At 43.9% G+C, this 72,089-nt stretch overlaps 2 protein-coding genes across 3 annotated transcripts; one reads left to right on the forward strand and one right to left on the reverse strand.

Annotated features, from left to right (window-relative positions):
- Nucleotides 1–8,891: 8,891 nt before the first annotated feature.
- ABHD13 (abhydrolase domain containing 13) lies at nt 8,892–21,635 on the reverse strand. The gene is made up of 2 exons (XM_065422275.1): nt 21,601–21,635; nt 8,892–10,064 (listed from the first exon to the last, which is right to left on the reverse strand). The coding sequence occupies exon 2, from the start codon at nt 10,027–10,029 to the stop codon at nt 9,016–9,018; it is 1,014 nt and encodes a 337-aa protein (XP_065278347.1). The 5' UTR covers nt 10,030–10,064; nt 21,601–21,635; the 3' UTR covers nt 8,892–9,015.
- A 384-nt stretch (nt 21,636–22,019) lies between these two features.
- LIG4 (DNA ligase 4) lies at nt 22,020–28,865 on the forward strand. Of its 2 annotated transcripts, none has more exons than XM_065417453.1 (2): nt 22,020–22,102; nt 26,107–28,865. In XM_065417453.1, exon 2 carries the CDS (start codon nt 26,124–26,126, stop codon nt 28,863–28,865), a length of 2,742 nt encoding a protein of 913 aa, XP_065273525.1. In that variant the 5' UTR covers nt 22,020–22,102; nt 26,107–26,123. The 2 variants fall into 2 exon arrangements, with proteins under 2 accessions (XP_065273525.1, XP_065273526.1); XM_065417454.1 differs by lacking the exon at nt 22,020–22,102 and adding an exon at nt 22,932–22,948.
- Nucleotides 28,866–72,089: the final 43,224 nt, after the last annotated feature.

Raw genomic sequence — 72,089 nt, forward strand, 5'->3', positions numbered from 1 at the left:
ATTTTTAAACAGTGTGGGTAACTAGTTATGGGAACAACTCACCTAGGGATGCGATGAATTCTCCATCACTTGATCTCTTTCTAAGAGATATGCTGTAGTTCAAACAGAAGTTGCAGGCTTGATGACAAAATTACAGGGTGAGGGTATTTTGGCCTGCATCATGCAAAAGGTCAGACTAGATGACCATAATGGCCCTTCTAACCTAAAAATCTACTAAGTATTATTATATCCATTAAACAAATGGGGAACCAAGGCACAGAGAGATTTACATGCCCAAGGTCCGACAGGAAGTCTGTGGTTGAGTCAGGAACTGAACCCTTGATTTCTTGAGTTCCAGTCCAGTGCCCTAACCACAAAAGCATCCTTCCTCTTTAAGGAATGAAAATTATTTCTCACAAAGAAGTTTTTAAAAAGCACATAAGACTACAAGTCTCATGAATAAGGTCAGAGGAATAAATATTTAAGAGATGGCCAAGGGATAAATTCAAATAATTTAAAACAAAATCTCATGGTTTTAAAAAGAGTTAGGGCAAATCCTTGGATGCCACTATGCAGAATCTCTGTCCACCGAAGACTGTGGTCTATGCTATAGGTGTATGTTCAGATGCAAAGTGCAGAATGGCTAACCGACCGATGGGTCAACATTGGATACTTCGAAATTAGCGTGAAAATGGCACCGTTTCCTATAACTGCTTAAAACCCCCCAAAACAAAACAGGCTGGCATGCCCCAGTATACAAGACAGCATGGAGCACATAGAGGTTAGAGCAAAGAACAGAGTGAGCAGAGCTTCCATTTTCAGAAACATATTATTCAAAGGTTTCAGAGTAGCAGCCGTGTTAGTCTGTATCCGCAAAAATAACAGGAGTACTTGTGGCACCTTAGAGACTAACAAATATTATTCAAAGTCCTTTCTCTAACCCCCTCCCTTTCCAAAGTGGCCAGTCAGACTCTGTCTGACTTCAATCTTATACAACAGCTCCCGATGAAAAGAGGTCACACTCACCTTGCCCCTACTTAAGCAGCAGCATGCTTAGACTCAGTCCTCTGAGATGAAGTGCAAATTTCCCCTGAGCACCTTCAAGTACCAGCATCTGGACCACACGATAGTGGGATTGTTTTCACTACGGGGCTAAGTCGACCTAAGTTACACTACTCCAGCTACATGAATAACGTAGCTGGAGTTGACGCAGCTAGGGTCAACTTACCCCGGTGTTTTCACTGCACTGAGTCAACAGGAGACGCTCTCCAGCTGACTTCCCTTACTCTTCTCAGAAAGCTGGAGTACCAGGGTCGACTGGAGAGTACTCTGCCACCGGTTTAGCAGGTCTAGTGAAGACCCGCTAAATTGATCCCTGCTGCATCGATTGCAGCAGCGTCAATCTCCCAGTAGTGAAGGCCAGCCCTTAAGAATCAGGAAATAAGAAGGAAGTCCCTGTCTCACACAGGGCACAGCATGGCTATAGCTGTTCCTTCACTGTTATCTTGGCTATGTATGCAGTGTCTGGGGGGCTGCCCAGGTAATTTAAGTATAATCACATAACACAATTTTTTTTTAAAAGCTTGAAATAATTTAGCAGTACTGTACACATTTTGGACAGGGGAAGAATGAGTGAAATACAGAGGCTTCCTCTCTAGCCAGCTTTAGAGAAAATATCTCCTTATGATCCTACTTAAATTACGTATTAAAATACAGCCTGAACAAAACCCATTTGAAAGGCAGCATACACCTTAGTATACAAGTCACCAAATTCAAAACGGTCTCTTCAGGGTATGTATTTCTTTTTGGGAAGTATAACACAGCTGCTTGGCTTATATGTTGCATTTTGAGTAATGTTATTTTTCTTCTTCTGTGATCCACCACAGACTCCACTCTTTCCCCCCCACGGTTTATCTTTTTCATATAGTTACCGTCTACATTTCCACTCACACAAAATTCACACTGATGTCAGTAGCAATTTTGTCTGTGCAAGAACTGCAAGTTCAGGCCTTCACTCCACAGTGCACAAAAGTCATGTAAACTACATAGATGGGCAATTTACATCTACAGTTCCATTGAATGCTCTGTAAACATGGTTATTTTAGAGTGCCTTTTAAAGAGAACTGGAATACTACAGGAAAGAAAAATGATAAGCAGAGGATTATTTTATGAAGCAAACTGTAGAACAAGAAAAGATAAAGTCCCATACAGAAAGTAAAACAGGATCAAATAGAAATAAATGGGATTTATATTTTGGAGCCACCATCAGCAATCATTTCTTCTGTCTGGTTGCATGCTGGAAAAGGAATTTAGAAAAGGGTCACACTGCTTGAGCTGGGGAAGCATGAGAAAAAACAAAGCTTACCTTGTACAGAATTCTGAAGTTTGGTTACCTAGCAACATAACGCTACTGCCTTTACCCACGCCCTTATGTAAAACACAACGAAACAAGCTTTGTACATCTGAGCTAAAATGAGTCGTGGTGATGAAGTTAAAAGGAAACCACCCCTCCTCAGCTGGAAGTGGGTACTCTAGATATCCTCTAGGAATTATTTTGGGGCAAGTTCTAGGGCCTGTGTTATACAGGTCAGACTAGAAGATCACAACAGTACCTTATGGCCTTGGAGTCTGAGTTCATGGGCTACAGTAGCAGTTAGGGTCCCTGCAGACCCAGTAACAAGGGGAGCACAGGGCTAAGGATCTTAGTAGTGTCAAGTCATAGTCTCATTTACACACAGCCAGCTCTCCCACTGAGCTGCTACAGTCTTCACGGAACACGGAATACTACGCCCTTGGCACGGCCTTTCATTTTCAAATTTTACAACCAGTTGGCACACTGCATTGTGAGTTACAAAACCTGAAGTCTCTGCCTCCTTGAGAAAGCAGGTGGAGTCAGCACTTTTCTTAGATTAGAGGCAATATACATCCATGGCTCTGTGTATAATGCAGTTGCGGGTGTCTACGCAACCGGCTGCATATTTTTCCATTTTAAAGTTTCTTTATTATTGTGCTCCAGCACCTAAGCTTTTATTTAAAAGCTAAGCCTAAATCTTATGAGTGAAAAGATAATCTTCAAACTGTGCACCAAAAATAAACTCATGCTGCATCATATGCAGAGCTTGCACACAGCATGACAAAATAGCTCAGAGAAAGATGAACTGCTCCCATTAATCAACATTTTGGGAGGGGGAGGGGGAACCTCAACTCTAATGACAAGTTAAAGATCAACATGGTTATTTCACAACTGTTTAGATTAGCAGGGGAAAGGGGGGGGGGGGAAAAATCAAGCTAATGCCCGAGATTTTCCTTTAGTGGTTTTAGGTCACCAATTTGAGAGATTTTTAAAGGAGTCTTTTTTCAGGAAAAATGCTTTGAAAAATAAAACCCCTTTAAAGATGTCTCAAGTGGAGCGCAGAAAACTTTATGAAGCTGTTACAGGCTGGCATGTAACATCTCATTCTACTCAGGTTCCTGTACCATGCAATCCAGCCACTTCTATTACACTGCATTTCTTAAGTTACATGTTTATTCATTTTTCATAGTTAAGACAAGTGTAGGTAAACCATTAACCTTTCAAAAATTAATGCCGAGCTCTTCCATGCATGTGGAATTACTTGCATGTGGAATATGCTTAACATTCAGGGAACTACTGTGCATTGTGTAGGGTTTTTTAAAAAACAAAACAAACAAAAAATACGACATGACTTTTCCTTGCAATTTTCCCTTTTAAATTTCCTTTCTGAGAACTAAACAAGTTAAAATTCTTTTTGCCTGGAAGTTCAAATGGTGAATTTTAAATTCTGTCCTCTAGGTCTTTCAAAAGAAGGTGAAAGACATACCATAACCCTTTTATATCCTGGAGGGGTAATATTGAGGGCAATATTGAGGTAATATAAAAGGGCAAGAAATCCCTCAGTCACTGAGTAATGGTGATGAACAAAACCCCAACAGTAGTTTTCACAGTCTTCTGCAGTAAGTAGGGATTTGCCTATGACATAATATAGTTTTGCAAGCACAGGTTAAAAGCCAAGTATGATTACATAAGCCTGCATAAGATCAAGTATGCCACTGACATTTTAAATTTGTATCTCAGGATGATTAGGTAGTGGAGCTAGTGAAAGTTTTTTGGGAGGATGGAAGACATCTTGTACAGATTTCAGAATGTTTTCACCTTGCTTTTAATCCAGATTAAGAAACTAAATATTCAGACAATCTTTCAGTCTGAAAGAGGAAATATAAGGGGGCGGGGAGAAGAGGAAACCTGAAAAATGTAAAGGTGAAAAAGGGTAGCAGAAGGTCACCGATTATGAGCTGTACTCTGAAAAGCTGAAAACAGGTTAGAGGTCCTAGAAATGGATGCTTGAAATTAATCTACTAACCACCTTGTCAATTATATTTCTGTGCAGTAACAGAACATCTAATATGGGCAATCTGTATTCCATTTACATTCATTTGTTTTGTAAATAAATTGTAAATATTTTACCTGTTAAACAGCAGCAGTTACCAGGCAATCCAAAAAAGCCTAAATTCATTCTGAAGACATATCACAAACTGGAACAAGACATTAATGGCACTTTTAATGTATCAATTTATTGCACGTCAGTACATAAAAATAGAATGTGTTTTGTAAAATCAATTTTATTGTAAAAACCAGATTAGAACGAAAGTGTTTGTAAAAACTGCAATGGTTAGCACATATACTGACACATTTATGCTTAGTGGACAAAATATAGAACTAGAAGTACTACTTCGTAGGATACTTAAACTGAATACTAAAAAATTAAAGAAAATTCATTCCTTGAACATTCAATGACTGACTTTAAATTCAGAACACCAGCTTTATTTAGCTATTGAATATGCTTTAGCTATATAGGCTTCTCTCTTCTGCATGATTCTACTGTAAACTATACAGACAGGACAGCATTATAAGTTGCTCTAAACGGGACACACCAATCGTAGTTTAAACCCGTCCTGTGCAGGAGGCATTAGTTTTATTTTTGGCAAAGTGTCTCTTGCAAATTGGCACATCATTTTTTTAAAATGCACTTGAAGAAAGTGATTTATGAAATATAACTGAAGGTATATCTGCATCTCTTTGCTAACTGAAAGTGTCAAATCATGTAAACTTGTCAAATCTTAGGATTTTAGGGTCAGAGAACTATTCACTTTTACATTTGTCACCATAAGAACATCCAAGGTGACACTACTAATTAGTCAGGAGAGAGAGTGAGAATGAGTGAGTGCATCTACCCTTACAACTGGGAGATTGTCCACAAATATCAAGTCTGCCAAATATGTTTGTGCTGTATTCTTTTACCTGAGAATGGACATGAGGGCACCTATATTAGTCATTTCCCTCCGCTTTGAAAGCACAGCTTATATCTTTGCATTTCACAGTTTCAGAACTAAATATTGGGAATGTAAACATGGGCCAATAGGAAGCATTGTTTCCACTAATTACATCAAGAAATAAAGTACTCTTGCCTGGGGGGGATTTATCACAAGGACACTAGTGGCACAGCTACTCTATTTCGACTCCCAATTCTTTTGACTTCTATTATATATATATATATATATACATATATATATATATACACACACACACACACACACACAGAGAGAGAGAGAGAGAGAGAGACACACACACACACACACACACACACAGAGACAGACAGACAGTTCCTACTCAAGCGTATACTACCATATCTTTAAACCTAAGAGTGACCCCTCTGTAAACCCTGGATCCAGACTACTTAGTCCCTTCTCCCCAAACAAGTCTATGATTGGTAATCGTACAAAATAAGAATATATACTGTTCGCAGTTAAACACTTTATCTTACTGTTATTTTTTGCAAGAGGGAATATTCTACATAGAGGAGCACTGGCAAAGGTGCAATTGACTTAATTACCCTTCAATTTATTTTTCAGTTAAACACAAATGATATAACAGCAGTAATACTTTAGCCAAACGGCAAAGATTCTTCTCAATACCCAACCATAACAGCTGCTTCTCAAACTGAAAATTCAACAGCAAAACACTGGTTTGTCACTGTACAATTTGGAGCCAGAATGAGTGCATTGCTGTAGACAAAAATCTTGACTTGTCAGATGTTCCAACTGGGAAGGATTCCCTCACGGAGGGGGGTGGGGGGGGGGGGAATATTTCTCCACTTTTGTTACCAATAAATAATCACATTGACAACAGTGTAGCATTTACAGAAAACAGAACTTAACAAAATTGGTTTAAGAATTCCCTCACCTGCCCCAGATGGATTTCAAAGCGAAAGGGTAAACTCCTTTTAGAGATTCAGTTTCTCATTCACACTGCTTAACATGACCCTATCCCTATATGGCACAGGAAAGGAGTCTGAACATGTGTATGTAGTTGAAGGAGTAAAAAGGGGAGGGTCAGTATTCAGTTTAATAAATCCTATGAATATAGACACCTCATACCTGGGATAAATATTTATCACAATGTGCAGGTTTTCAGATATATGACTTGAAAACCCACAGTCACTATGGTGATATGGTTTGGTGATCAAGAGTGCATTGCTAAACAGTTCTAGTTTGTCATGATTTCCTGCCCCTTCCCTCCCCACACCAGTTGCTTTTGCAACTATGGGCCCAATTCAACATTCCCTACTCAGATGATACAAGTGTATAAAGAGCCCTTTATGGAGTCAGAGTTTACACTAAAAATACACATTTATGTTCAGCTTTTGCTTTGGAAAGCCATATTTTATATTGGGCATAATTTAATAATAGCCAGATATGACAACTTTTGAAGCAGCTATTTACAGAGCTGAATTTACAACCTTCAACAAATAATCTGCATGAGTGGCTGCTACAATTAAAAGCTTTTTCTTTCAGAACACCAATATTTGTCCCACTTAGAATAAATAAATTATATCTGAGTATTTTCTGTAGGAATTTAGTCAGTTCCAAATCTGTGATGTAGCTGAAATAGTATAACACAAGAACAAAATTTGTGAAAAATATACACGGTCTGATAGGAATATACCAAGTAAACGAACATTATGATCCATTAAATTCTTTTAGCCGTTAAGGTTGCCACTTCTACATCACACAGGAAAAGAAATATACCGCACAACACTGAAATAATTAGAGGAGACAAGGAGAGTTTATAACATTAGGCAGTTCTAATGTTGACTCCAGTCATTTTAAAGGACTTCTGGCTGCAGTATTAAAAATATACTTGTCACTGAGATGGCAGCAATATAGGATATGTCTTTATTAAGAAAAACGAGTAACCACCGTTGAAAACTATTTTCTCTAGTTGAGAAATTTCACCCCTCATGTCCATATTTAATTTGTTGATAACTACATATCCATGTGCAATACCTGTACTTCCATATAATAAAGTAGTCATTAAGGCACCAGTTCAGGAATGCAGCTTTGTTCACTGAAGCTAACGGACCTTGAGCACATGCTTAAGTGCCACTCCTAAACAGGAATGGATTTAAGCATGTGCTGAAGTGCTTTCCTGAATTAGGGCTTAAGAGAATTCAGTCTGAAACAGCAATGGTACAGATTTTTGAACGGAAAATCTTTTTCACAGATATACTTAGTCTGGTTAAAAAAAAAAAGCTATTTGTTGAATAGGCAAACTGCATATCATCTGCAGCAAATGAGTAATTAAACCTAGACACGGTATTTTATATATTTGTACATGTTAACTGAGCAGATGCCAGACAGCTTTGGTATAGTTGTTCAAGCAAGGATCCTCATTCTAGAAGGACAGTCACAATCAGGCTCTTATCTTATTATTCAACACTGTTGACACTAAAGTGGTCACCAATAACTCTTAATGTGACTGGAAGAAATTCACATTTTTGTTGACGGTACTTACAATCTGTCTGCACACTATACAATAAAATTTAAATAAAAAATCCGCAAACAAAAGGCTAAAAGAGTTAATATAAAATGATCTATATTCACTAGAATTTAACAAATCATAAATCTGCTGAGTCTAAATGTTTATGTGGCTTTCTTATCCCTATCATAGAAACCGTACAAATCAAACTCTAATGTTTTAACAGACTACTTGTTTTAGAAGTGTATGTAGAGGGAGTACAGACATGTTTAAGTTCATCAAATTTAAAATCAAATGTAAGTTTATATGTAGCACCCCACCTGCCATCAGTGTTGCTCTTTCTGCTATCCTGACCTACAGACATGGGACACCCTGCCTAAACTGATGATTCTGTTGTGATGCCAACTAATAATGGCTAAGTTGAAGAGCTGTGGACAAACAATTGTTTTGAAAGAAAGAGTTATATTTGGATGGTACATTTTTTCCCCTCTCTTCATCGGTTAATTCTCTTCGCAGATAGCAGGCTGTACAAGGAAAAAACATCTCTTGGCCTTTAGGCATGGACACTCAAATTTGTGAGCACTCCTACAGTAAAAATAATGAAATTAATATAGAAAATTGGCTTTTCCTCTTAACCTTCAATTTGTAATATAACATATGTAACCATAAAAATAATCAGGATTGTACACCCTTAGGTATACGCAGACATTAATGCTATTTACATTACTTAGCATATCTTGCATAACACAGAAATTCAAAGAATAAAACACTATCATGCATGGTATACTTAAACTAAATCCTAGAAGAGAAATATTGTTATGGAACATATTTTGCTAATCATGATTGGCCAAATAGCTGATACATACAGCAGAGAATACTGAAGAGCCTTCTGTCATCTTAAACTAATGTAAATTGTAATAATGTAGTCACAAGAAGTTTTTAACAGCCTTCATTGTATATATCGAACAAGTGGAAGAATAAACAAATCCAAAAAGTGTATGGGAAAGACCTGTAGAACTGTTCACTCATTTACAATGTTGCAAATATAAAAACTATATGGATGATCATAATAGACCTTTCCAAGTTTAATTTCACTCTTTAGGCAAGTACAGACATAATACACATTTAAAAATTGACATTCTTTTACAATTTTTCACAAATCAAGGTACAGTGCAGTTTTATCAGAAAAAAGGGAATATCAATTATATTATTGTTACATTAGATGATGTTTTTGCCATTTCTTCAGGGGAGTGACTCTTTATTACTTCTTTGATGAACTGTTCAAGTGCAGTGAAATAACCTTGACACTGCCAAGTGTCATTGTGAGTTCCATCTGGAAATATTGCCAATCTCTTTGTCCGAGACGGGGATAATTCATAAAGCTGCTTCATCATAACTGGCGGAATTAACTGGTCAGATAGCCCAGAGATGAAGAGAGAAGGCATTCTGCACTGAGAGATTTTTCTGTAGGATAGGTATTGATTTTTGTAGCACCACAAAGGAAGATATCTCATTGGGAAGAAAGAAAACAAAGTGCTGGCCATATGTGGAATGCTAAGAAATGTGTTCTCCACCATTATGGCAGAAATCCTATGGGAATTTTCAGAAGCTAAATGAACCGCCACTGCTCCCCCCAAGGAACGGCCAAAGAGAAAGATTTTTGTTTTATCAAGGTCAGACCTAGTCATCACGTAGTCTAGCACAGCCTCAGAATCTAAGTATAAACCTTCTTCACTTGCTTCTCCTTCACTTTTTCCATAACCTCTATAATCAACCAGCAGCAAATTTACTTTCAAGTTTACCAGCATCAGCAAAGCATTCGGTAACCTGTGACCAATGTTGCCTGCATTCCCGTGAAAATAAATGATAGTAGGAGAATACGCTGCATTGTCCCCAGTGTATCTCAACAGAATAAGATTGAGAAGAACTCCATCTTTGGTTTTGATGAAGATGTTTTCATGTGGTATACCGGTAGGCATAGGAACATAAAGGCGTGAAGAAGAGGGCTGTTCTGGGAAGTAAAGCAGTACATCCTGGAATTTATATAGTATACCTGCTATCGATACAAATATTAACATAAGTAAAGTAATGCCGCCATACAAATGAAAAGTTACTATCAAAGGTAGAAGAGAAATACGGCAGAGACCCCAAGACCATGATGCCAAAGCCAGTAGCCACCTTTCAACAAAGGTCCAAAGCATCCATGACTTTTCCATTGCAGTAGTGAGTGATCTTTTAGTCCATATGTATCCTGCAAAAAAACCCAAATATACATACATAAATATCAAACATGGAAAACAGTCAAGCAAGCATTCATATTCCTGAAGATTATTAGTAAACCATTGCATAAACAAAAGGTAACAACAAACTACTGTTTATTTCATCTTTTATGTAACTGGATCACTTTAATCACTTCCCAAAGTTTAACTGTAGTAATCAGCAGGGCTCCTAGAAATTCATTTGTCATGGAAAACCACGGAATTCGTGTTTTTATACAGAATCTTTAGTTTTGTGAAAAAAACATACATTAGCTACAGTGGAACCCTGTTTATCTGAGCCTCCATTATCCGTCTTAACCGAACCAGGGCTGTGAGCCCCAGGCAGCAGGGATCAGGCTTCAACTGACAGTGGGAGCTCCGCTGCCTGGGGCTGAAGCTCTTTGCCCATTTGCCAGATTATCCAAGTTTTTGATTATCTCATCTGGCCCGGTGCCAATTAGCTCAGCTAAACAGAGTTCCAATGTATATCAATAAAAGACTGTGTTCAACAGATACCTATATATATTGTGGCTAGGAAAACTAAAGTTCAGCATTTCATTTTAATTGCAGAAAAATGCGGATTTTTGTGGGGGGTTTTAAGTCAGAGAATTTTGGTTTTATCATCATGGAAAACTAGGATCTCTGATAATCAGTGAGAAGAGTAAAATAGGCTTTGCAACTCCTAGGAGAATTCTCTTTTGTTTTCATTTGAATACTACTTAGTACTAATAATCCCCTCAAATACAGTGGCTGACAGCAACATTATTCCCACCCAAATTGCAGAACAAAGCATGGGCACACATGGTGATTTGATCAGTTTGTAAAATTGCTTCCTGGGCATTAGCTCTAGGATCCAGAAATAAAAACGATATCACTCTTACTTCCATACCCGTGACAAGTGTCTTCAGTCTTTGACAATTTATACAGAAATAGTCTAATAGACCAACTTCCCCAATACCTTGCAAATGCCTTGCTGCAACTATAGCCCTTAGTTACCTGAAAAAAGTATTATAGCTGGATTAAGATGACCAGATGAAATGGTGAAATTGTGATGGATGCCTACTACTTGTCCCCACCCCCATTTTGTACCTATGCTGCTTAATGCCACAGTTGTTCAGATTCGGTTTAAGATTTCTGCTACCAGCTTTCTAGCCATATTTCCTCCTGATTCATTTGTTACAGGCCATCAAGTGGGAAAGGTATTTAGCAGTATTTGTATCATCATCCACGGTGATGACCTCAGGTGGTTTTAATATCCTACCAGGCTACTGAGAGGTCAGTTGTTTGTACCTCCTTGTGATCAGCAGAAACAATACTGGTTCAGGAGAAGGTCAGGATGCCAAAGCAAGTTCAGGCCCCAATGAGAAAAGTACACCCAGAGATCAAAATGAGGGACAGTGGTCAGTCCATGACATGGGAGTAAACTCTATCCCTCCAACTACTTATCCCAATATATAAACCAGATCCAGAACATAGCCCACTATATGCATTGAGACTGATGCGAACTAGAAGAGTTATAGTAATAATGAGAAGTGGAATTAACCCCTAAAGAGTCCTTATCTAATTACTAAAGACATCTAAGAAAGTCAGTCTGAGTGACTGTCGGCTCCAGATGGGACCCTGTTATGCTGCAAGGGTGATCAGACATCAGCAACAAAACATGCTAGCTCCAACCTGAGGTTCATGCACTAAACAATCTTGGCTTTTGGACAGGATATCGTCCTTAGAGATCACTGCATTCGCTGAATTTCTCTCTAGTTTTATTCTTTTTTCCCCATGTGTGTTTATTCTTATTTCTAGCCTGAGTTCATCTGCAAATTTGCTAATGGAATTCACACTAAACACTCACTGGAAAAGAGTTAACAGATTTCAATTTCCGTGCAGCCACTGAATCACAATACAAGAAAACAGAACCACAAGAGTAGGCACAGAAAAATGTTAAGCACGCTGACTGAAGGACCTGATTGAAAATACCCATGGTTTGGTCTTCAAGTGCCAAGAACTGCAGGGATAATGACAAAGCAGGTGACCATGGTATGGCAGAAAAGCTGTGCTTTTATTCTGCGAGGAAGAAGACATAAATGATTGCCCTTGAAATAAGAAGGAAAGGGACCCCAAAGCCTTTTTTGATATAAGCCATTCACTGGTGAGGGAAATACCTGTGATCCAGTGCATGAGGCTACCATTATTATCATCATCATCATCATCATCATCATCATCATCATCATCAGAAAAAACACAAAGAGAAACAGTCACAGCATAGAGCAAATCTCAAGAACCTCCGGAAGTCATAAGAACGGTTGAATAAACTACATCAGACATCATACTTCACTACCTGACGTCTGACATTCACAAGTGAAACTTTACAGGATGGCAGGCATCCTTCTTGTTTCAATTGTGCGTGCCTTCTTATTGTGATGGAAGCAGCTTTGTGGGCCATCCAAAGTGCTGCGTATACCAGTCTGGGAGCTTCTTCTGTATGCTGTTATTTAAATTGCATAAAACCTTTGTACCAAAGTTTATAATTGCAGTTGCAAAGCCAAGCCAATCTACTCCTCCAACTAAAAGTCAAGAAAGAATACTTTAAGAATTTAATTTAATTAAATCAGGTTTGTCATGTGGCTAAAGTTTTACAGACCTGGAAAAACAGTACTTTAAACAAACAGTACTTTTGTTTAATCTGACAATAAGGAGGGGGGGGGAAGACAGTACAACCATAAAGCCATCTCTTTTCACAATCAGCTACTTGATAGGATATTAAACCCATCTGGGTCCTTGAGTATCTGGTCATCAACATTGTGGTCAGTTGGCAGCAGAGGATTCTTCCCCAGAGTTATCTGAAACTTAACTGGTTCCATCACATGTCCTATTATTGGTGCTCAGCATTACAGCCAGTCAGAATCATAGAAGATTAGGGTTGGAAGAGACCTCAGGAGGTCATCTAGTCCAACCCCCTGCTCAAAGCAGGACCAACAACAACTAAATCATCCCAGCCATGGCTTTGTCAAGCTGGGCCTTAAAAACCTCTAAGGATGGAGATTCCACCACCTCCCTAGGTAACCCATTTCAATGCTTCACCACCCTCCTAGTGAAAAAGTATTTTCTTAATATCCAACCTAGACCTTCCCCACTGCAACTTGAGATCATTGCTCCTTGTTATATCATCTGCCACCACTGAGAACAGCCGAGCTCCATCCTCTTTGGAATCCTCTTTCAGGTAGTTGAAAGCAGCTATCAAATCCCCCCACCCCATTTTTCTCTTCTGCAGACTAAATAATCCCAGTTCCCTCAGCCTCTCCTCATAAGTCATGTGCTCCAGCCCCCTAATCATTTTTATTGCCCTCCGCTGGACTCTCCAATTTTTCCACATCCTTGTAGTGTGGACACAAAACTGGACACAGTACTCCAGATGAGGCCTCACCAATGCCAAATAGAGGGGAATGATCACGTCCCTCGATCTGCTGGCAATGTCCCAACTTATACAGCCCAAAATGCCGTTAGCCTTCTTGGCAACAAGGGCACACTGTTGACGCATATCCAGCTTCTCGCCCACTGTAATCCCTAAGTCCTTTTCTGCAGAACTGCTGCCTAGCCACTTGGTCCCTAGTCTGTAGCAGTGCATGGGATTCTTCCGTCCTAAGTGCAGGACTCAGCACTTGTCCTTGTTGAACCTCATCAGATTTGTTTTGGCCCAATCCTCCAATTTGTCTAGGTCACTCTGGACCCTATCCCTATCCTCCAGCATATCTACCTCTCCCCACAGCCTACGGTCATCCGTGAAATTGCTGATGATGCAATCCATCCCATCATCCAGATCATTAATGAAGATGTTGAACAAAACCGACCCCAGGGGCACTCCGCTTGATACCGGCTGTCAACTGGACATCGAGCCGTTGATCACTACCTGTTGAGCCCGACGATCTAGCCAGCTTTCTATCCCCCTTATAATCCATTCATCCAATCCATACTTCTTTAACTTGCTGGCAAGAATACTGTGGGAGACTGTATCAAAAGCTTTGCTAAAGTCAAAGTATATCACGCCTACCGCTTTCCCCATATCCACAGAGCCAGTTATCTCAGAAGCCGAAGGAGATTGGACAGAAGAGCAGTTTCAGACCCTCCATAATATTAACACCACAAGAGTAAAGGTGGAAGAGATGTCATTAAATTGATACCCAAAGAGTCCAAATAAAAGTGTCCCGTAGGATTTTTAATTTTCCTTCTCTCCCCAAAACCATTTGAAAGCGTGTACACATATGCGGTAATGAAGATTCCTTTTCTGAGCAAAATTGAAATTAAACCCCTGGAAGAGACCCTGTAAGCTAATATGAACGTAAAATCATTTTAAAGAAAGCTACAAATAACATCTTCTTCAGAGAGCAGTACTGCCATCAAGCTGTAAAACGCCATACTACAATACACACACACACAAACTCTAATCTGATCTGCACAATGGAAGAAGAAACAGGCAAAGCTGGATTTCAGAGAGAGAAACCTAGAAATCAGGAGTATAATTTGCTATGGCGCAAAGCAGGCAGTTACCCGCACCCTGCTGACTTTGGACACAGTTAAGCAATAATTGCCTAGCTTTTTTTCATTTGAAAATATTTGGAACACAAAATGTTCTATTTGCTGACACAACTTTGCCTACCCTCTGAAGTGGCGCCCCTGCTACAAATCATTGCGCTCTTAGAATAAAATGGCAAATGCATCTCTGGGAAAGCCACACATTTTGAAACCCATGTTAATTTTGTTTTTGTAAGATAACGGTCATGCTGTCAACACTTAGAAAGGTATCGTTTGAAAGCAAGGAATTTCACACAGAACCATGAGATATAAAACCTTAGTCACAATTTACTTATATTGTATTGTTGATATTTGAAGACTAAAAGTACACTTATTTTTGGTAGATATACATACTCAAAATTGGATAACTAAACTATGATTTAAAAATCACAGCAACAAAAATGTCCACCCTGGAAATTAAATTCAGCTAGAAATAGAAAATAATTTTTGCACCGTTAAACAACTGCTAGCTGGGAGTAGAGCAAAACCTTATGGACATCCAACACTGAGTTCTCAAGATGTTTAAAACCAACTTCAATATGAGAAACACTTGTATCAAAAGTTTCTCTCATAGAAATACAACATAGCCCAGAATACAACTAGAGCTGCTAGTTATAGAAAAAGCAAAGAAGGCTTAGAGCTTCTCTACCTTCCACAATGTAGCTTTTAAAGAGTCATTTAAAGTCAGTTTAAAAGTTTCTTGTTCAAAGAAATTTAAACATTCAAACAATATTATATAAAAGAAGCCAAATACATCCCACTTTTCTTATGCTAATAGACCCTTTGAAGCCAAGGAGGCTACCCTTCTGAAAAGCAGAATTTGGCCTCAAATTCCAATTTTTTGGAGGGTAAAAGCAACTCTAAATTTTAAGATTTTTTTTTTTAAAAGTAGTGCTTTAGTGTTGGCCTTCTTTAATTGCTAGTGTTTTAGCTAAGAGTTGAACTAATCTGCTATGTCCATGGGCCTGATCCGACAAGTTTAATGTTGCTTTTCCTGTTGCCATATGAGAGAGCCCAATGAAATTCATGCTGAACACCTGCAAATCTCATCTCGCAGGATTGAGACCATTTTTCTCTCTCTTTTCAGATTTATATTTTAATGATTTTTCAAATAGTACTATATTAACATTAAGATGAAGTACATTAAGTCTTAAAAAAATTCCTTAAAACATAATTAACATTTACTGAGACTGGTTTTTAAATCAGTTTACAGTAAAGTGTCTTAAGACCCAAGATAATTCAATGTTGAACAAGAGCACACTTGCTGCAGTTTTCCTGAGAGTTTTTAAAGTAACTGAATGCCACATATGAATTCCTCCTCAGGCCTGTGACTTTTCTGCATCCAGGCCTTTATGTTCTCTCTGCCAAATATCACAATTTTGCCTGGCCTACATTCAGAGCATGGGAAGGCTGGGTGGAGTGCATATTTTAAATACATTATGAGCTGTTAAGTAATTATAGCAAGTGCACTAGTATTACAGCTAAACCTCATTAATTCAGTGTGAATCCTTGAAAGATTCAAAGAACAGCTATTAAATTACACTCCAAAAAGCTCAGTAATTCCACCCCACTGCAAAAACATGTCCTAAAAACCCTCTACTATTCTTACATTTATTTACATTTTGAGAGAGAGGGGAGACTATCACACCTTAACTCCAGTGACATGTAGAATAAAAACACCATGCAATAATTATCTTGTTAGCTTTACATTATATATAACCCTTGAAGATATAAAGCCCAATTTAGATTTCAAGTCTCAATTTCTGTTCCATCATACTCAGGGATCCCACAAAAATACTTTAAAAGAGGCTTGGGTGATAGTGGAGAGGACAAAGCAAGGTTTATGAAAACAAAATAAACCTTGAAAATTACGCTTTATACCATCTCATTTTCTGAAGATAATTATTTTAATGATGAGGCTATCTGCATGGGGAAATTTACAAAAAAAATTCTAACAGCTACAGTCTTTGCAAGTAAAAGCAAAATATACTTTACCGAAAAGTAATCATCCTATTGTACAGCTGTTCAATTTTTTCAGTCAACATGTCAAAAGCCTCCCTTAGTGTTTGTATTTATATCATGGATACTCATAGGGGAATTCTGCGCCACAGCGCATGTGCATAATTCATGTGCCACACACAATTTGTATCCCCCTGCAGAAAATAACTTCTGCCGAAAAGTTGCTGCAATTACGCCTTTTGCCCACCAGGGGTTGCTGTGGCACTAGAACACAGCAGCCGCTCCGGGGCCCTAGCCAGCTGCGATAAGAAGGAGAAGAGGCTGCCTTCCTGGCAGCGCAGCACCCTGCCAGTGGGGCCAAGTCAGGAGACAGGGTATATAGGGTGAGAGGGGGGAAAACAGACAGCGTGAGGCACATGGGGATGCTGGGGGGGTCACAGCCTGGAGTTAATAAGGGTTAGTCGGGGAGGACAGACTGGGGAAGGGGCTGAATGGGAATGGAGGTGCAGGGCCACATGGGGATGGGGAGAGGGAGTGCAGGACCGGATGGGGGTGGCTGAGTGAGGGGACAGGGAGACATGGGTGTGATGGGTTCTCCCTTGGGGTGCCACCTGGAACTGGGGTACCACTAAGCCCCCCTCACCCACCAACCTGGACTCACTTTACACTGTACTGCTGTGACCTGCCTGCCAAGCCTTCTCCCAGGCTCCAGCCTGCACTTTCACCAACACACATACAGGTAGGGACACACACACAGCTGCAGTTACATGCAGACGCTGTGATCAGCTCTGCATGGGAAGGCTCTAGCTAAGGAACTTCTCAGCTACTCAAGCACGCACCCTCCCCCTCTGGCATGTAAACCCAAAATTATACCATCTTCTGCTGCACAGAGAACTGTACAGCATAAGCTCATGAAATTCACCCCCTCCCTCAATGTGGAGAGGAAATATGCAACAGCTTTCTGCCCTGAGTTATGACTCCCACACATTGGCTTTTAGACAAAGCAAAAACAAGTTTATTAACTATAAAAGGTAGATTTTAAGTGATTATAAGGGATAGCAAACAGATCAAAGCAGATTACCCAGCAAATAAACAAAACATGCAAACTAAGCTTAATATACTAAAGAGATTGAATATGAATAGCAGATCCTCATCCTAAGCGATGATACCAGCAGGCTGCAGATTCTTAAGGGGCAAGCTGCATTAATTTACAGTTTAAAATCCCCAGGTGTTCCATTCACAGGCTAAAAATCCCTTTAGCTGGGATCCAGCACTTCCCCCAGTATAGTGTCTCTGTTCTACAGGTGTTTCCAAGAGTCTCTTTGGGTGGGGAGTCAGTCAAGAACCATGATGATGTCACTCCTTTGCCTTAAATAGCTTTTGCATATGGTGGGAACCCTTTGTCTCAAAGCTTGGTTCCCACGTCAGTCAGTGGAAAAACACTGGTATCCCAAGATGGAGTCCAGCACCAGGTGACCTGATCGCATGTCCCTGTAGGGTCACAGCAGCCATAACTTGGATGCTGTTTGTAGGGTCCTCAGGAAGGCCCTCAGGTGGGAGATAAGCTTATTTTAAGGCCTATTGTTGTCTCCTAATGGCTTATTAACCTGAATGGGCCCTTCCCAGCCAGCCATCTAGACTGACAATTTTTTGCCTAGTGGGCGTTCCCCAAATGTAAACACATTTGTAATACAGATATATAGTCAATATTACTAAAATTGGATACAAAAATGATACATGCATACAAATAGGATAATTATATTCCATAAATCATAACCTCTCACATGACCTGATGTATTTTATTCAAGATAGAATTATGCCATAATCATATCATAATAATATCTCTATGAAAAATATGGGGTGCAGTGTCACAATGGGGACAGGGAAGGGGGTGCAGAGATACATGGGGATTGGGAGGGAGCTGGCTGAGGGGATGCAGGGACACATGGCGAGAGTGGGGAGGGGGCACAAGGACACATGAGAATGGGGACGGGGTGCAGGGACACATGGGGGTGGGGGAGTTGGTGTCTGAGTAGGGGTTGAGGGACACAGGGGAGATGGGGGTGCAAGAACACATAGGGGTGCAGAGACACATGGGAACAGTGGCAGATGTGCCTGACTGAATGGGAAAGGCTAGGGGTACACCAGGGTCTGCATGGGGGAGGCTCCCTAACAACCCCTCCCTGCCCTCCAAAAAATCTGTTCCATATTTCTCCCACCCACATTCAACAACCCTCCAGGCTCCTTCCCTCTCCCTCAGCCCCTCCGTTACCCCGACTTCCCCAACAGTGACTTTGCACTGTTTCTCAGGGGGCACAAAATACGGTTCTGTATTGTAGTTTAAATGAATTATGCAAAGTTCTATACTTATATGCTGAGTAAGGAATCTGTCAAAAAACATTTCCTCAATATTTTTTTATCTTCTGTATGGTTACAGACATACTTGCTGGCAGGTATTTTGAAATAAATGACCAAGAATAATTGAAACTGGTGTGATTATACTGTGTTATTTTGATAATTTAAATATGCAGAATTTTAAAATATTGTATGTAGAATTTTTAATTTTTTGGCACAGAATTCCCCTAGGAGTAAATCATGGAGCCAAACAGTTATTTCCTTCAGTGTCTTACAGACTCTAACAACATTCCCTTTCAAATACTGAATTTCAGCTCACCAATATTTCCTCCTTTCCCCAAATATGACAAATAGGTCAATATTATCTTTAAGTACAACTACCTTTAAGACATTATCCATTTATATTATTTTCCATCTGTAAATGTGAGTGCCCTATGAAGGAAGGTAAGTATTGTCCTCATTTTACAGACGTGAAAACTAGGAAACAGAGGAATAAGGTGACTTGTCTAAGGGTGACCGAATGGGTTACTGGAAGAGCTAAGAAGACAACTTCAGTCTCCTGGGCCAGTGGATAAGAAACTGAATTCTATTGTCTACACGTGCCTCCTTCCCACTCCCGGATAAATATTAGCCCTTTATAACCATACTAAAAGTGGTTGCTTGTCATGGCCAAAAAAAAATCCAAATGATTTTAGTTAAAGAGAGAAGTCATGGCCCACAATGTTTCAGGTAATAGTACATTGTTTCTCTTGGAAAACTATGACCAAGAGACAAATGTCTTACTTTATCAAAAAATTCTTAAAACAATTTAATATTTGAAATTTTTACACTACGCACACATTCTATTACATTGGCCAAAACAGAGTCTGGGGTAACAGGAACAATGAAACAAATATCTAAAATTCACTTTTTTGTTATGGAAATCTCAGCTCTGACTGACATGCAGACCTCAAAATCAGTAATCCTTAATGAGCCTTCAAAACAATATCTTTGTGAATATGTTAGTAGTTTCTTGAAGCCAACTGTTCTTGACTAGCAGTTAAGTAGTAATATCTAAGAGTTTAGTAATGCAAACAGAAAATATGTATGAGATATTGGGTACCTGCAAGACAGTCACAAAGGCAATTTAATTGGCTGGTTGGATATACTCCTGGCACAGGGGAATACCAAGATGGCATAGTGTCAGTTCTATGCTACCTCCATCCCAATGCCAGCCTGGGGATGAGGCTGGCTGAAAGAGAACTTGACCCCTTTTTGCTATTATAGACCCGTGGGAGCCACTACAGCCTGCACAATTTAGAGCAGTTTGAGACCACTCTCCATTGCTTCTCAGACCTAGACTGGTACCTGACAGTCACATACATTGCTCATAGCCACGTTTGCAGTCCCATACCCCACAAGCTGCACTGGACACTGAACCCAAGATCTGGCTCACCAGGTATTAGGGTTCTAAACTTAAACATTTATTTTTGAAATCATTGAGTTTTGCAAGCTTTGTAATTTTGAGTAATTTAAAAAAAGACCATTTCTCTCTCAAATTATTTGGGAAGATTTTAAGAGGCACACAGTAAACGCTGGTGGTCCTAAAAATTAGACCTACTTACTTTGCTGCTGCAAGTTACTTTCTTAACACTCTTGCTCTGCCCATCAACCTCAATTATTGTATGCCAGAAAGTTCTCAAACTTACAAAATACTATTTGGTTTCACTGAGGGGGAGAAAATCCCAAGACATCTGAAACTTTTAACAAATCACATACCGTAAAATGTATATAGTTTCTAGTAAGTAGTGTATGTGTTGGACAGTTTATTAAATTTAAGCTGTACAATAAATGTGAGGATCTTGTGGAAATCAGCTACCTTAATGCATAAGTGAAAAGAAATAACTTTTAAGAATATTTAAGCATAAATGCAGCACGAATGACTATCCAACTGTTTAGTAAAATAGGTAATTAACTAAACTGAGCTACACATCTGACCTTTGATTACTTAATTTATCAAGCTTGCATTATTAATTTATTATTATTAGATAGATTTAATACATCCGGAAAAAGCATCTTGTGTCCCGCTGCTTTTCCTCCTCTTTCCTGCCGTGCCCTCCTCACACACAGACGCTTTGTCTACACACTTCCTCCCGGTCACTCATGTTCGTTGCGGGTTTCCCGGAGTGACGCTCCAGTCCGCGCACACAGACAGGGAGAGCGGAGTTATCTGGCGACTCCGCATCATTCTGGCCCAGGAAAAAAAATCCCGACCGAGCCTCACGTGGGCGGGCGCAGAACAGGCACCGAACTGCCCTACGGCCGAGACACTGGCCCGGCCCCGCCGCACGGGGGCTGCGAAGCCTCCGCTACCGACCCAGCGTGGCTCAGCCACGGCAGCCCCGACCCAGTCACCAGCAGAGCCCGGGGACGGTGCAGGGTCCGCCCGGGGGAGGCTCGCTGGGCTCCGATCTGCGGGTCTCGGCAGGAGCCCGCCCAGCACCAGGCACCGAAAGCCGGGGGGGGGGGGGGGGGGGGGGAGGGCTCCCTCCTCCAGTGACAGGCGGGGGGAGGGGCCGGGGCAGCCCTGAGGTGGCTCCCAGCAGCAGGAAGACGCCCCCCCGGCAGCGCCACGCTGCCCTCGCGCCTCCCCGCGTGTCTCTCACTCACTCAGACGCGCCGCGCTGCCGGGACCGCTCCCAGGCTGAAATCGGGCTCGGCGGGGCCCCCGCGCCTCATTCTCCCCCGCCGCGCTCGCTCGGGCCAAAGCCGGGACTTCCAACTTCAACCACCGCCGCTTCCGGGAACGAAACCACCACCGCGGCCACTTCCGCTTCCGGGATCAAGGGCATCATTGTGGTGCCTCCCCCGACCTGATACTAGGACAACGAACTATTGCGTAGGACGGGGGGAGGGAAGTGGAACGGGACCACCATCCCTTTCTTCCTGGGATGAACCAACCCACGGGGGCAGAGGAGGGTGTAAGAGCTATTCCCGCCAGGACTAAACCACTGCGGGCGGGGAGGGGTCCGCGACCTGGCGTCGTCGGGAAACTCCTTCCCTCCCCCCCACATCTTCCGAATGGGCGGGTCCGATGAACGAGTTTCCGGGTCGGTGTGTGGCCCCCAGTGACCTGTAGTGGGGCAGGAGCTGGGCTCGTTGCCGGTGGTGGGTGAGTTGGGCTGAAGGGGGGGGCGGGGTCAGGGTCTGCGCTGGGGCCGTTGTGACGCAGCCGCGTTACCCGTACTGGCTGCTGGGTGTGTAGGTTGAAGCCCCCCCCATCCCCCGCCAGGGCAGGGATCCCCCGCTGCTCCCCCCCACCCCCAGTCCGAGTCGCCCCTTTGGCAGGGACCCTGTGATTCCTCCCCTACCAAGAACCCCACAGCTGGGGGAGGGGTGTCCTCATGACCCCCCCCCCCCCATGCCAGGTCCGCCATCACGCCCCTCCCCCTGGGCAGGGGCTCTGTGTGCACCCGTCTCTCCCCTCACCCCACTGTTGTTATCGTATTATTATTATTTGTAAATAATGCAGGGGGTCAGTGTGTTGGGAGCATGAGCAGGGGTGGGATGGGCGATTGTTATGCTGGGAAGTGTTCATGGTGCCATCATCTGGTTGTTCGCTGGGCAGACAACTTTTGAAGGTGATTGAAGCCCTGGCTGTGCTAAAAACAAGAGGGCAGTGGGTGCTGTGTGTCCCTGATTTCTCCCTAGATCAAGAGGCTTTTGGTCACTTATGCCTAGAACATTCTCAGTAGTTTTGAAATTGATCGGATGCAACATTGCCTCACCCACTCAGCTTGACCGCATTTCTGCCTGTCTGTGTGTAATATCTTTATGGGACCAACTTCTGTTGGTGTGAGAGAGAGAGCTGTTTACTCAGCGCTCTTCTTCAAGTCTGTGTAAGCTCAAAAGTTTGTCTTTCACCAACAGAAGCTGGTCCAGTAAATGATGTTATCTCACCCACTTTGTCTCTCTAATATTCTGGTACCAACACAGCTATAACAACATCAAGCGGAATGTAAGACCTTGCAAGCTTGGCTAATTATTATTAATTTGTGTTGCGGTGGATTGGGCCCCAAGGTGCCGAGTGCTGGACACACAACACAGAAGGTCGTTCTTGTCCAAAGATTCTCAGGGTATGTCCACACAACAGATTAAGCCTGGGTCTGAGCCTGGGCTCAAGAAAAACCTTCTGTGTGTCCACACTGCAGTTGTGCTAAACTAGAGCTCAGACCCAGGACCCTGCAGGGTAGGAGGGTCCGAGCCCATGTTAAGCCAGGACCTAGGGTCCCTATTGGTTTCCTATGTACATGTGGCCCTGGCTTGACTAACAACTTGGAAGTCCTACAGATGTATCTTGTGGTTCCTGGCAGCAGAGTGACTGCGCTGCAGATAGCCAGCGCAGCGGGCCAGAAGCACTATTACTGCCTGGCCGAGTCCGCTCTCCCTTCCTCCTCTTCCCTCCATCTCCTATTCGCTGCTGTGTGGAACTTGCCCAGAGCAGGGAGCAAAGTTTCAAAGTGGGAGTCAGCTTCCAGGATGTTGGGGCTCATTCCCGGGCTAGGCTGAGCTGGGAGCTCTACTGCTTTCCCTCCCTTGCAGGGCAGTGGTTGGTCCCTGCTCTACTCTCTGGCCCTTGCTCCAGTGCTCCCCCAGCCTTCCCTGGGGCTGTAGGGGCGGGGGGGGTGCCCAGGTTGTGTGCACTTTCAGGACTATGAGTGGAGCCCCAAAACTTGCCCGCAGCGGTGCCTGCAGCTCCGGCTCCTCGCTGAAGCATGGAGCTTTCCTGAAGCAGGGAGTAAAATTGACAAAGTGGAGTGGCTCTTAACTGCTGGAATGTTGGGGATCATCCCACTCTGAGCTGCACTGAGCCAGGAGGTTTACTGCTCCCCCTCCCTACAGGGCAGTACTTGATCCCCGTTCTGCTCGTTGGCCCTTGCTCCCGGGCTTCTCTTGCTCTCCCTGGGGCTGTGTGTGTAGGGACACCCAGGCTGTATGCACTGTCAGGGTGGTGAGTGGGAAACAGCCCCAAAACTTCCCTGCAACCTCCTGGGGTACAGAGGGGGCAGGGATAAGGGATCCCCACAGAGTGCTGGAGAACACTGCACCCCAAGCCCTGGGGATGTACTTAACTGTTCTGCAGTCAGCAGCAGCCAGGCTCGGTGGGGAGAGGGGTGTCTTTTTCCTCTGATACCTTCATTTTATGTCAGACTTCAAAACAAACAGGAATTAATGAACAAATAAACACACCTTCATTGAACATCCAGTTTTAAAAATTAAGAATTGCAAAGTTTAAGTTTAATAGTTGACAGGCCTGGAGACGGATGTCCTAATTATACTCAGAACAGGTGCACGTGGGGATTTTCATGCCAATATGACTCAGCCTAGAGCTATAGAGCCCAATTCTCAGATTAGATGATAGTTCAGTATAAAGCCTTCTCAAACTGCAGTCAGTCTACTGACACAGCCACCAAAGGAGCTAATTATGTGGTTTGTGTACTCGTGCTCCTTGTGGCCATGAGTCCCATCAATAGCACCACTGCAGTTAGGAAACACAATGGGCAGTAGAGTTTTCCCACAATGCACGTGTTCCTAGGGCTAGAGTGTCGATACTGGGGAGTGGGGGCTCTGGATACTATGACTTGGGATTGCACACTGCAGTGTGGATGCCAGAGCCCTAGGTTGGAGCATGAGTCAGAAAATTATTAATCTGCGGTTAAAATGCAATGTAGATGCTCAAGCCCCAGGTTCCATGACACGGGTCAGCTGACTCAAGTCCCACTAACACTAGGCTTACATTGCTGTGTAGATGTAGCCACAGTGTAAGACCAGAGATAATAGGCATATACATCCAACAGACGGGGGGGAGGTGTATATGTGTGTAGTTGTAATAATGCATGATTGTAGTGCTCCAACTCCCTAACCACTTGTCCACTAGTAAAGAGTAAAAGTTGAATCCTACTGTTTTTTGTGCCGGAGTCAAAATTCCACTCCCCAAATAAAGAACATCTTTAATCGCTATTAGTGTCCCCAAAAATAACTTGGCACTGGAAAAATACAGAGCAGGGAGTGGACATGCAGATTTCTGTGTCTCCTTCTTCAAAGTTGGGTTTTAGGTGATGGAATTAGGGGCCTTGGGTGCCAAACTTGGCAGGATGCATCATTTTCTGTTGGGCTGTGGCTTTTAGCCATGCCTCAACTTGATCGATAGTAACTACCTAAGAACCATCTAATCATGTACTACTAACCTGCACTATATTTAAATCTGTCACAGAGATGCAAGACTGTAATTCATTACTGTCCCTTGAACCATCTGATACCTCAGTTTAATTGAAAATAAGAAAAGATTAAATATCATAGACAGTCCTATTATATGATGCAAGATTTTCTCTCAAGTATGGGAGTCTGAATAGAAGGGAGAGGATGGTTTGAGGCTAAGGCTAGGTGGCAGGAGATCTTTGATCAATTTGAAGGTCTGCCACAGACTTTTATGTGTCCTTGGGTTAATGGGACTTATGTTCCTAAGTGCCTCAGGATATGTCTACACTATAAGTGCAATGGCAGCACAGCTGTAAATGCTGCAGTTATGCCGCTGTAGTGTTGACACTCACTTTAGTGACACAAGAGGTTTTTCTATTGCTGTAGGAAAATCTTCCCCTCAAGAGGTGGTAGGTCATCCTAACTATGTTGAACAGATCATGAAATTTTTCATAACCCTGAGCGATGTAGCTATGTTGACCTATGTTTTAGGTATAGACCAAGCCTTAGTAACTTTTGATAACGGCCCTTATGCTCCTAAATCACTTAAGCACTTTCAAACATTTTACCTGTAATCTCATGGTATCTCTCCGTTCCCCATCAGTACAAATTAGATAATATTTCCTTTTTCCATCCTTTTAACTGTCTTGTCAATGTAAAATTTATTCTCTTCAGGGATTTACAGCCTTTTTTTTTTTTACAGAGCCTATCACAAGGGGGCCCTGATTTCAGTTGGGGTTGTGGGGTGGTATTGTAATATAGATGATGATGATAATGGTAGTTAAACTAAGTGTAGAAATATCTACTGATGGTTCTATGCAAAAGTAATTTTTAAAAACCTACCTAATTCTTTTGAGAAATAGGGCAATTTGGTGGTATGTTTTCTTTCACTTGAAATATTTTTGGTTTTTTTAATAGTGAAAAAGTGAATCCTGATGTCTTCCACACCTACTTCACAATCGTCCCCTAAACGAACTGTGGCATCAGTAGTTCCTTTTGCAGATCTGTGTTCAATTTTAGAACGAATACAGAAATGTAAATCCCGGCCAGAGAAAACCAAGTATTTTAAGGAATTTTTAGATTCATGGAGGAAATTTCATGATGCTCTTCATAAAAAAGAGAAAGATGTCACAGACTCTTTTTATCCAGCAATGCGACTTATTCTTCCACAACTGGAAAGAGAGAGAATGGCTTATGGAATTAAAGAAACCATGCTTGCTAAGCTCTATATTGAACTGCTCAATTTACCCAAAGAAGGAAAAGATGCCCTAAAACTTTTAAATTATAGAACACCTACTGGCTCACATGGAGATGCTGGAGACTTTGCAATGATTGCCTATTTTGTATTGAAACCGAGGTGCCCAAAACAAGGCAGACTGACCATACAACAGGTGAATGAGCTGCTGGATTCAGTTGCTAGTAATAATGCTGCCAAAAGGAAGGACCTAGTAAAGAAAAGTCTTCTTCAGTTAATAACTCAGAGCTCAGCACTTGAACAGAAGTGGCTGATCCGGATGATTATAAAGGATCTAAAACTTGGTGTTAGTCAGCAAACCATATTTTCCCTTTTCCATCCTGATGCTTCTGAGTTACACAATGTCACAACTGACCTGGAGAAAGTTTGCAGACAACTGCATGACCCTTCTGTATCACTCAGTGATGTTTCCATCATGTTGTTTTCTGCCTTTAAACCTATGCTTGCTGCCATTGCTAATGTCCAGCAAATTGAGAAACAAATGAACCACCAAAGTTTTTACATAGAAACTAAACTAGATGGTGAACGTATGCAGATGCACAAAGATGGAGATGTATACAAGTATTTCTCCCGTAATGGGTTTGATTATACTCAGCAGTTTGGTGCTTCTCCCCTCGAAGGTTCATTAACTCCATTTATTCATAATGTGTTTAAAAATAGTATACAAAACTGCATTCTTGATGGTGAAATGATGGCCTACAATCCCAATACACAAACTTTTATGCAGAAGGGAAGCAAATTTGACATAAAAAGAATGGTAGATGATTCTGATCTGCAGACATGCTTTTGTGTGTTTGATGTTTTAATGGTTAATGATCAGAAGTTGGGTCATGAGATACTAAGCAAAAGATATGAGATTCTAAATGAGCTGTTTACACCAATAACAGGCAGAATACACATAGTGAATAAAACACAGGCTAGCACCAGGAAAGAAGTAGTTGATGCTCTAAATGAAGCAATAGATAACAGAGAAGAAGGAATCATGATAAAAGATCCTATGTCCATTTACAAGCCAGACAAACGTGGGGAAGGCTGGTTAAAAATCAAACCAGAGTATGTCAATGGGCTCATGGATGAACTAGACCTATTAATTATTGGTGGTTACTGGGGAAAAGGTTTGCGTGGTGGCATGATGTCTCATTTTTTGTGTGCTGTTGCTGAGACTTCCCCTCCTGGTGAAAAACCATCTGTCTTTCATTCTATTTGTCGTGTTGGTTCTGGTTACACTATGAAGGAGCTATATGATCTTGGTTTGAAATTGGCCAAACACTGGAAGCCTTACCGTAAAAGAGATCCTCCTTGTAATATTTTATGTGGAACTGAGAAGCCTGAAGTCTACATCGAGCCTTGTAACTCAGTCATAGTTCAGATTAAGGCAGCGGAGATTGTTACTAGTGATATGTACAAAACTGATTGCACTTTGCGATTCCCTCGAATTGAGAAAATAAGAGAGGACAAAGAGTGGCATGAATGTATGACTTTGGATTTCTTAGAACAGCTCAGAGGTAAAGCATCAGGGAAGCTAGCATCTAAGCACCTTGATATGGGTGATGATGAACCACAAGAAAAGAAACGGAAAACTGTACCAAAGGTTAAGAAAATAATTGGAATCATGGATAATTTTAAAGCCCCTGATCTTTCCAATGTAAATAAGATTTCTAATATATTTGAAGACGTTGAGTTTTGTGTTATGACTGGAACAGAAAACCATTCAAAATCTGAACTGGAAAGTAAAGTAGCAGAAAGTGGTGGTAATGTGGTACAAAACCCTGGACCAGACACTTACTGTGTTATTGCAGGAATTGAGAATGTCAGAGTAAAGAATATTATATCTTCCAACAAGCATGATGTTGTGAGAGCAGAGTGGCTTTTACAGTGTTTTGAAATGAAAATATTTGTACCATGGCAGCCTGCCTTCATGATTCACATGTCTCCAGATACAAAACAACATTTTGCATGTGAATACGATTGTTATGGTGACAGCTACACAGCAGATACAGATGTGACCCAACTAAAGGAAGTATTCTCAAGAATTAATAATAAAAATGATAAGAAGATGCCTCTGGACATGATTGCTGACTTAGAAGAACGTTATTTGTGGAATAGCTCTCCACTCTGTATGTTCAGGCAAAATACCATTTATCTTGACCTTTATGCTGTTGTTAATGACCCCAGTACCAAGACCCATGGAACAATGCTATCAATTAGAGCTTTGGAGCTCCGTTTTCATGGAGCAAAAATAGTCTCACAGCTAAAGGAGGGTGTGTCCCATGTAATTATGGGAGAAGATCATACCCATGTGAAAGAGATAAAAGCACTTAGGAGAACATTTGAGAAAAAATTTAAAATCCTATCTGAGCTGTGGGTAACAGATTCAATAAAGGAGGGGAAGTTACAGAATGAAAATCCATACCTAATTTAAAGCAGGTTTTAACTAGAAGTAAAGGCATTCTGATTAACTTGGTGGATTTAAGATTTGCTGAGGTCCTTCTGCATGTTTCCAGGTGTATACCTAGCCTATGGTTAAAGAGTAGCTCTAATTTTTATATATTGGAAAAGGAAAGGTAGCATCTCCTGTGCTGGGGAAGGAGGGAAAGACTTCAGACTACATTACACTGTGGGAGGAAATGTCCAGTGCTAAAGAAATAATTACATGCTTTGTGTTTTACAAAGATCTTCCATAGGAGATTGTTTTACTTATAGCTATGAAGATAATCTTGTACCACTGACAAAACTTGCCTTTATGTAAATACTGGCTATTTTATACCGTTTGATCTTTCTGAGGTGTGAGATTGAACTTTTAAATCAATAATATTTAAAGAGAATATGCTATTGAATAATGAAATTACAAAAAGCCTCTTAAACCAAAGCATTAACACAGTTAAATATTTTTATACAGTTCTACATTAATCATTGAATAACGATAGTACTATATGAATTTTAACATTCTGAAGTAGATATTCAACATATGTTGGAAAACTTTCAGAATCTATGCTGCGTGTAAATTTAGAGAAAGTGAGTTTCATGTATTTTAAGGATATTTTTTTCAGTAGTTTAAAACAGATCTGTAGAACTTTCATTAAGTGTTAAACATAACATCATAATTGTATAGTCATAGCTACAGTTTCTAAAAAATATTTGTATATACTCTAAAAGCTGTGAAATTTGCCATCCCTTCATTGTATCACATCTTGTAGTTATTTTTGTACTTAACATGAATAGGGGTTGCAAACTGGGTCCTTTAAGTAACACTTCAATTTCAATAAGACTACTTGTGTAAGTGCTACTGTGTGAGTAGACATTGTAGGCCCGGATCCAAAGATTTAGTTGAAGGGTGAATAAAATATCAAAGTGACTTGTATATTGAAAATATGCACATATTTAAAAACTTGGGTGACATCCTGGCCCCATAGAAGTCAATGGCAAATCGCCTATTGACCTCAGTGAAGTCAGGATTTCTCCCCAGATTTCAGCTTACCTTTCTATAAGTGATGATATATGGGTTACTTTAAGGTATTCAGTAATGTATAGCATTTTATTTCCAAATACACTTCAGTTTTAATCAAGACTTTGTATTGAATGATTGAAATAAAGATCTATATTTTTTTTTATTCCAGTCTGGAATGTTATTTTAATGGGAAAATACTTCTCTAATGTGGGGGGGAAATACGTGAACCTTTAGTGGCTGATCCTGCCCTATTAACGTAAATAAGACTTTAGCCATTAACTTCGATGCAATCATTATCAGGTGCCACATAACAGTATTTGACCATATGGATTTTTTTCAAGAAGAGTTACATAAATAATTATGAACCTTATATCAAAGGCCAAATGGGAAGAAAGTACGTTTCTCATTTTTTGCTTCCTTTTTATTAGTGTAAACATGAAGGGCTAACTTTACAAATTATTCTTTAGCTAATTTAGTTTTTTAAAATAAACATTATAAACACCTATTTTTTTCTTATAATGTAGTTTACCAGATGAATCATTAAACTGTAGAATACATGAATCCATTGTTTTTTGTGCACTAAAAATACTAAAAGACAATGGATTTATTAAAATGGAAAAATTGTATACTAGCAGAAAATAGATACTCGTTCATGAGCCAAATATTTTTGGTAAAAAAGTGACGCATCAAAGAGCGGGGGTCGGCTTATAAAGGGATCCACACCAAAATTTGATAATTCTAAACTCTATGGAATCATTGAATTGAATATCTAATACATTGTCATTTTGCTTACATGGGGCTCCACAGGGAGCTGAGGGGCTCCACAGGGAGCTGAGGGGCTCCATGCCTGCAGACGCTCTTAAGTAAACAAAACGTCCCAACTCTCCAGCGGCTTACCCTGACGGGCTGGGAGCCCAAGTTTTCCAACTCCTGAAATATAGGGTCGGCTTATGAAAGGGTCATACAGTTTTTTGCTATTTTTACCTATCCGTTTTGGGGGGTCAGCTTATAAACAAATGGGCTAATGAACGAGTTTACATGGTACATAAGACACTCCTAACACAAACATTTTAAAAGGTTCCTTACAATGCAATACAGCTTGCTTTTCATTACATATTATCATTAATATAAGCTAATAAAGTATCATAGCAGATTTAATACATGAGAATTTCCAACACCAAAATGTTTTTTCTCAATTTTTGTAAAATCTGATTGTATTTGAATTTTTTTCTCTCCACCTTCTCTATTACTAAGCCATTTTTAACCTGTCTTTCAAGAAAAATCTTTTGCCTTAATCCCAAGTATGATATACTACAAACAAAAAAGGGAGGAGTGTGGTTTTGAAGGTCAAAAATAAAACTTGGAACAATCTGCTGGCACCTCTTCCATGGAGTTGCTACTGGAAACATCATAATGCATACAGATATTCCAGATTGAATCACTTGTTTGTAGGTTTCTTGACCCTATTAAGGGTTTATCTCTATATTCATTTCATACTCATTGTACAATGAAATACAAAATGCAATAAAATCAGTTTAATCCTAATTGTAGTTCACTTTCACCCAAGCTGCCTTCCACTTTCAAATTCTCAAGCAGTTCCTCCCTATTTGTCAAAATCAAATCTAGAACAGCTTCTTCCCTGGTAGCTTTATCCACCTTCTGAACTAAAAATATATGAGGGCCATCAAGCCCGCAGGAATGGTTTATCACTCATTGCAAAGTGGTACTTTCAGAGGGAGACCTGGTAGAGAGGATTTTGATGTTGCTTAGGCTCAAGTATGGTACCAGAGCAAATCCTGGGTGTTTTAACAGGAGTGTTATGATGTTTGGGGGTCACCCAGATCAGTAAGACATTCAGTCACTGCTAGCCTTGTAATTTTGGGTACCCTTATGCTATGCTACTATAGCTTAGAGCTCTGATAATAGTAGCAAGCTTTCAAGCAAAAAAGTCTAACACGCTTCCACCTGTCTAGTTACTCCTTGCAAAGTGACTCCAACAGCCCTTCTGGTCCTGAGTCTCCCCAGATCCATCCCCCAAATTCTTAACTACCAGACACTCTGACATTCCCTTCTGCTTTGTCACCCCCTATGATGTGAAACCTGTTCCCAGTTATCTGTCCACTTGAGGCCGCTCACCCAGATCGTATCTATCCCTTTCTTAATGATTCCCAACATTCTGTTTGCTTTTTTGACAGCCACTACACATTGAGTGGATGTTTTCAGAGAACTCTTTCTTGAGTGCTAACAGCTAATTTAGACCATATCATTTTATATGTATTATTTTGCATTTATTAACATTGAATTTCATCTGCCATTTTGTTGCCCAGTCACCCAGTTTTGAGAGATCCTTTTGTAGCTCTTCACAGTCTGCCTGGGACTTAACTACCTTTAATAGTTTTGTATCATCTGCAAATTTTGCCACCTCACTGTTTACCCCTTTTTCCAGATCATTTATGAATATGTTGAATAGGACTGGGCCCAGTACAGACCCCTGTGGGACACCACTATTTATCGCTATCCATTCTGAAAACTGACCATTTATTCCTACCCTTTGTTTCCTAACTTTTAACCAGTTACCAATCCATGAGTGGGCCTTCCCTCTTATCCCATGACTGCTTACTTTGCTTTAGAGCCTTTGGTGAGGGACCTTGTCAAAGGCTTTCTGAAAATCTAAATACATTATATCCACTGGATCCCCCTTTTCCACATGCTTGCTGACCCCCTCAAAGAATTCCATTAGATTGGTGAGGCATGATTTCCCTTTACAAAAATCACATTGACTCTTCCCCCACAAATTATGTTCATCTATGTGTCTGACAATTTTGTTCTTTATTATAGTTTCAACCAGTTTGCCGGGTACTGAAGTCAGGCTTACTGGCCTGTAATTGCTGGGGTCACCTCTGGAGCCCTTTTTAAAAATTGGCATCACATTCGCTATCCTCCAGTCATTTGGTACAGAAGTTGATTTAAATGAGAGGTTACAGACTACAGTTAGTAGTCCTGCAATTTCACATTTGAGTTCCTTCAGAACTCTTGGGTGAATACCATCTGGTCCTGGTGACTTATGACTGTTTAGTTGATCAATTTCTTCCAAAACCACCTCTAATGACACCTCAATCTGGGACAGTTCCTCAGATTTATCACTTAAAAAGAGGTCAGATAGGAGTCCAAAAAAGCCATTTTGGGGAAGCTCTGAGAGAATTTTTGAAAAGACTCTGAGTCTGGCAGATTGCTACATCTCTGCTTTTATTTTGAACCTACAAATGCTAATTCACCTGTAATGTATTTTATTTGCTTTAACCTTGCTATAACTCGCATTACTTTTTCCTAATTAATAAATCTTCAGTTTTAGTTTACTATAGGATTGGCTACAGTGTTGTCTTTGGTGAGACCTGGAGTATATTTTGACCTGGGGTAACTGACTGGCCCTTTGGGGTTGGAAGTAACCTAATTTTGGTTTTAATAACCTTTCATCATAAATTCCAGTTTGTGTGGGTGGTAAAGAGAAGTTAGAGAGCATAAAGGGACTGTCTGTGGCTCCATGGTAAAACCAATATTGTGATCCAGGAGAACACCTGTTCCTGGCTTGGTGAAATGTAATGATAGAATATACCACCAGTCTGGGGTGTCTGCCCTGATTTCTGAAAATCTGACCTGAGTTTGGCACCGTTACAGAGGGAATACAGTATTTCATGGACCACACCCAGTTTAGATGCATGCCCTCCATTTTTGGATAGCCTTAGTTTCAAAATCCTTCCCTAGTAAGCGAGTTTTCTTTTCTTTTCCTTTTTTTTCTTTTCTTTCATGGCTAGAGTTAATCCTTCCTTAGTTTTCCAAGTTTGGGGTTTTCTTTTCAGTTACAGTGTCCTTCCATTGGGAGACAGACCTGTCCTCGCTTACAGAAACCCCCACAACCTAAAGCAAATACTCACCAGCAACCACACATCACTGAACAAAAACACTGACCCAGGAACCTATCCTTGTAACAAAGCCCGATGCCAACTCTGTCCACATATCTATTCAAGTGACATCATCATAGGGCCTAATCACATCGGCCATACCATCAGGGGCTCGTTCACCTGCACATCTACCAATGTGATATATGCCATCATGTGCCAGCAATGCCCCTCTGCCATGTACATTGGCCAAACCGGACAGTCTCTACGCAAAAGAATTAATGGACACAAATCTGACATCAGGAATCATAATACTCAAAAACCAGTGGGAGAACACTTTAACCTGTCCGGTCATTCAATGACAGACCTGCGGGTGGCTATTTTACAACAGAAAAACTTCAAAAACAGACTCCAACAAGAGACTGCTGAGCTGGAATTGATATGCAAACTAGATACAATCAACTTAGGCTTGAATAAGGACTGGGAATGGCTGAGCCATTACAAACATTGAATCTATCTCCCCTTGTACGTATTCTCACACTTCTTATCAAACTGTCTGTACTGGGCTATCTTGATTATCACTTCAAAAGTTTTTTTTTCTCTTACTTAATTGGCCTCTCAGAGTTGGTAAGACAGCTCCCACCTGTTCATGCTCTCTGTATGTGTGTATATATATCTCCTCAATATATGTTCCATTCTATATGCATCCGAAGAAGTGGGCTGTAGCCCATGAAAGCTTATGCTCTGATAAATTTGTTAGTCTCTAAGGTGCCACAAGTACTTCTGGTCTTTTTAATAGTCCACCATTGCCTTTCTATGGGTCTTACTGTGCTGGGTGCTTGGAATTAATTTTGTGCAAATAACTAGCCTGAGAGGTGTCCCTCCCTGTCTGGTTGCTGTGAGGTAATGTAGTTGCACCCTTGTAACAATTATAATGTTCTACACAGCTATACGTGCATAAATTCAATACCATAACCTGCATATGTATCTCCTAATGACCATCAAGTTCAGAACATTACACACTTTCATAAAAGATCTTATTTGACATATTTATACACAATAACATTGTATATAACACATTGATTTAATTGCTTATTCTTTGCGGTTCAGACCCCCGTTCTGCCCTTAGGAAGTTTGGACCCTGATTGAGACATGGGAAGTAACTGTCCCACTCTCCTCAGTGCTGGTGAGGCCTCAGCTGGAGTACTGTGTCCATTTTTGGGTGCCACATTTTAAGAAAGATGAGGGCAAACTGGAGAGAGTCCACAGAAGGGCAACAAAAATGATGATAGGCTTAGAAAACTGATTTATGAGGAAGGGCTTAAAAAACCTGGATATGTTTAGGCTTAAGAAAAGACTGATAAGTCTTCAGCTTCATTAAGGGCTGTTATAAAAAGGATGGTGACCAACTGTTCTCCATATCCACTGAAGGTAGAACAATAAGTAATGGGCTTAAGCTGTAGCAAGGGAGATTTAGGCTAGACTTTAGGAAAATCTTTCTAGCTATAAGAATATTGGGATAGGCTAGCAAGGAAGGTTGTGGAATCCCGGTCACTGGAGGTTTTTAAAAACAGACAATCACCTGTCAGGGATGGTCTAGGTATACATGGTCCTGCCTCAGCATGGCGGAGATGGACTGGATGACCTGTTGAGGTCCCTTCCAACCCTATATTTCTATGATTCCATAGCTCAGGCCATGGAGTTTCACCCAGTAATTCCTGCATCAAACCCATAACTTTTAATTGTGATAATGCATATCTTTTAGAAAGACACCTAGTCTTGATTTAGACTCCAAATGTCGGGAATCCACCACCCTTGAGGCAGGCCAGATTCTCTGGCCTGACTGGTAAGACTGACATTGACGTTCCGCTTTTGTAAGGTGGTTGTTAAAGCTTGATTTAACCTTTAATGCAAACTTTTATTAATGTGCTTTTATTTTTAAGATCTATCTACCACTGCTACAAATCTTTCAATGGAGGCTTCTAAGAAACACTGTATTAAAATAAATTTCTATTTCTTTTTGTGATGTAGCATAACTGGATTGTAGTTAGCCTCCTACTGTGGGTGGTGTTAAGGAGATTGTTTATAAAAGTTAGCCACATTTTGCTGAACATTTTTTATGTTTATGTGGAACTGACAAAATGCTTACATTTGGTGGTTTTCAATATTCAGAAGTGAGGAACTGCAGAACTCCAAAACAAAAAAGTCTAAAGGACAAAGTATTTTTATAATCTACAAGCAAGGCCTAGAAACTGTGAATATCATTCAACCCACTGAAAATACTATTGCCACATCCAGATAGAAAAGTAATAAGTCAAGTTGATTAAAAAACAAAGTCAAAGTGTAATTGTGACAGAATGCACCCATGTTCACACGCTACACACTATTACAACAATCTTTGTACAAAGTATGCCTTTTTAAGGTATCATTTAAAAACTCATAATTTACTCATGAGTATCATCCTGATAAACTATGTGTGGCAACATTGTATGTGAAGTTAGAGTCTACTGAATGGTATTATTAACACAGGTTACAAACAGAAGTTGGCAAACAAGTGTGTCTCAAACAAAGGGATGTGTGCTCTGCTTAATTTGCATTTAAGCAGTAAACAGAATCATCAAGCAGGAAGGGAAACAAAAGAAGCTCAAACACTTGAGGAAAAAGCAGCAGGGAACATCCTTCTTCATAGACTTTTGATGTCCTGGTACCCAGCTAGAAATGTTTTTCAAGAGCGGGATTGAAACTGTAAAGAGGAGGAACAAACAGCCCAAACCACCCACACCCCCCCAACACCACCACCCATTGATTCACTGCACCTGAAGTGACAAAGTAAGTAGCCATTGGACTGGAGAAGGGGTTCTGACCTAAGAAGTTTGGTCAGTAAGACTGCTGAAAGCCTGTGGTAATGAACTGAACATAATTTGTTATGTTAGGTACCAATTGCGTTTTAGCTTCATTTTTTCTTGTAATCATTTCTGACTTTTATGCCTCATTACTTGTACTCACTTAAAATCTGTCTTTGTAGTTAATAAACTTGTTTTCGAGTTTTATCTAATCCAGTGTGTTTAAATTGAAGTGTCTGGGAAACTCCATTTGCGGTGGCAAGTTGTGCTCATATTATTTCTATTAAAGAAATAACAGACTCGATATAAACTTGTACTGTCCCGGAGACATACATTTCTGGGAGAAAATGTAAGACTGGTGGTGTGTTGGGGTCACCCTGTGGTATAATCAAGGCTGGTGAGAGCCAGAGTGTAACCCAAGTGTGGCTGGCAGGCTGCAGTTGCACACAAACTCAGGGTGTGGCTTGCATGCTCAAAGGCTGTTTATGAGCCATGTGGGAGCTACTTCAGCAAGGCATTGCAAGGCACCCAAGGTTACAGGGCAAGGGTGGCACAACTGCTCCTTAGTCTAAATTGTACCCTGCTATGTCACAGTAATCATAAAAAGGGTCTTGCTTTATTTCAGAAATAAATTTCAGAAATAGCTGGCAGCAGTCTAGTGTTTCAGTGTTAAAGTATTAATCTGATGTTTCAATATCAAAGGATCTTACTTTAGTACTGAAACTTTAGCCTATCTGCTGCTGTTGTGCTTCTTGTCAAAATAAGTAAAGCCATTTTTTGTTACATTTTGACTCGTTTCTGGATTGTCTTTTGGGTATAGAGGAAATTTGTAGGGGGAGATTACCTTTACTTTTATTTCCCTAGACTTTTTATATTTGGCATCAATTTTATATCTGGGTTTTCAACAAATATTGTGCTTGAAAGCAAACCTCCTAACAGATCGCTGTAATGCAATGGTTTTCTGTTTATCTTAAGATGATTTTAATGCTGTGATATCTGGCCATGCTGTTTCTTAAGGAGAGAGAAAAAAAGAAGAAAAAAACATCATAGAAGATGCTGTTGGGGAAACTTTTTTCCTGTTCACTGGCTTGTGACAAGCATTTTCCAGATAGCCTGTCAGTGGAGAAAAAGAAAGGGGAACAGTGAAGCTTGCAGGATTTGTTGTAATGGAACACCTGACATACAGATGGACTAAAGCAATTGAATGTAAAATCTATGGTGGTGTAGTTTCTTGGTCAGCTACAAAGCCATTTCTGTTGCACAAATAACTAACTGCACAACATATCAGGTATGTTTTAAGTTGCTTTTGATAAGAAAATATTTAAAACAATTTAATAAAGAAAACCACACCAAAACAGCCCCTCGTCTACTCCACACACACACATACCCTCCTAATAGGCTCAGATCCAGGATTTTCCCTTCCCAGGATCATACAATCCAAAAGGCAACTTATCCAGTGCAGGCCTACTGAGCAAGGAGAATAGGCTGAGGTGAACCCATGGAAGGGGTACAGATGTCCTTATGTGCTTTGGGTCAGTATTTTATAGAAGCTTTATCAGTTCGATTCCTTTCAGGGAGTTGGAAACAGCAGCCACTTCACAACATGGAATTGATTAAATCAGAGTTGTGCATACACATCTAACACTGTTCTGTCAGAAATCAACAGTAGACCTTGCTATTTAGCTGTTGGCCAACTATCTTGAAATATGTGTAAATATAGTGACAGACCCAGACCAGTGGGGTACAGGAGTCTGGTAGAGGGCAAATATACTGGTCACTGGATGAGTAGTTTTCTGTTTCCTGAGTGACCAGAGCAGGGGCTGCACTAGAGTAATCAGGAACCTGCTAGAACCAGTTAAGGCAGGCAGGCTAATTAGGACACCTGGAGCCAATTAAGAAGAAGCTGCTAGAATCAATTAAGGCAGGCTAATCAGGGCACTTGGGTTTTAAAAAGGAGCTCACTTTAGTTTGTGTGCGAGTGTGAGGAGCTGGGAGCAAGAGGCGCAAGGAGCTGAGAGTGAGAGGGTGTGCTGCTGGAGGACTGAGGAGCACAAGTGTTATCAGACACCAGGAGGAAGGACCTGTGGTGAGAATAAGGAAGGTGTTTGGAGGAGGCCATGGGGAAGTAGCCCAGGGAGTTGTAGCTGTCATGCAGCTGTTACAGGAGGCACTATAGACAGCTGCAGTCCACAGGGCCCTGGGCTGGAACCCGGAGTAGAGGGCGGGCCCGGGTTCCCCCCAAACCTCCCAATTGACCTGGACTGTGGGTTCTTCCAGAGGGGAAGGTCTCTGGGCTGTTCCCCAACCCACATGGTGAATCTCTGAGGCAAGAAAATCCGCCAATAAGCGCAGGACCCACCAAGATCGAGGAGGAACTTTGTCACACTGGTGTCAGCAGTGGGATCTTGGGGTGCACAGCGCGGCGGAAGGAGGGTGATTTACAACAACAACAACAACAAAAAACAGAAAAAAAGGGAGAGGGTTTATTTTTTTTCACCACAATGGATGACGTAGTGCGGGCACTGATACAAGCTACGGCGGCCCAGCAGGAGGCTACCCGTGTCCAGGCTGCCGCCCAACAGGAGGCAGTGCGGCTGCAGCAAGAGACTAATCGCCTGCTGATGGACCAGGCTGCTCAAGACCGAGCTATGTTGCGGGAACTGGTAAACCAGGTAAAGTCCCTTACAGAGCTGAATCGCGGCCATGATGGGACGCGGCTCATACGGGCCAGTCATTGTCTGCAGAAAATGACACGGGAGGATGATGTAGAGGCATACCTTCTGGCCTTTGAGAGGACAGCCCTACGGGAGGCCTGGCCTCGAGATCAGTGGTCTGGCATCCTTGCCCCATTCCTGTGTGGGGCGGCCCAGAAGGTCTACCATGATCTGCCTGAAGAGGCTGCGGCAGACTACCCCCAGCTGAAAGCAGAGATCCTGGACAGATCTGGGGTAACGACAGCAGTGCGGGCCCAGCAGTATCACGGTTGGAGGTACCAGGAAGACAAAACCCTGCAGTCCCAATTGTATGACCTCATCCATCTCGCACGAAAGTGGTTGCAAACAGAGTCCCGGAGTCCGGAAGAGATACTAGCGGTTCTGGTCATCGACCGATACATGAGGGGACTAACACCAGACCTTCGTGCCTGGGTAAGCCAGAACGAACCCTCCATCTATGACGAAGTTGTCGCCCTGGTAGAGAGGCGAAGGACAGCGAGGGAGCTGACCCGACCGGTTAAGGAAGCGGCACCCCGGGTTAAACTAGCAGCACCAAGCCCTAAAGTTCGGGTGACTGGGCCACCAGGAGGGCCCAGGTGGAAAAAGAGAGAGGCTGAAGGCCCATCAGAGGCCACAAAGAGTCGGAGCACTGAGGGAGAAGAGGATTGTGATGTTAGACTGCCCAAACCAAGAGACCGGGGAACGCCTAGGGCTCCATACAGATGTTATGCCTGCGGGGAGTGGGGACACATAGCTGCACAGTGTCCCAATGCTGAGGAGCCTATGCAGTGTAACCTGGGGAACTGGGCAGATCCATGCTCCCTAATCCACCTTGTGGGGGTCTCACTAACCCCACATATATATACCAGACCAGTGAAACTAAATGGGGTAGGGACCACGGCACTGGTTGATTCGGGGAGTGCTATCACGCTTATCTCAGGGAAGCTCGTGACGCGTAGTCAACTGCTGCAGGCTAAACGTATGGGGATAACATGTGTCCATGGGACAGTTAGTTACTACCCCACCATCCCAGTAAAAATCGAGATCCAAGGGAACACTACTGAGGTAGCAGCAGGTGTAGTCCCTAAACTCCCATACCCGGTGCTCACAGGGAGGGACTTCCCAGGGTTTGGAAACTTACTCCCAGAAGGGGGGTTGGAGAAAGATGGGGACCCTAAAATTGATGAGGCATCCACAGCAGACTGTCAACCCCCAATCTTCTCTGAAATATCCCCAGATTTGTTCTCCACTCCCAGACAGGGTAGAAAGACAAAAAGGGAAAGAAGGGCAGCTAAGGCCTTGGGAACCCAAATACTGACCCAAAGACAGAGGGTCGCTCTTGTAGGTAGGGGGACCCGCGCAGCTGAAAAGGAGGCCACGCAGGAGGGAGAAGCACCTGAGTCTGACCCCCACCCTAATGCTTCTGAACCAGTAGAGGCAACAGAGACTGGGCCCCTAGATCTTGGGCAGATTAGCCCCGGGAGAGGAAATTTTGGACGGGACCAGGCAGAAGACCCAAGGTATGACAACATTAGGAAGGAGGTGACTGAAATAGATGGGGTCCCCATGGAAGGGAAAACCCAGGGACCAGGACCCTACTTCATAATGAAGAAGGATCTCTTCTACCGGGTCGCATCAGTACAGGGGCAGAAGGTACAGCAGATCCTAGTACCTCAAAAACACCAGAATGCTGTATTAAGTCTTGCTCATAGTCATCTTTTGGGGGGGCATTTGGGGGTAGAGAATACCCTGGCATGAGTCCTACGACGGTTCTTCTGGCCCGGAGTACATGAAGAAGTGCGGAGGTACTGTGCCTCCTGCCCGGAGTGTCAGCTGCATAGTCCCCATCCCCACTTGAGGGCACCTTTAGTACCCCTTCCCATCATAGAGGTCCCCTTCAAGCGAATAGCCATGGACCTAGTGGGACCCCTGAAGAAGACGGCTCGGGGCCACCAATATATACTTGTTGTTTTGGACTATGCTACTCGCTACCCAGAAGCCATCCCCCTGCGGAACACGGCCTCTAAAACTATAGCCAAAGAGCTGGTGGGGATCTTTGCCCGAATGGGGCTACCGAAGGAGATATTAACCGACCAAGGAACCCCATTTATGTCGAAGCTAATGAAGGACCTCTGTATGCTGCTCCATATACATACCCTGAGAACTTCGGTCTACCATCCGCAGACTGATGGGTTGGTAGAAAGGTTTAACCGAACCCTCAAGGCTATGATAAGGAAGGTGGTAAGTCGGGACGGGAAGGATTGGGACACCCTACTACCCTACCTTATGTTCGCTATCCGGGAGGTACCACAGGCCTCAACTGGGTTTTCCCCCTTCGAGTTATTATATGGGCGTCACCCCCGTGGCATACTAGATATCGCCAAAGAGATCTGGGAAGAGGAACCCAATGAGGGGAGAAATATAATAGAGCATGTAATGCAGATGTGAGACCGGATAGCCCTGGTTACCCCTATTGTACGGGAACATTTGGAGAAGGCCCAGGAGGCCCAGCGAACCCATTACAATCACCAGGCAAAACTGTGATAGTTCCAACCAGGGGATCGGGTTATGGTATTGGTACCCACGGCAGAAAGCAAGCTTCTGGCCCAATGGCAGGGGCCCTATGAGGTGGTTGAACCCGTGGGGGAAGTAACCTACAAGGTGTGGCAGCCAGGACGCAGAAAACAAGAACAGATTTATCCCGTTAACCTTCTGAAACCCTGGCATGCACAAGAGGCATGCACAACGGTCCAAAAAGACCTAACCCAGGAAAACAAGCCTTCCAAACAGGTGAGAGTGTCTCCCGATTTAACACCAGACCAGAAGAATGAGGTGTCTGAGATGATCTTCCAGAACCAAGATGTTTTCTCAACAAAACGGGGTCGAACAACCGAGACATATCACCACATCGTCACAAACCCTGGGGCCAGAGTAACAATGAGGCCCTATCGGGTGCCAGCGGCAAAAAGGGAGGAAATAAAAGCAGAAGTAAAAAAAATTCTGGAGTTGGTGACCATCGAAGAATCCCACAGTCAGTGGTCCAGCCCAGTCGTGCTGGTGCCCAAACCTGATGGCACCACAAAATTTTGCTATGACTTCTGGTGACTAAACGAAGTATCCCAGTTCGACGCGTACCCCATACCTCGCATAGATGAGCTAGTGGACCATCTGGGTAATGCCCGGTACTTGACTACCCTAGACTTGACAAAGGGGTACTGGCAGATTCCCCTTGCAGAAGACGCAAAGGAAAAGACTGCGTTCTCGACACCAGAGGGTCTTTTTCAATATACTGTCCTCCCTTTTGGACTACATGGGGCCCCAGCTACCTTCCAGCGCCTCATGGACAAGCTATTATGCCTGCATAACAGTTATGCTGCTGCCTACTTGGACGATGTGGTCATTCATACCCCAGACTGGGAAACCCACCTGGAGAAAGTGGAGGCAGTCCTCAATACCTTCAGGCGAGCTGGCCTTACAGCAAACCCTGCCAAGTGCACTGTAGGGTTTACAGAGGCCAAATATCTTGGCTACATTGTGGGAAAAGGTCTGGTAAAACCCCAAGTGAACAAGTTAGAGGCCATCCAAACTTGGCCCCGACCAAGTCGCAAGAAACAAGTCCGGGCAATCCTAGGTGTGGTGGGGTATTACCGACGATTTATCCCCCACTTTGCCACAAGGGCAAGCCCCCTGACAGACCTAGTGAAAGCCCGTGGACCTGATCTGGTGAGATGGTTTGACGCTGCAGAGGAAGCATTCACAGACCTATGGACTGCCCTCTGCAATAACCCTGTACTGATAGCCCCTGATTTCACCAAGGAGTTTATCCTGCAGATGGATGCATCGGAAGTAGGATTGGGGGCCGTTCTATCACAGATGGTCAGGGAGGAGGAACACCCAATTCTATACCTCAGTCGGAAACTCCTTCCAAGGGAACAAAAATATGCAGTGGTGGAGAGAGAATGCCTCGCTGTAAAATGGGCCATGGAAACATTGCGCTACTACCTGCTCGGGCACAGATTTGTCCTCGTTACCGACCATGCCCCTCTTCAATGGATGCAGCGGAACAAGGAGAAGAACACAAGGTTGACTAGATGGTTCTTATCCCTCCAACTTTTCCAGTTCCGTGTGCAACACAGAGCAGGGAGCCGTCATGGCAATGCCAATGGCTGTCACGTGTGCACTGTCTGGCGTCCCAAGCTGCCCAACCCCTTGGCGTTGAGCAGGGGGGGGGGGGATATGTGACAGACCCAGACCAGTGGGGTACAGGAGTCTGGTAGAGGGCAAATATACTGGTCACTGGATAAGTAGTTTTCTGTTTCCTGAGTGACCAGAGCAGGGGCTGCACTAGAGTAATCAGGAACCTGCTAGAACCAGTTAAGGAAGGCAGGCTAATTAGGACACCTGGAGCCAATTAAGAAGAAGCTGCTAGAATCAATTAAGGCAGGCTAATCAGGGCACTTGGGTTTTAAAAAGGAGCTCACTTTAGTTTGTGGTGCAAGTGTGAGGAGCTGGGAGCAAGAGGCGCAAGGAGCTGAGAGTGAGAGGGTGTGCTGCTGGAGGACGGAGGAGCACAAGTGTTATCAGACACCAGGAGGAAGGACCTGTGGTGAGAATAAGGAAGGTGTTTGGAGGAAGCCATGGGGAAGTAGCCCAGGGAGTTGTAGCTGTCATGCAGCTGTTACAGGAGGCACTATAGATAGCTGCAGTCCACAGGGCCCTGGGCTGGAACCCAGAGTAGAGGGCGGGCTCGGGTTCCCCCCAAACCTCCCAATTGACCTGGACTGTGGTTCTTCCAGAGGGGAAGGTCTCTGGGCTGTTCCCCAACCCACATGGTGAATCTCTGAGGCAAGAAAATCCGCCAATAAGTGCAGGACCCACCAAGAGAGAGAAGGAACTTTGTCACAATATCTAGATCTCGGATATTTATAAAATGAAAGGGTATGCTTTTTTCACTGTCCTGTGACTAGTGTATTCATTTACACATGTGCAAAGTGGGTGTCAAAAATATTTTACGCCTGCTCTGCACTCATGTAAATGACTACACAAGTAGTGGGCAGCAGATAATCAGGCGTAATGTCACTTGTCGTCTGCAACAACTAGAGGCATTTGACTAAGGATTGTGGGAAAGGCAAAATTCTGTGACTAATGGTTTGTTTTCAAATAAATAACATAAGTTTCTACTTTTTTAGCTCTATCCTCCAAAGTATTGGCCACCCCCCTCCTCAACTTTGTGTCATCTGCAAACTTGATCACTATGCTCACTATACCCACATCCAGGTTATTAATAAAGACCAGACCTAGAACAGATCCCTGTGGAATCCCACTTGAGACCTCCCTCCAATCTGACATCATTCCATTAATAGTTATTCTTTTTTTGCAGTTGTTTAACCAATTACATGTCCACTTAATGGTAGTTCTGTCAAGCCCACATTTCTCCAGCTTACTTATCAGAATGTCATGTGTGACTGGGTCAAAAGCCTTGCTGAAGTCCAGGTATATTATGTGCACTGCATTCTCCCTATCCACCAAACCAGTCACCATGTCAAAGAAGGAAATCAAGCTGGTTTGGCATGATTGTTCTTAGTAAATCCATGCTGGCTGTTAGTGATTACCCCTTCATCTTCCAGGTATTTCGCAAATTGAATGTTTTATACATTGCTCTAGTGGCTTCCCAGGTATGCAAGTCAGGCTGGCTGGTCTGTAGTTTCCTGGCTCCTCATTTTTTCCCCTTTTGAAAGATGGACATTACGATAGCCCTTCTCCAGTCTTCTGGGACTTCTCCTGTCATCCAGGAGTTTGCAAATATTCTTGCCAGTGGCTCTGAGATTTCTTTAGCTAATTCCTTCAGTACCCTCGGGTTAATAGCATCTGGCCCCACTGATTTAAATTCATTCACTTTGTTTAGAAGATCTCTGACATGTCCTTCCCCTTTATTGTCTATGGTAACTTCGCTTGTCATTCGATCACATCATGTTATTTTTGTGGGAAGACTGAAGCAAAGTAGGCATTGAGAAGCTTTGCCTTCCTATCATCTTCCGTTACCAGCTCACCTTCTCCATTGAGCAGTGGACCCACATTGTCCTTGATCTTTCTTGTTTGTCTGACCAGTGGCGGATTAATAATTTTGCTGCCCCTAGGCCGGGAAATAATTGCCACCCTGGCCCTGCCCCGACTCCGCCCTTTTCCCGCCCCCATTCCAACCCCCTCCCCAAAGTCCCCACCCCAACTTTGCCCCCTCCCTTCCCCTATTGGATCCCTTCCCCAAAGCCCCGGCCTCGCCTCTTCCCCCAGCGCGCAGCGTTCCCCTCCTCCCCCCTCCCTCCCTGCCCTGCGAAACAGCTGTTTCGTGGCGCAAGCGCTGGGAGGGGAGAGAAACAGGACGCGGCGGCGCGCTTGCAGAGGAGGCGGAGGTGAGCTGGAGCAGGGGGGCGGGGCGCGGAGGGGAGCTTCCGCCCCTGCAAATTTGCCGCCGTAGGCCTAGGCCTTGTCGGCCTAGGCAATAATACGGCACTGTGTCTGACATATTTGTAGAACGCCTTCCTGTTGTCTCTAACATTCCTTGTCAGCTGTAACTCATTCTTTGCCTTGGCTTTCCTGATTTTCTCCCTATACGCTTGCTCTATTCCCATGTATACCAAGTGTACAAATTCTTGATGTACAGTGCAACACCTCCTCTTTTTTCCCCATAGAACAAGCTATATCCCTCAATGCTGGTACTCCAATCATGGGAATTGTTTCACCAACTCTCTGTGATGCCAATTAAGTCATAATTTTCTTCATATACCGTGACTTCCAGTTCATCCTGCTTGTTCCCTATACTCCTTGTATTTGTATACAGGCATCAAAGATATTTTGCAGACTGCCCTCTTGTTTTTCTTTTTGCCTTTTTAATGCAGTTGTGATTTCTAGAACCTTCTCCAGAAATTAGCCCCCTCCCCTTGTCTTCACTACTAGAGCCGCTATTAGGTCAACTTACAGCCATTGCAGTAATTACTGCACTGGTGCATGTCCACACTACCCTCCTTGGGTCAGTGGTGTGCGTCTTCACCAGGAGTGCCCCCACTGACCTAAGAGGGGCAGTGTGGGGAGCTGAGAGCCCAGTCTCACAGCTCAGCTGGCAGCTTCCTGTCGGGAGCCCAGCTAGACAACAGGCTCCCAGTGGGATGCCCCACTTCCCACTCCCTGTTCCCCATGGGGAGCTAGGAGGAAGTTGTCTGGGGCTTCTCACCCCAGGGAGCAGGGTCCACTTGCCTTGGCATTTTGGTTCCATCCCCCCTCCCTGCTCCTCACTGGAAGCCGGGCAGCCTTGTCAATTTCTTGGCTCTGAGCCAGGAAATTGAGAAGACAGGTCCCAGCTCCCATCTGGGAGTGGGGGAAAGGTGGGGAAGCAACCTGGGCTTCTTGCCTCGGCTCCCTGATGTGTAGACACTGCGTCACCCTAACTACACTGACATAAGCCCTATGCCTCTCATGGAGGTAGAGTTATTATGTCGCTGTAGTAGGGCTCTTACATTGGCGGGAGCAAGGATGTAGTAAAGACACTCACATAATTAGGTCGATGTAAGCTGCCTTACATCAACCTAACTGTGTAGTGTAGACCAGCCCTCTGAGTATGATTATGAAAATACAGTAGGTTGCAGCCTGCTGTGCATATACATGTTACATGAGTTTGTGTAATGTTGGACAAATTCAACCTCATTGATAAATTGCTATGTGCTGGTCTTTGTTGTATTTAGTGACAACAACATACTTTATCAATAGCATTTTAGTAGGTTTTGATGTGTTTATATAACTGTAATTTAATGTCAGTGTAGTGATAATAAAAACTGTTTTTAACCCAACCCTTTAGAAAGATATTCTTTCTAAAGAAACAGTGACTCAACACAGGATACCATCTGTTTTCTCACATAGTGTTCTGTATCCACGTTACATGAAAAATGATCAGCTATTTAAATAAAAATATTAATCAACCAGGTAGATTGAATTATCCTTTTGCATAGGGTCAATTAATGATTTAATTAATGATATTAGTAAAATTCCATTCCATTTTAGTTACTGAACTAGTTTTTTGAGGGTTTATTTTTGCTTTGATCAAGTCTACAGAACAAAAATGATTCATGTATATATCCTGATTAGAAAAATGATATACTTGCTGTATTTGTTTTAATACTTTGAAATTTTCATGGGGTGGTGAAAAGAACACCTATAACACAGATGAGGCTAAGCTATTTCCTTTGCCAGAACTATGCTGAGAAGAATCAAGTTCCAGGAGCCCAAAGTGCATGCACAATCATATTTTGAACTCCTGTACACAGGTGCTGACTTCTTCTGGTGCCGGTGGGTGCTCAACCCCCACTCTGCCCCTGGCCCCACCCTGACTCCACCCCTGCCCCGCCCCTCCTGCCCCCATTCCAACCCCTTCCCCAAAGTCCCCGCCCCAACTCCTCCTCTTCCCTGCCTCCTCCCCTGAGCGCGCCACATTCCTGCTCTTTCCCCTCCCTCCCAGAGCTTGCTACAGCTGTTTGGCGGCAGCAAGCGCTGGGAGGGAGCAAGGGAAAAGCGGAAACCGAGCACGCTCAGGGGAGGAGGCGGAGGAGGAGGTTAGGCGGGGGTGGGGGTGGGGAGGAGAGCTTGGCTGCCGGTGGATGCAGAGCACCCACAAATTTTTCCCCATGGGTGCTCCAGCCCTGGAGCATCCCCGGAGTCGGTGCCTATGCTCCTGTATAATCTCTAGTGAGTGGTGACTCACATGGATGAAGTTTATTTTTGTGGTCAGAGCTTGGAAGTATACTACCATGGGTTTTTTCCTAACCTGGTCCCTATTGTGCATATGTAACCCACACACCTTCTCGGTGTGGTTTTCTGGCACCGAGACAACTTAGAGAGAGAGAGAGAGAGAGAAAAATGAGTGTGCTCTACAACCTTAGCTAACAGGCAGTTGGCTTTTAGCTCACATGGTAGAGGCTCATGCACTAAGCTGCAGAAGCTCCAGGTTCGATCCCGCTTGCTGACGACTGGTGTCTGTTGGCGTTACACATGCAAGCACCCATATGTACAAATCAACTTTCAGGATTGGGGCTTCAGTTTCAACCACAGTGAACACTTTATAAGTTTGCACCATAACACATTTATTAATCACATGCTTAAATATCTTTAGATCCTTGTCAAATCTTCAGTTATGTGCACAAAGAATCAGAACATATTTTTGAGAATTAATTTTGTGACATGGAATTAAAGAGCAGAAGGAAAATAAATTAATGGGAGAAAAAGAATCAAAAGTTTGATTTCTGTCAACACTCAAAAAATTGGATAAGATGTGTTGTTGTTTTCATGGAACTCCAGTATAATGATCTGGACAGCTTTTCAGTTCCAGTGTTAATGTGGTTGACACGCTGTCCATTGTGATGTTCAACCTCAGTCTAGATAAGAACTATGCGATTATCTTACAAATCTTGTGTGTAACTTCAATATGAATGCTTTCAAAAGAAGAACTTAAAGGTCAGTTGAAAATTGCACTGTGAAGAAAAAAGTATGTTCACTAGAAGGTAATCAATAAAGTCACTTTAGAGACATTTTGTTGGATCAACCAAGCACAAAACATCTGCGTTGGAGGTAACAGCTGTTGTACTACCACTGAACAGGACCATAAAATTTCACCCTCATTTGGCTTTGCTAATGAGTGAAAATGACTGCACTTAAGGCGCAGTCTATAATTATCAGTTATCACAGAAGCCTGATAGGAGAGGTGGAGTTTGTGTGCATAATTAAAATTAACCTCAAATTTGAAAATAATATAGAAATGAAAAGACATGTACTGCTGAAAGTGTTTCCTTTTAGATACAATTTATTTTGCAACTAAGCTGAGAAACTGTCATGAAGTGTAACTTTTCATCTGTCCATTCTATATAATTTCATTTTGTAATATAAGGTAGAAAGACTAGGTGGGAGAGCACTTTTAATTTTAAGTTTGAATTGCAATTAGTTTCTACTTCCTTAAAATGTGCTTTTGGCCGTATAGTTTTTAAAAAAGATTGTAATCTCTTTTGCACTAATTTCAAAAGTTTTTCATATAAAGAATAACAAAAAGAATGATGATTCAGCATGTTAACTTAGTATAGAATTTTTCTTTAAAAAATAATTCAGCTGATCAGTTCCTATGCATATCCCCAGTTATAATGGTTTTAGTGACAAAATAAATTTTACTCCTTCTTACTCCGGTTAACACTACAGTGATTTTTATTACTAATTTGTATTAACGTAGTACCTAGGAGTCCTAGTCGTAGACCAGGACCCCATTGTGTTAGGCGCTGTACAAACACAGAACAAAGATTCGATTTTGACAAATAGGGAGGAACTGGTTGAGAAGTTGAAAGTGGAAGGCAGCTTGGGTGAAAGTGATCATGAAAGGACTGATTCTAAGGAATGGTAAGAGGGAAAACAGCACAATAAAAATGGATTTCAAGAAGGCAGACTTTAGCAAACTCAGGGAGTTGGTAGGTAAGATTCCCATGGAAAGCAAGTCTAAGGGGAAAAACTGTTCAAGAGAGTTGGCATTTTTTCAAAGAGACTTTATTAAGGGCACAAGAGCAAACTATCCCACTGTGCAGGAAATATAGGAAGTATGGCAAGAGGTGACTCTGGCTTACCAAAGGATCTTCAGTGATCTGAAACTCAGAAAAGACTCCAACAAAAAGTGGAAACTAGGTCAAATTACAAAAGATTAACATAAAGAAACAGCACACACATGTAGGGACAAAATTAGAAAGGTCAAGGTACAAAACGAGGTTAAACTAGCTGGAGACATAAAGGGTAACAAGAAAAGATTCTAAAAATACATTAGAAGAAACCAAGGACAGGGTAGGCCCGTTACTCAATGAGGATGGAAAAACAATAATAGAAAATGTGGAAATGACAGAAGTGCTAAATGACCTTTTAGTTTCAGTTTTAATCAAAAAATTTAATAGCAATTGGACAGCCAACTTAATGAATGACAGTGAAAATGATGTAGGATCAGAGGCTAAAACAGGGAAAGAACAAGTTAAAAATTACTTAGACAAGTTAGATTTATTCAAGTCACCAGGGCCTGATAAAATACATCCTTGAATACTCAAGATGCTGAGGAGATATCTGAGCCACTAGTGATTATCTTCGAAAAGTCATGGAAGATGGGAAAGATTCCAGAGGACTGGGAAAAGGCAAATATAGTGGAAATCTATAAAAAGGGCAATAAGGACAACCCGGGGAATTACAGACAATCAGCTTAACTTCCGTATCCAGAAAGATAATAGAGCAGATAATTAAGCAATTAATTTGTAAACACCTAGAAGATAATAAGGTGATAAATAAAAGTCAGCATGGGTTTGTCAAGAACAAATTATGTCAAACCAACTGTGACATTCTGTACTTTGGGGGAACACCCAGCACCCCCATGTTCATCCTTATAAAATGATTGTGTGGTATCTAATGCAAAGTTTGTCATGTTGGGTGTCTTCGGAAGGCTCATGATGTACTGAGTATTGTTGTTATAGTGATGTTATAGTAATTGTTGTTACAGTAATGTTATAGGTTGTAATTTCATGTATATAGTTATGAGGCTGAAAATGTGTCCTCATGACTTAAAATAGGCCCAGGCAAAACTCTCCAAGAGCAGAGGGGCAGTTCACACCTCATCAGGGCATGTATGGGACAAACCCAGCCCAGCCTCACAGGAACAAAGGACACTGGCCTAGGTAGCAACAAAGGATCTGTTGGACTCTCGAGTGAGTCACCCCCCCTTCCTTTGGTCAGTTTGGGACTATGATGAGTGCTCACCTGACTCTGAATGGGGGAGGGGGGCAAAGCCAAGAGGGAAGAAAGGACATGATAAAAGGGAGAGATGTTTGCCATGCTCTTCCTCTCTTTTCCACCTCCATCTACAGACATCACCACCAAGCGACTGAAACACTGATCAAAGGGGAGAGCCTGGCTGAAGGGCAACCAGCCAGCCTGTGGTGAGAAGCATCTAAGTTTGTATGTGCATTGAAAGTGTTAAGATCATCTTAGAATGCGTTTTGCTTTAATTTCATTTGACCAAATCTGACTTGTTGTGCTTCGACTTAGAATCACTTAAAATCTATCTTTGTAGTTTATAAATTTGTTTGTCTATTCTACATGAAGCAGGGAATTTGGTTTGAAGCGTGTCAGAGAATCCCCTTGGGATAACAAGCCTGGTGCATATCAATTTCTTTGCTAAATTGACGAACTCATATAAGCTTGCAGCGTCCAGCAGACATAACTGGACACGGCAAGATGGAGGTTCCTAGGGTTGTGTCTGGGACTGGAGATATTGGCTAGTGTCATTCGGCTGCACAATCCAAGCAGCAGCTTACATGCCAGAGGCTGTGCGTGAACAGCCCTGGAGTGGGGGTTCTTACAGCAGAGCTGGATACGGCTGGCTCCCAGAGTCAAGGATTGGAGTGACCTAGCAGATCACCAGTCCAGATAACACCAGGGGAATGTCACACCAACCTAATAGCTTTCTTTGACAGGGTAACAAGCCTTACGGATAGAGGGGAAGTGGCAGATGTGGCATATCTTGACTTTAGTAAGGCTTTTGATACTGTCTCACATGACTTTCTCATAAACAAACTAGGGAAATACAACCTAGATGGAGCTATTATAAGATGGGTGCATAACTGGTTGGAAAACTGTTCCCAGGGAGTAGTTATCAGTGGTTCTCAGTCATGCTGGAGGGGCATATAATGTGGGGTTCCTCAGGGATCAATTCTGGTTCTGTTCAATGTCTTTATCAATGACTTAGATAATGGCATAGAGAGTACACTTATAAAGTTTGTGGACAATACCAAGTTGGGAGGGGTTGCAAATGCTTTGGAGGCTAGGGTTAAAATTCGAAATGGTCTGAAATAATGAAGGATGAAATTCAATAAGGACAAATGCAAAATACTCCACTTAGGAAGGCACAATCAGTTGGACACATACAAAATGAGCAATGACTGCCTAGGAAGGAGCACTGCAAAAAGGGATCTGGGGGTCATAGTGGATCACAAGCGCAGTATGAATCAACAGTCTAACACTGCTGCAAAAAAAGCAAACATCATTCTGGGAGGCATTAGCAGGAGTGTTGCAAGCAAGACCCGAGAAGTAATTCTTCTGCTCTACTACGTGCTGATTAGTCCTCAACTGGAGTATTGTGTCCAGTTCTGGGCACCACATTTCAGGAAAGATGTGGATAAATTGGAGAAAGTCCAGAGGAGAGCAACAAAAATGATTAAAGGTCTAGAAAACATGACCCATAAGGGAAGATTGAGAAAATTGGGTTTGTTTAGTCTAGACAAGAGAAGACTGAGGGGGGCATGATAATAGCTTATAAGTACATAAAAGGAATGAGGAGAGAGAAAAATTGTTCTCCTTAACCTCTGAGGATAGGACAAGAAGCAGTGGGCTTAAATTGCAGCCAGGACAGTTTAGGTTGGACATTAGGAAAAACTTCTTAACTGTCAGGATAGTTAAGCACTGGAATAAATTGCTTAGGGAGGTTGTGGAATCTCCATCATTGGAGATTTTTAAGTGCAGGTTAGACAAACACCTGTCAGGGATGTTCTAGATTAGGGGTTCCCAAACTTGGTTCGGGGCCTGTTCAGGATAAGCCCCTGGTGGGCTTTGTTTACCTGAGCATCCGCAGGTAAGGCCGCTCGCAGCTCCCAGTGGCCGTGGTTCGCCGGTCCTGGCCAATGAGAGCTGCAGGAAGCAGTGGTCCGGCCCGTACCACTTCTCGCAGCTCCCATTGGCCAGGAATGGTGAACCAGTCAGCTGGTCTAGATAATACTTAGTCCTGCCATGAGTGCAGGGAACTGGACTAGAAGTCTTCTCATAGTCCCTTCCAGTCCTATGATTCTATGAAAAAGATGGTCCCTGCCCTAAAGGGGCTTATAATTTAAGAGACAACAGGTGATACAGACAGACATGGTAGTACAGGAAGAGTGAGACAATACTGATCAGCATGATAGGCAGTGGTCTCTGTACTTCTGCAGCCTAAATGTTCTCAAGTTATTGTAGGCATCATGAAAAATGAGCATTTTAAGGAGGAATTTGAAGGTGATTGTCACTATTTAGAGCAAATGCACATGTATTTCCCCTCAGTGGTTCAGTGAGGGTACCTGTGATAGTTTAAAACCCATGCTTTTATCCAAAAACCTTTTTGTTTGTCTCTGGAGAATCCAGTGTGAACGAGTACATGCACATCTCCCCATGGAGGATGGAAGTTGCTTCAAAGGCAGTACATACAACATATACACAATTACCTTTTTAGTACAATGTTTCCCAACACTGTAGTCCCTAATTTAGTAAGGATTAATTTAACTCAATAAAGCTGGTCTTAATTCCAAAAGGCTTGTACAGGATATTGTCAGTCTGTCACAGTGATAATCAGGTAGCTTTGTGGATATTTACAGGGAGAGCCTCCTAAGCATATGGGGCAGCATGGGAGAAAACATGAAGGTGTTTGTTTGCAAATTTAACAAGTGGTCAGTGGAGACTGGCAAAATCTCTCTCTCTCTTTTTCTCTCAAATTGAAACTATTCCATTGTATATAAATAAAGAATCATTGGAGCAGGGGGATTGGGTGATGGTTTTCCTATTTCCCCGGTAGGGGCCCTAACCAGCAGGCTATAAAGTCATTCTCACTTTCTCTCTCTGGCCCAATGACTATTTAAATACTTTACAAAGTGAACAGCTTCAACAGGAGAGATTGAGGGAGACCCACATCTGAACATCCCATAGCGCAGTGGTATGGCCATTCTTCTAAAGAGTGGGAGACTCCCTGTTCCAATCCCTTCTAAGGCTGAGACGGGCATTGAATTTGGGTCTCCCACGTCCCAAGTGAGTGCTCTATTCTATGTATGTTTCTACACCACTCTCAGCACCAGAGCCTCTGAGCAAGGACATGAAACACTAAACAAAGCATGAATTCACAGAGCTCTGTAAATATGCAAAATATGTAGCTATTAGAAAAAAGAAAGTAGGGAAGTTAGCAACGTGCAACAGACAACATGTGTGGTGTTTGAATAGCTCATGGTCTGTATGGAGACCGGTTCCCAGAAAATAATGAACCAGTCATAGGGTGCATGACCAAGAATAAAGGGCGCATGTGGCAAGTTGTTTTAGAATGTGTATATAAGATGATTAATGATATTGTACTTGGAGCGTGATATGCCCTATGCTTTAGTCTAATCAACTCAGCATAGCTTTGCTGGATGCCAAATAAAGGAATCTGAGTGATGAGATGGGAGTCAAACTAAGTTCTTGGGGAATCAAGTGGAAAAGGTCTTGGGGAACCCCAGCACTTGGTGCCTTGCAGTAGTGCATTAAGCAATGTGACTAAACATCTGTCATGTGTTTCTTCTCTCAACCTCTCCCCAGAGGGAGAAGCATGTGTAGTGGAGTTTCTTGTTTTGGTAGGGTTTTTATTTTTATTTTTTAAACATGTTGCTATGTGTTTCTATTGGAGAAAACAAGATCAAAGAAATGTGCCTTGCCCTTGGAGCAGAAAGTGGTGAGGTTTGTGATGGCCCTTAGTTCCTGGGGGAGTTCATTCCACAGTCTTGGATCAGTTCCCAGAGAAAGTGTTGTCACCTGCACAATGAGCCTTACTCTTATTGCTGAGCGTTCCATTGTGCCAGAGGAGGGAAGTTGTCAACAACAGTCTTTGTCCTAGAGCTTTAGATAATCTTTTAGGTAACAGGGCCCAGGCCATGGAATACATTGAAGATAAGATCAAAATCTTGAACTTTATTTGATATTCTATGGGGAGCCAGTGTAGAGTGTGGAGGACGGGCATGATGTGTGCGCGGTAGCCTGTGTTGCTGAGAAGATGTGCTGAAGTGTTTTGTAGTAGCTGGAATTTCATAAGCATTGAAGGTTTCATGCCCAGCTATTCTGCACTGTTGTAGAGTTGATGAAGGCATGAATGACTGAGGCCAGGTCTTTGTCCACCAGGGTGTGATGGAGGCTCCTAGCCAACTGGAGAAGATAGAAAAAGTGTTACTTGCAGCCACTGCAAGGTGAAAGCTCAGCATTAGTGAGAACTCCAGGAGTATTCTTAAGCTACGGACTGAACTGACCAAGTGTGGATGTGAATTTTCAATCAGCAAGGAGGTTGCAAACTCCTCAGAATCCTTTTCTCTGCCCACCAGCATCATCTCTGTTTTTCTCATGTTCAGCTTCAGCCAGCTGTTATCTAGCTACTGGGCTAAACATTATAAGGGAAGCACCACCACCATTACCATGTCTGGCTGGATTTTGAATGGGGCCCAATCCAGTAGGTGCACTCAGAGCATGCCCTGCAGTAAGATAGGTGCTCCTCTGCCTATCTTCCCCCTGGTTTGTAGGTCACACTGGTAGATAGGTGTCTGGCTGCCTAGAGTGAGGCAGCAACGTGCGTGCCCAGAGGCAGAAACTTAGATGCCTAGGGAACTCTTTTCAGCAGAAATATAGGTGCAGAATGAATTTAGCCATGTACCATGTTAGGTGGGAGCCGAGTGGGGGTTTTGTAGATTGGAATGATGTTTAGAGCTGGGGTTTAGGTGCTCAAGCACCTTTGTGGATGTGGGCCCTGGAGCCTACCCAGATGAACTTAAAAGCCCATGGATCCAGTGTGTGGGACCAAATACAGCAGTCTGGTGAATGCCCAGCAGGGGGAGATTGACCAGAACTGTGGTGTGTGTGCACACATGTGTATTAATAACCTTTCACCCTCTGATTAAATGCCAGCATAAATGATTTGTGTGAAAGATATGTTAGGACTCTTAGTTTCTCTTCTCAATATCATGGTGCCAAAAAGTATTGTTTGTGTTACATCCATTGATGGGCACTTCTGAAAATTATCCCCATATTCATGTGCATGACCAGGAATAGTCTCTCCCATTTTCAAAAGTGATTCAAGCATTAGGAGCCTAAATCCCATTGACTTTCACTGAAACTAAGGCTCATGTGTGCCTAAGTCATTTTTGAAAATGGGACTTAGTTTTGCTCATGGAATAATAATATTGGCAAAGTTTTTCACAGCGCCTATCATTGATGTCAGCTGTGCACGCATATTGCGGGAAAAATATGGTCCTTATGCAGGCAACAACATATCATCACAGATATCATGAACATTAGCATATCTTTGAGACTATTGTTTCAACTTTATAAAGTTTGTGAGCAGGAATTGTATGCTGACTGGCCAGGGAGGGTTACTGAGCACTGTCCCGGAACTAAAACCAGTGGGGGAGAATTACTGTAGACCTTCGGTCTGGAAAACAACTCTAGAAAAGTACCACCCCCAGGAGTGAATTGCATATAGTGGTTCAGACCATGTTCAACAGACCAAGAAGACAAAGAAAGAGCTCCGTGTATAAAGGGACAGCTTAAACTGACTGGACAAGCCTGATTTTTGATTCAACAAACTGACATGACATTTTAACCAAGAGGTCAAATGCTGCTGAAGGATTGGAACCTACCAGGGTCTCCATAGGCCTGATGGGGGACCTCTGGTAAGTTTAATGTGTTTAGAACGTTTATTGCTATGTTGTTCCTTTGAGGCTTTTGTCCTTAAATAAATGTCCTTTGCTTTTCTGAGATTCAGTGTCATTGCCCTTCATAGAGTGAATGGCAGGTCCTGGACCTGCTGGGATAATCACAGTAAATTGTAAAGGGGTCTCCCAGTCAGGAGGGAGAGGGACAGAGATCCCTGCCCAGAGAGTGGTCATGACTACAGGCCTGAAATTTAAGAGTGCATCACTTGAGCAGACCATGGAGAGAGGCAATTACCCCAGAACTGTGACATTGATATCAGTGGAAGATGTGCATGCAAATTGTGGGAAATAGGTGGCCCTTAAGCAGGCAATAGTATATTACCAGTGGAAATTCTGAAGTACAGAGGAGATAGGCTTCATAATAAGGAGCCACTGCAAGATTAATCACCATGTTAGTTCCCTAATTGTCATCAAGAACTTTTGGTTAGTGATGTACATCTGTCCGTCAGCTGTCCGCCTTCTGAATGTGGAATGTTTATAGATAAGTGTGCAGCAGCATTTTCAATAAGGAAAAATATACAGCATGACTTAAAGTTTGAGTCCTGCAGAGGGTAATTCAGACAGTTCAAAATCTTATCCTTTTCCTTTCAGTAGTTGTCTCTGCATAGCACTGTATCCATCAAAGGTCTGTACCCACTCAGGTTCTGCAGCCTGAAGTTTCTGACCTGCTTTGGACAAAGTAAAAAAACATTGAATCTTAGAAGAATGCCTGGCCACGCTATCCCAGGGGGTATTTTCTCTATCTTCGTTGAAACTTGAAAGGCAACTACCACAGCCACATCTCTTGGAACAACCACAGAGAAGAGCTACAAATGCTGAGCAGTGTGTGTCCTGCTGGATGAGCAGGTCATGCTAGAGTGTATTCAGGTCAATTCACTGGTGTAGATCAAAGTAATGGTTAGTTGTATAAGTGTGTATTCAGATGTTTAAACTTCATGAAAACTAGTGGAATGTGCTTGTATTGTTTTTGCTTATCTGTTCCGGTCATAATATAATTGCAAACATTTACATGTTAAATAGCCTTGCAACTAAATTGCCCATCAAAGAAACCTTGTGAAATGCTAATGAAGGACTTCATCAGAAAAGGTGCTAATTCCAAAACAAATGGCCTGTGTGGTGAGGACCTCAGGTAAGAGACTCAAAACACATTCCTCACTCCCATCAAAAGACAAAGCCCATGTGGGGAGAGACCCTGTCAACGTTAACCCTGTCAGCCATTTTTTTTGTGAGAAGATATAAATTGGATTCATGGAAAGATCATTTATCTCTGACTATTTGGACTCTTACAGGGAAGTTATTTTCCATGGCTGTGAATTTGGTAGGGCCCTATTCATACATAAAATATCAGAATTTAACAGTATATAACTATTCTATAACTTGCTGCAATGAGAGTTGACTGGTGATTATATAATAAGAAATGCACTGAAAGTGGTATTTGGAGGAGTGTTTGTACAACAGACTAAAGGTAAAAGGAATCCACTTTTTTGTATCCAATGGATGCCAAATACTTCACCTTCCAAATTCCAAATTCCATGGAAGTGATAGACTGCTTCTATCAGGAGAGAGTTTCTCTGGAATTGGTTAGGTAGAAGAGGGAGATAAGGTTGGTATGAGAGAGATCGGTGAGGTGGTATCTATTTTAAGTATTTGTACCCTTTAGTTGCACAAACATCAACCCCTTGCAACAGGCCCAATAATCATGTATAGACTGAATCTAACTCAAGTATTTGTCACATCTATACAGCACACCATATCTGATTGTATACCGTAGGGCTGTGACAAGATGTATAAACCCTGCACCAATGATGAAGGGATTAAAAAGCTGCTGTGGGCAAGGCTGGCCCTGCTCCATCAGGCCTGGTCTACACTACGAATTTAGGTCGACTTTAGCAGCGTTAAATCGAATTAAGCCTGGACACGTTCACACGACGAAGCCCTTTCTTTCGACTTAAAGGGCCCTTTAAACCGGTTTCTTTACTCCACCTCCAATGAGGGGATTACCGATAAAATCAGCCTTAGCGGGTCGGAATTGGGGTAGTGTGGACGGAATTAGACGTTATTGGCCTCCGGGAGCTATCCCACAGTGCTTCATTGTGACCGCTCTGGACAGCACTCTCAACTCAGATGCACTGACCAGGTAGACAGGAAAAGCCCCGCGAACATTTGAATTTCATTGCCTGTTTGCTCAGCGTGGAGAGCACAGGTGACCACGCAGAGCTCATCAGCACAGGTAACCGTGATGGAGTCCCAGGATCGCAAAAGAGCTCCATCATGGACCGAACGGGAGGTACGGGATCTGCTCGCCATATGGGGAGATGAATCAGTGCTAGCTGAACTCCGTAGCAGTAAACGAAATGGCAAAATATTAGAAAAGGTCTCCAAGGCCATGAAGGACAGAGGCCATAACAGGGACGCACAGCAGTGCCGCGTGAAAATTAAGGAGCTAAGGCAAGCCTACCACAAAGCCAGAGAGGCAAACGGAAGGTCCGGGGCAGAGCCGCAAACATGCCACTTCTATGCGGAGCTGCATTGCATGCTAGGGGGTGCAGCCACCACTACCCCAACCGTGTGCTATGACTCCCTCACTGGAGAAACACACAGGGAAGCGGGTTTGGGGTACGAGGAAGATGAGGATGAAGATAATGTAGATAGCTCACAGCAGCAAGGAAGCGGAGAAACCGGTTTCCCCAACAGCCAGGATATGTTTATCACCCTGGACCTGGAACCAGTAACCCCCGAACTCACCCAAGGCGTGCTCCCAGACCCTGAGGGCACACAGGGGACCTCTGGTGAGTGTACCTTTGTAAATATTACACATGGTTTAAAAGCAAGCGTGTTTAATGATTAATCATTAATTTGCCCTGGCAGTCACGGCCAGTACAGCTACTGGAAAAGTCTGTTAACGTGTATGGGGATGGAGCGGAAATCCTCCAGGGACATCTCCAGAAAGCTCTCCTTCATGTACTCCCAAAGCCTTTGCAAAAGGTTTCTGGGGAGGGCTGCCTTATCCCGTCCGCCATGGTAGGACACTTTACTACGCCAGGCCAGTAGCACGTAGTCTGGAATCATTGCATAACAAAGCATGGCAGCGTATGGTCCCGGTGTTTGCTGGCATGCAGACAACATCCATTCCTTATCGCTCTTTGTTATCCTCAGGAGAGTGATATCATTCACGGTCACCTGGTTGAAATGGGGTGATTTTATTAAGGGGACATTTTATTCAGAGGTGCCCCTTCCTGCTCTGCTGAACAGAAATGTTCCCCGCTGTTAGCCACGCGGTGGGGGGGAGGGGTGAAGTGATCATCCCCGAGAATTGGGTGCGGGGGGGGAGGGGGGTTAGTTGGGTTTGTGCTACATGTTAACCCGGAAACCGCAGCCCCTCCTTTTACATTGCAAACCCATTTTAAATGGCCAACCCAACGGGTGCTTGATATGGGAAATGAGGGCGCTGCTGTTTGAAACCATTCCCACATGTTAAGAAGGTTAAAAAAGCCAAAAGACTGTGGCTTACCATGGCTGCCTGCAAGCCGAAATCTGTTGCCTGGCACTACGTGAGTGATCTCTCACACCAAACTGGCAGGCCCTCAATATAAGAGGAAAAAATGTGACCTTGTAACGAAAGCACATGTGCTGTGTAATGTGAACAGCAAAATTTAATGTGAAAGAGTGTACCCATTGTTCTCTAAAATGTGTCTTTTTTAACCACCTCTCCCTTCTCCTCCACCAGCTGCAAATGTTTCTCCTTCACAGAGGCTAGTGAAGATTAGAAGGAGAAAACGGCGGACGCAGGATGATATGTTCACGGAGCTCCAGATGTCCTCCCACGCTGACAGAGCACAGCAGAATGCGTGGAGGCAGTCAATGTCAGACTACAGAAAAGCACAGTATGAACGAGAGGAGAGGTGGTGGGCTGAATCGCGGGATGAACAGAGCAAGTGGCGGGCTGAAGAGGATAGGTGGCATCAGCTTGCAGACAGAAGGCAAGAGTCGATGCTCCGGCTGCTGGAGCATCAAACTGATATGCTCCAGCGTATGGTTGAGCTGCAGGAAAGGCAGCAGGAGCAGAGACCGCCGCTACAGCCCCTGTGTAACCAACAGCCCTCCTCCCCAAGTTCCATAGCCTCCTCACCCAGACGCCCAAGAACACGGTGGGGGGGCCTCCGGCCACCCAGCCACTCCACCCCAGATGATTGCCCGAGCATCAGAAGGCTGGCCTTCAAAAGGAGTTAAAGTTTTAAACTGCAGTGTGTCCTTTTCCTTCCCTCCTCCCCCACCCATCCCGGGCTACCTTGGCAATTATCCCCCTAGTTGTGTGATGAATTAATAAAGAATGCATGACCGTGAAGTAACAATGACTTTATTGCCTCTGCAAGCGGTGCTAGAAGGGGGGAGGGGAGGGTGGGGTGGTTGGTTTACAGGGAAGTAGAGTGAACCGGGTGGTGGGGGGGGGGGGGGGCGGAGGGTTCATCAGGGAGAAACAAACAGAAGTTTCACACCGTGGCCTGGCCAGTCACAAAACTCGTTTTCAAAGCTTCTCTGATGCGCACCGCGCCCTGCTGTCCTCTTCTAACCGCTCTGGTGTCTGGCTGCGCGTAATCAGCGGCCAGGCGATTTGCGTCAACCTCCCACCCCGCCATAAATGTCTCCCCCTTACTCTCACAGATATTGTGGAGCGCACAGCAAGCAGCAATAACAATGGGGATATTATTTTCGCTGAGGTCCGAGTGAGTCAGTAAGCTGCGCCAGCGCGCTTTTAAACGTCCAAATGCACATTCCACCACCATTCGGCACTTGCTCAGCCTGTAGTTGAACAGGTCCTGACTCCTGTCCAGGCTGCCTGTGTACGGCTTCATGAGCCATGGCATTAAGGGGTAGGCTGGGTCCCCAAGGATCACGATAGGCATTTCAACATCCCCAATGGTTATTTTCTGGTCCGGGAAGAAAGTCCCTTCCTCCAGCTTTCAAAACAGACCAGAGTGCCTGAAGACGCGAGCATCATGTACCTTTCCCGGCCATCCCACGTTGATGTTGGTGAAACGTCCCTTGTGATCCACCAGGGCTTGCAGCAGCATTGAAAAGTACCCCTTGCGGTTTATGTACTCGGTGGCTTGGGGCTCCGGTGACAAGATAGGGATATGGTTCCGTCTATCGCCCCACCACAGTTTGGGAATCCCATTGCAGCAAAGCCATCCACTATGGCCTGCACGTTTCCCAGAGTCACTACCCTTGATAACACCAGGTCTTTCATTGCCCTGGCAACTTGGATCACAGCAGCCCCCACAGTAGATTTGCCCACTCCAAATTGATTCCCGACTGACCGGTAGCTGTCTGGCGTTGCAAGCTTCCACAGGGCTATCGCCACTCGCTTCTCAACTGTGAGGGCTGCTCTCATCCTGGTATTCTGGCGCTTCAGGGCAGGGGAAAGCAAGTCACAAAGTTCCATGAAAGTGCCCTTACGCATGCGAAAGTTTCGCAACCACTGGGAATCGTCCCACACCTGCAGCACGATGCGGTCCCACCAGTCTGTGCTTGTTTCCCGGGCCCAGAATCGGTGTTCTACGGCATGAACCTGCCCCACTAACACCATGATTTCCACATTGCTGGGGCCTGTGCCTTGTGAGAGGTCTATGTCCATGTCAATTTCCTCATCACTCTCGTCGCCGCGCTGCAATCGCCTCCTCGGCTGGTCCTGGTTTTGCTTTGGCATGTCCTGGCTCTGCATATACTCCAGGACAATGCGCGTGGTATTCATAGTGCTCATAATTGCCGCGGTGATCTGAGCGGGCTCCATGATCCCAGTGCTAGCTATGGCGTCTGGTCTGAAAAAAGGCGCAAAACTAGTATCTGACGGACCGGGGGAGGGAGGGAGGGAGGGGCGAGTGACGACATGGCATACAGGTACAGGGAATTAAAATCAACAAAGGTGGCTGTGCATCAGGGAGAAACACAAACAACTGTCACACAGAATGCCCCCCCCCCCGAAGATTGAACTCAAAACCCTGGGTTTAGCAGGCCGTTGATTTCACGGAGGGAGGGGGAAGCAAATGAATACAGAACAAATCTATTTTTTACATCTTAAGCTGGCAGAGGATGGTGCAGCATGACTGATAGCCCTCAGCATCTTCTGGGTGCTTGGCAGAAAATACTGGGCGCTTGGCAGAAAATAGCATACTACGACTGATAGCCATCATCATCAAGACAGTTCGATAGGACTGAGCATGTCTGCCCAGGTGCCCATGATTGACAGCCACTGCAGTACGATGACGACGGATACCAGTCGTAATATACCATCTTCTACCAAAAGGCAAGGGGCTGCTGCTGTGTGCAATGCAGCCCCATGTCTGCCAGCCCCACGTCTGCCAGCACCCAGATCGCCGATGAAGGCTACCAGTCATACTGCACCGTCTACTGCCAAAAGGCAATTAGCTGCTGCTGTGTAGCAATGCAGTACCACGTCTGCCAGCACCCAGAGGACATATGGTGACGGTGAGCTGAGCTGAGCGGGCTCCATGCTTGCCGTGGTATGTTGTCTGCACAGGTAACCCAGGTAAAAAGGCGCGAATCGATTGTCTGCCGTTGCTCTGACGGAGGCGGAGGTGCCTGACGACATGTACCCAGAACCCCCCGTGACACTGTTTTGCATCATTCAGGCATTGGGATCTCAACCCAGAATTCCAATGGGACCAATGGGCGGCGGAGACTGCGGGAACTGTGGGATAGCTACCCACAGTGCAATGCTCCGGAAGTCGACGCTAGCCTCGGTACTGTGGACGCGGTCCGCCGACTTAATGCACTTAGAGCATTTTATGTGGGGACACACACAATCGGCTGTTTACAACCGATTTCTATAAAACCAGCTTCTATAAATTCGACCTAATTTCGTAGTGTAGACATACCCTTAGTCATGTCAGGTTTGGAATTAGGGTTTAAAAGCAGGAAGTTCCCAGCTGTTCCTGGGCAGCTCTGGGAGAGAGCAGATGGTGGCTCTGCAGCTCCCAAAGGAAACTCCTGGGAGTCTTCAGGGGAACAGCCTGAGGAAGGCCATTTACATGACCCACCCTGTCCCTACAAGGAGACATGGACCCTGGTATACCAGCTGGGTGGGATAGGTTTGGCAAGCTCCAGGGTGAGCTGTTAGGCACTTGGTCCCACTACCCTGTACCCCTGCTGGGATTAGGGAATCTGAGACTACACTAAAGGGACTGAGGAGTGGGAGCTAAGAGCCCCACCCCCTCCAAACACAAGTGGACTATTTAACTCAGTTTGTATCAGAGACCCCCTACTTAGGCAAATGGGGACAGTTTAAGGATTTTTTGGTGTCTCTACAGTAGGAGGTGCAGTCTGGGAACTGTGACAAAGGCCCATAGCACAAGATCGCCACTGAGATCAAATGGCATTTCGGTCGTTTTGGTAGTAAGGAGCCTAAGCACTTTGCAGGAGGAATTAGGCATCATGTAGGATGGGCCCGTACTGTGCTGCCTTATCACTACATATCAGTTATTTCATTTCACATTTTAGTTCCTTTGGAATTCTTTTGTTCTGGAGATTTAATGCACTCATTTTTCTCAAGATGCTCTCTAGTCTCTTCCTTAGAGACTTCAGAGCCAGATCCTGATACATGCTCTGGCCCTATTGTGCCACTTTAGGAATTATTATTATTAACCCACAAGAAGTACCACCAATACTCATTTTATGACAGTGGTGGGTATGGGGCTCTTATGTAATCAGGGCTGGCTCCAGGCACTAGCTGACCAAGCACGTGCTTGGGGCGGCACCTTAGAAGGGGCGGCCAATGTTGGAGTGGCGGGGGGTGCGTGCGATGTTTTGTGTGTGTGTGTGTGTGTGTGTTCAGTGGGGCAGCGCTCGAGAGGTTGTTGTTTTTTGTTTCGGCCTAGCAGCGCGGGGAGTGTTTCGGCGTCCCGGCCTGGCGCGGCACTCGGGGGGGGGTAGCCTGGTCTGGTGCGGCGCTTGGGGGGGCGGGGGGTTGGGCGGCCCGGCGCGGTGCGGCGCTCGGGGGGGGGTTGGGCAGCCTGGCCCGGTGTGGCGCTCGGGGGGGAGGGGGGTTGGGCGGCCCAGCGGCGCTCTTCTTTTTTGCCTGGGGCGGCAAAAAAGTTAGAGCCGGCCCTGTATGTAATCTAAGAATACTGATCTATAATTGTTTTATGAATACTGTATGTGATCTGGTCAGTGAGTTAGACTTTCCTGGATGACTGTATTCTTCCTTCGTATGTATTGGTAGGTAGCAACAACTACAAATTTATATTTAAGTTTGATAGCCAGCACATTGCTGCAGCAGTGAGCTGGTGAATATCCTTCAGGCCCCCAGCAAAAGAACTAAGGGGACATTCAGATATGCTGGTCTCTATGCTTTGTGCCTGGTGACCACAATCGCATGCAGGTGTTTGCCTCGTTTTCCATTTAAAGAGGGTTTGTCCACATCTCCCATGAGATGTCCCAATGCGATTCAATCTACACCAGTCTTTCCGACATAAATCAAAACCCAGTGGTTCCTCAACAGGATCAACAACGAGCTGTTTGTTCTGAGCGATCAAAGTGCTCCATGTGACTCTCCATTGAGCCTCAGCATCAAAGTTGGATGTAAGGATATTGATACAGTTCCATAGAGGGTTGCAGGATTTTAATCTTGTCTTTGGCGGGTTCTGCAGGTCATGGTGCAGTGGGATCCTCATATCTGCACTGACATGATTAAGAAAACGAGACGTTGAGCAGCTATTCTAATCTGTGGAGGCTGGATGTGCAATAGGACTGGGAGCCAGTCTACTGGAGTAGATTTGAGCGTCCTCAATACTATGCGCATAGCATTATTGAGTTGAGTGTCAAGGAGTTTAGTGTGACTGCTCTGAGACCACACTGGAGCACAATATTCAGCTGCAGAATATACCAAGGCAATGGTTGCAGTTCATAAGGTCCATGGACTGGAGCCCCATGATGTTCCAGACAATTTTCTGATAAGCGCAACATGAGACCTGACCTTATTGCAGGTGTTCTCGAGGTGTTGTCGAAAGCTCAAACTCCAGTCCAGTGTAATGCCAAGATACTTTGGATTAGCGTCATGGCTGCTGCTGTCACCGCAGAACTGCACATCAAGTTTGGTATTAGCCATTTTATTGTTCAGATGGAAAGCAGTTACCATGGTTTTTATTTTATTTATTTATTTATTTATTTAATTTATTTTTGGATTAGGCCTAAATTTCCAGTATTGGAAATAATCAGCCATTGTGCTAATATCTCGGGTTAGGGTGCAGCTGATGGTATGGAGGCTTGTATGGTGAATACCTAGGGCAATATCATCCTCATACATGAATTTTCTTGACTCCGTCACTGGTATATCCCTGGTGTATAGATTAAAAAGTATTGGGGCCAGGACCGAGCCCTGAGATATGCCCAAATTAAGAGTACTTGGTCTACTAATCTGGCCATTAAGGTGTGCCTTAAGGCGGCGGTCCTCAGTCATTGCTGCCAGGAGGCGGATCGTTCGCTGGCAGTGAATGATGTGGGAGACCTTGAGGAGGAGGCCCAGTCTCCAGACAGTGTTGTATGCCAAGGACAGATCAACAAGGGCAATTCCTGTCTTCAACTTATGTTGGAATCCTGCCTCAGTGTGGCCGGTAAGTGAAGCTACTTGGTCACAGCAGTTCCTCTTCAGGTGAAATCCTGCCTGCTCCACTGGGAGGATGTCTTCGATGATATCAGACAGCCGGTGAAGCAGCACCTGTTCCATAAGCTTGCTGGTGGTTGAGAGGAGAGAGATGGGGCGGTAGCTGACTGAGTCCTCTGGAAGTTTCCCAGGCTTCAGAAGGGCAACCACTGTTGTCTGTTGCCAGCTTGTTGGCACTTCTCCGGTTCTGTGCATGGCAGTAAAAAGCGCCACCAGCCATTCCCGTGCCCGTCTCCCCAGATTATTGAGAAACTCTGGAGGAATGCCATCAACCTCTGCAGCTTTCCGGGTTTTTGCTTCCAACAGCGCAACATTGATCTCCTCAACAGAATATGGAGAGAAGAGTGGGGATTCCTCCGGGCATTGTTGAAGGTTTCTGCAGCGTTCTCGCTGGACCTCCTGCCGTGTAATCTTGTCTGTTGGCGTCTTGCTGTTAGAAAGAAGATGAGAGGCAACAACAATTGCTGTCACCTTTGCTGAGTGTTCCTGTCAAGGCTGTATCCCCACATTGAACTTTAGGGTACAAGTGTGGGGGCCTGCATGAAGACTTCTAAGCTTAACTACCAGCTTAGATCTGGTCCGCTGCCACCATTTCCCACAAGCTAATTCCCTTCCCTGGGAAGTTTTGAGAAACCTTTCACCAATTCCCTGGTGAATACAGATCCAAACCCCTTGGATCTTAAAACAAGAAGAAATTGACCCTTCCCCCCTCCTTCCTTTCACCAACTCCTGGTGAATACAGATCCAACTCCCTTGGATCTAAAAACAAGGAAAAATCAATCAGGTTCTTAAAAAGAAGGCTTTTAATTAAAGAAAAAGGTAAAAATCATCTCTGTAAAATCAGTATGGAAAATAACTTTACAGGGTAATCAAACTTAAAGAGCTCAGAGGACCCCCCTCTAGTCTCAGGTTCAAAGTACAGCAAACAAAGATAAACACTCTAGTAAAAGGTACATTTACAAGTTGAGAAAACACAGTAATACTAAGACACCTTGCCTGGCTTTTTACTTTACAAGTTTGAAATATGAGAGACTTGTTTAGAAAGATGGGGAGAACCTGGATTGATGTCTGGTCCCTCTCAGTCCCAAGAGCGAACAACCCCTTAAACAAAGAGCACAAACAAAAGCCTTTCCCCCCCCAAGATTTGAAAGTATCTTGTCCCCTTATTGGTCCTTTGGGTCAGGTGTCAGCCAGGTTACCTGAGCTTCTTAACCCTTTACAGGTAAAAGGATTTTGGAGTCTCTGGCCAGGAGGGATTTTATAGTACTGTACACAGGAGAGCTGTTACCCTTCCCTTTATAGTTATGACAGTTCCGTTACTGGCTGGGATCCTCCAAGTTGCCGCAAAAGAGCCCATGCCTTATGCAGGGCCGGCTCTAGGTTTTTTTGCCACCCCAAGCAAAAAAATTTTTGGCCGTCCCCCCCCCGCCCCCTTTTTTTTTTTTGACTTTTACACATGTTTGCACTTTGCAATGTTGTTTGTTTGTTTGTTTATTTTTTTATTTAAAAATTTTAAAAAAATGAAAACAGAGAATTTGTAGTTAGTGAAATAAAACAATTTCCTACTAGTGTACTAATTTAATTTTAACAAAATCACAATTACAAACCATTTGGGTTCAAAACGTTAGTGTCTTCCAGTGCGCCCAGTTTTTCATAAATGTGTGTGAGGGAATGAGTGGGTGAGCTGTGAAGGGTGGATTTGTTTGTTTGTGTTGGGAGATGAATGTGTGTGTTAAGATCTGTGTGTGTGAGTGTGTATGTGTGTGTGTGTGTATGTGTATGTGTGTGTGTGTGGCAGAGCGGCAGCCAGGGGTGGGTCTTCGGGTGTGCGACGGGGGGGCAGTGGCGGGAGCCCTCTTTATAGGCGGCGGGTGGCAGTGGCGGGGTGCAGTGTGGGGCCATGGAGGATGTGGCCGCAGACCCGCTGGGCGGTGAGCCCTACTATTACTACGGGGAGGCGAATGAGAGCGGGCCGGGCGCACAGTGCGAGTGGCCGGTGGACTGGGAGGTGTTCTCACTGCTGCCCGTGCTCTACATGCTGGTCTTTGTGCTGGGGCTGTCGGGCAACGGGCTGGTGATCTTCACCGTGTGGTGGGGCCCGCGGGCCAAGCGCCGCTCCGCCGACACCTACATGGGCAACCTGGCACTGGCCGACCTGGCCTTCGTGGTGACCCTGCTGCTGTGGGCCGCCTACATGGTGCTGTGCTTCCACTGGCCCTTTGGCTCGGCACTGTGCAAACTCAGCAGCTACCTGGTGCTGCTCAACGTGTTCGCCTCCGCCTTCTGCCTGGGCTGCCTCAACTTCGAGCGCTACCTGGCCATCGTGCACTCGCTGCCGCGCTCCCAGCACGTGTGCCTCCGCGCTGCTCTCGCTGACCGTGATCTGGCTGCTGGCCAGCCTGCTGGCCCTGCCCGCCCTGCTGCTGTGTGACACACAGCCCAGCCCAGCCGACAACCGGAATGCCGCCCCTGGAAATGTGTCGCCCCAAGCACGTGCTTGCTTTGCTAGTGCCTAGAGCCAGTCCTGGCCTTACGGCTTTGAATCAGGGCTTTCAACGATCTCTTTCCACCTTTCCAGGTGCGCCAAATTCAAGGACTCACGCAGTGCAGTGGCGTTATTTGGGTAGCCGCTCTTTTCAGATTCCCTCAGGAGAGACTCAGATTCTTTTGTCCAGCAGGGGGTAAAAGCCTTGCGGTGACCACGCGGGATGTACTTCTTAGCGGTCGATTGTTTGTAAAATGATCAAAGTTTCTAGGTATCTGTTCTAGCCGTAGGATCCGAGATTCTGTTTCTGAAGTGTAGGCAGGCCAGTCAGCCTTGCAGAAATTCCCTTTGGCACAGACTGCAGAAGAGGCACTTCCAGGCCAATCTGGAGGATGATTGGGCAATGTTGGCTATGCGGAAAGTGACTTGGGATGGTTCTTGTTATGGCCAGTGGGACTATTATGGGTCACAAAACACAGGTCAGGGTTGTGATCCGTTGTCCACCTCGCAGACCGAAAAGATCCAGATTGCTTCAAATCATAGAGCAGGTGGAGGTCTTCGAGGGGAGCCCATTCTGTGATCTGCTCCCCGGCTGTGTCATTTGAGCAGTATCCCCAGTCTTGATGATGGCCGTTAAGGTCATCTATGTAGATGGCCGGATGAGGAAGGGAAGGGAAGATGGGATCAGGCCCCATGATGCTAGGTGGCTTGTATATATTTACTATAATGATGTCCCTAATTCTACCGTATATCCTCGATCATAAGCCGGTTCATTTATAAGCCGACCCCCAACACCAAGATGGATAAGTAAAAATGGAAAATGTTTAGAACCCGTTCATAAGCCGACCCTATAATTCAGGGGTCAGCAAACTTTGGCTCCCGGGCCATCAGGATAAGACGCTGGTGGGCCAAGATGGTTTGTTTACCTCGAGTGTCCGCAGGCACAGAGGTAAACCTAAGTAAACAAAGTGTCCCGGTGCGCCAGCTGCTTACCCTGACGGGCCGGGACAGCAACTGGTGGGGAAAATTTTTTTGGGGGGGAGAAGCTGGGAGTCAGAAGCTGTGACCACCCCCCAAATGATCCCACCCCTAGCCCGTGACCCCCACACTCTCCCCATCCCCTTCCCACCTTATCTGGGGAGGGCCAGGGGAGGATGCCTCTGGCCTGGCTGGAGCTGCTCCGGCAGGCTGGGCAGCGTGGCCGGAGCATGTTCCAGCGGGCTGGGCCAGGCGGCACGGCCGCAGCGTGCTCCGGCGTTGTGGCCACAGCCTGCTCTGGGGGGCGAGGCCGAGCGGCACGGCTGCAGCCTGCCAGCCCTGGAGCTGCAGCTGCTTCGGAGGCTGGAGGAGAGCAGCGTGGCCAGAAGCGGAGAGACTCTGGCCCCGCCTCTTCCCTTCTGGCTCTGCTGGCTGTGCTGCCTCTCCTTGCTCCCTGTGTTGGGGGGAGGGGCTGTGTCCCACCTCTGCCCCTCTATACCCGTTCATAAGCCGACCCCCTTCTCTGGTGCTTCCCTTTTTTACTAAAAAAATTCAGCTTATGAATGAGTATATACAGTACGTTGATCTCTCTTCCACTGATCGATGATTCTTCCAAACTTTCACATCCTCTAATCCATTTTGCATGTACACTGCTAACCCATGTTTTGGGTGGTTGACAGCAATGATTTTGATATAGCCATAGATTTTATGTCTGGCAGGTTTATCTTCTTTCACGTGAGTTTCTTAGAGGGCCACAATGTCAATGTGATGGTTGTTGCGGGTCCTCGAGAGGTAATCCGCTTTTTCCCTGGACATCCCTTCTACATTAAGTTGGTATATTCAGAGGACTGGCCCAACTGTTCTTTTTTGGTCCTGAAAGGGTGGTTTGAGGAAGTATAATCATTGGTACGTTCACTGGGAGGTCAGTAAAATGACATCCAGTGGCCAATTGATGACATTGGTATGTGGTGGATTTGCACAAAACACAGAGCACAAAAAAACACCAGCACTTAACAGCAGCACCACATGAAGGTTGTTGCCTTGCTCCCGATGACTGTATTGATGTAGCTTAATAGGGGGCTGCTGGATAAACAAGCAGGAAAGGAACATAATGATTCGTAGATAGGAACATTCCAGCATATACTTGAAAGTCAATGGGAAAAGCTACTCACTTCAAGGCTCCTCTATCCTGTTACAAGTTACAAGCCTTGTTTTGTAAGTGCCGGGAGTTAACAGATGAAAGGGTTGCAAACAGTTAAAGGGACTTGTTCTCTGAGACGAGAGGTGATTAAAAAAAAAACTGAGCAGCTCCTGAATGAGACAGAGTGAACTGGTTTGTGAGTTAGGGGAAAAGACTCTCATCCGGATCCTAGAGGTCTTGGGGTGCCTGAAGGAAGCTTAGACCTGCCAGGCTCTTCATGTGGAACATAATAAGACATCTGGCAAGCTAGACATACATCGTTATAGGCTTTTAAGGTGTCTCTTCTCTGAAATGTTTTTATTCGAAGAAATACTTTGCTTTTGGAAAGACTGGTCACTGGGTATCACTGATTACAGCTCACAGAAGGAAAAGAACTGCAGGTGCTGAACATAAATCAGGCCTGCTGAGATAATCATGATTAGTGCCCAAGGCTTGGTCTGAGTGTGGGAGAATTGCATGATTCCATCCCAAAGGAGGTGATGGCATGAGACCTGATGGGAGGTGCACTCACAATGACCAGAAGGGATTAGAGGTGCAGTTCACATGGGAACTATGACAATAACTTTCTCTTAAATTACTGCTTTTTAAAACAATTATTTGAATTGCTCTGAAGTGCACAAGATTAAATGAAGGATTTAAATAATCATATTGCTGTAATCTTTGTCTTTCCTTTCCTCGGCTCTGCTTTACTATTTGCTGCCATCACTATTGTTCCATGTCTAACATATAGATGCTAATACACTCTTCAGTGCAGGGCTAGGTCTTTCTATCTCTTCTGTAAAAGTTGCAGCACAGTTTGAGTGCTATAAAATACTAGTTAGTTTAATTA

The sequence above is a fragment of the Emys orbicularis genome, chromosome 1 (genome assembly GCF_028017835.1).
Source record: "Emys orbicularis isolate rEmyOrb1 chromosome 1, rEmyOrb1.hap1, whole genome shotgun sequence".
Classification (NCBI taxonomy): Eukaryota; Metazoa; Chordata; order Testudines; family Emydidae; genus Emys; species Emys orbicularis.

Bases quoted from the DNA above. Each gene is read 5' to 3' on its own strand.
- LIG4 (XM_065417453.1), top strand. From the start codon at position 26,124: ATGTCTTCCACACCTACTTCACAATCGTCCCCTAAACGAACTGTGGCA.
- ABHD13 (XM_065422275.1), bottom strand. From the start codon at position 10,029: ATGGAAAAGTCATGGATGCTTTGGACCTTTGTTGAAAGGTGGCTACTG.